The sequence below is a fragment of the Aplidium turbinatum genome, chromosome 6 (genome assembly GCF_918807975.1).
Source record: "Aplidium turbinatum chromosome 6, kaAplTurb1.1, whole genome shotgun sequence".
Taxonomy (NCBI): Eukaryota; Metazoa; Chordata; class Ascidiacea; order Aplousobranchia; family Polyclinidae; genus Aplidium; species Aplidium turbinatum.
Window position 1 is genome coordinate 1,878,696 of NC_137477.1, and position 72,089 is coordinate 1,950,784.

General features: G+C 37.1%; 4 protein-coding genes and 1 pseudogene across 4 annotated transcripts; all 5 read right to left on the reverse strand.

Annotated features, from left to right (window-relative positions):
• Positions 1–19,431: 19,431 nt before the first annotated feature.
• Positions 19,432–20,919, reverse strand: LOC145771756 (uncharacterized). Its single transcript, XM_082583489.1, has 3 exons — positions 20,546–20,919; positions 19,926–20,461; positions 19,432–19,841 (listed from the first exon to the last, which is right to left on the reverse strand). The coding sequence occupies exons 1-3, from the start codon at positions 20,917–20,919 to the stop codon at positions 19,570–19,572; spliced, it is 1,182 nt and encodes a 393-aa protein (XP_082439615.1). The 3' UTR covers positions 19,432–19,569.
• A 12,589-nt stretch (positions 20,920–33,508) lies between these two features.
• LOC145771759 (uncharacterized) lies at positions 33,509–34,575 on the reverse strand. The gene is made up of 3 exons (XM_082583493.1): positions 34,545–34,575; positions 33,775–34,194; positions 33,509–33,606 (listed from the first exon to the last, which is right to left on the reverse strand). Exons 1-3 carry the CDS (start codon positions 34,573–34,575, stop codon positions 33,509–33,511), a joined length of 549 nt encoding a protein of 182 aa, XP_082439619.1.
• Positions 34,576–35,301: 726 nt separating this feature from the next.
• Positions 35,302–43,204, reverse strand: LOC145771760 (uncharacterized). Its single transcript, XM_082583494.1, has 3 exons — positions 42,393–43,204; positions 40,781–41,493; positions 35,302–35,441 (listed from the first exon to the last, which is right to left on the reverse strand). The coding sequence occupies exons 1-3, from the start codon at positions 42,962–42,964 to the stop codon at positions 35,302–35,304; spliced, it is 1,425 nt and encodes a 474-aa protein (XP_082439620.1). The 5' UTR covers positions 42,965–43,204.
• Positions 43,205–47,799: 4,595 nt separating this feature from the next.
• Positions 47,800–53,341, reverse strand: LOC145771761 (uncharacterized). Its single transcript, XM_082583495.1, has 3 exons — positions 53,255–53,341; positions 50,924–51,305; positions 47,800–48,816 (listed from the first exon to the last, which is right to left on the reverse strand). Exons 1-3 carry the CDS (start codon positions 53,339–53,341, stop codon positions 47,858–47,860), a joined length of 1,428 nt encoding a protein of 475 aa, XP_082439621.1. The 3' UTR covers positions 47,800–47,857.
• Positions 53,342–53,681: 340 nt separating this feature from the next.
• On the reverse strand, positions 53,682–58,061 carry LOC145771762 (uncharacterized; annotated as a pseudogene).
• Between the last annotated feature and the right edge of the window lie 14,028 nt (positions 58,062–72,089).

Here is a 72,089-nt window from a genome sequence, read left to right on the forward strand (position 1 = left end):
AACAACATGGTTGATAAATGATATAAAAATGTACAAAATATAACGTTGGTATAATAAATAAATACCAAGATTAAAAGTAACTATAATTTTACTGCATAGCCTACTTTTAGTTTATTTTTATGCGAAGGTCAAAAAGAAGACTTTTGTGTCATGTCAAACTTGTCATGTTCGTGACTTGTCTTCAAGTATGCTCTGTACATTTTAGTTTATACAAAAACAGAAAAAGTTAGTTTCATTAGCTGTTGGAGCTTTTTCACCAAAAATGACAGAGGTTCCCAGACAACAAAATCTGTCATTTTTACGTTGATTCAACATCTGTTGACGTTAATCAATTTAAAAATGACGGATTTTGCTGCCTGGGTTGAATCTTCATTAGATGTTTGAGGTTAGAATTGTGTCTAATGCTAATAGGTTATCTAATATATAAATTTGCAAATTACAAACACTGAATAGAACTGTTTTTTTTTTGTTTTTTTTATGCAAGCAGGATTGCAGCTTAACGTAATAAAGTTTCATGCAATAGTAACATCAAGCTGTGCAAAATAACCCAATCGAGATTAGTCAACATCGCTTTGTTTAATAAAAGTAATTTGCGTGACAGTAAGTGACAAAGAAAAGTCTTTGGGATGCCTCAGGAGGCAAGAAAAGCTTTCCAACTATAGTGATAGACATTGTCTATTATGGTGTCATCTTGTTATGTATTGTCAATTTGTGTATTATATTGTAATCATTGACTCCTTAGACAATAGCCATAGTGTTGAGAAATATATATGATGTTTATGTAATAGCATATTTTGTCACAGACTTCTTTCAAACAGTTTTCCTTTACGATTTAGACGCAAAATTGGGCAAAAATGACCAAAATTTAGTAATTTGACCTTAAAATATGATATTTTGACCTTGAAAGTGACCTCAGATGGTGTTGAATTTAACACTATTGAACTCGCCATCCTCAAAAACCCTAATATGGAATCCAAGATTGTGTTTCTAGCTTCTCTAGAAGTCATTTCAGCCAGGACTCAAGTAAATCATTCAGACTCAAGTTACAAACCCCGAGATCGCAACATTCCAGTCTTTTACTTAAGGAGTCTATGCCGTGAACTGAAAAACACAAACTAAGCAGAAACAACTCAAGAGAAAATGCTGACATGTTTGCAACTACAACATTCGCTTAAAATGATAGGCCTGAACTGAGCAACTGGAAATAAGTCAAAAAATTCAATAGGAAATGCTGGCTTGTTTGCAATTACAAATTTTCATTTGACATGATAGGCCTGAACTAAAAAAATGGAAAAAAGTCAAACAAATTCAAAAAGAAATATTGGCTTGTTTGCAATTACAACTTTCGCTTGAGATGATAGGCCTGAATTGAGCGACTGGAGAGTTGAAAAAATTCAAGAGGAAATATTGGTTTGTTTGTAATGAGAACTTTAGCTTGAGTCGATAGGACTGAACTGATCAAGTGGAGAGGAGTTGAAAAAATTCAAGACGAAATATTGGCTTGTTTGCAGTTTCAACTTTCTCTTTGTCACCACAACAAACCAAGGTATCTTGAACTAGATGTAGTCATAAGTCATCACAAAAAGCGAAACTCTGACCTGATTAAGGTCGTTCACATCAGGAAAATGTGTCCTAACTGATTATTTTTAATGATCCAACGAAACCAAGTGATTCTGCACTCTTACCAATGTTAGAAGTAGGGTGTACCAAAAAAAATACAGTTCTTTGGATGTTTAAGCCTATTTGCTAAAACTTGCATTTAGGGTCACAATTAACTTTACAACAAAATTTCTCAATTTCAAAGACGTCTGACGCCGGTATTTTGCGTTTCCGTGACGACGCGGCCAAAAATTCATATTTTGGTCATATATTCAGATCCGTAAGTGCTAGAGACTTCATTCTTGGTGCTATGGATGCAGAATGTCCACTTTCCTATCACCATTCAATACATTTATATACCCTAAAGTCTTTACTTTTTGAGATTTTTGCTAAAAACTAATTTTTGCCCTGTTGTCATAGGGATTCATCCATAAAAAATCTTAAAAAACAGGAAGTTCAACAAAAAATTCATGGAAATATAAATATTTATGCTGATATGTTACACCTGTTTCTGGTATTCAGCTGACAGGCAGTGATTACTATAAATCAAAGAAAAGAATTAGCTAATGAACATACATCACCCAATCAGTTATTTACTGAGTAAGTGAATGTACCATTACATTTACGAATCAATGTCGCATATACCAAACTACATTATTTCATACTCATTACTCTAGCATGTAATGTATAATGTATTGTTTAAGCACTGATATGTTGCAGTAAGCTAGTTACATGCTAGCAGTTCAAGCTTGTGGCAGAACATCACAGTTCACAATACTGTGCACAAAATAATGGACTATTCAGTGTATAGGATAATACCATATGAGACATTAGTTTTACATACCAACCAAAATGTTTTGAAAAGAAAATTGGAAGCAATTAACTTGCCTAAAAAATAGTTAAAACTAACAGCAACAATGCAGAATAAGCTACAACTTAACCCTGGAGTCCAATCTGAATAACACAACTTCTATAAAACTACATAGCATTATAGCAGTCTTCAAAAAGCTCTTTGTGTTAGAAGCTAAGCAAAGTATTTGATCATATTGCGTTAGGTGAATTTTTCGGATGATGTTGCTGTAATAGCTTGTTCTTTCGAAAACTGTTGGATTATTTTGTATAAAAACTGTTTCTGTTGCTTGTCTGTGGTGATGAGGTTGCTGTGGAATTTTGTCAAATTTCGTCATCTTTTAAGAAATTGCTGTCTTCTGCCCATTTCCTTGGATGGCTGTTTAGAAAAGAAGAGTCTATTCCCATTGTGTCCAGAAGAATCCATGATTCTGAGCCAAATAAATCTCGCAGCTGCGTGTCCTTGCTGATGTTTTTGGGCATTTGCTGTTCAGTTATCTGGTTTACGCTGACGTGTGGTTGTTGTTTTTTTTTCATTTTAAAAGGATTTTTTCAAAGTAGAGTTTTCCGTTGTAGTTACTTTTTTGCCAAACAAGCTCATCACCACCAAGCGTTCAGTTAGATACCAGAGATGGCAGTCTAGCTTCTTCAGATTTTCCTCAGCAATGTGACTCAATTGAGCAGCGATATTAGTCCGGCAGAAGTATGACTGAACCTGGAAATTTTATGCTAAGTTTTTTTTTTTATTGATTTTGGTAGCCTAGGGTCTACTCTTTCAGAATCTGCCGGGTGCACTCCGAGCATCCTTGAGCGTTTTGAGAAATTCAAGATGGCGTCCAAAATGGCCGCCGTTTCAGATAACTCCCTATAACTCAGTTAGTATTTGACCTAGGATGATAATTTTGGTGTCTAACCATATGTTTTGAGGGGCAAGGAATCCATTGAAACTATTTATTTGACTGGTTGGGGATCGCATCATGTAGAAATGCAATAATGCCGCCAATAGGGCTGCCATATTACAAAATTCAAACAAAAACAAACAAATTCACTTGTATTTGGTCTAGAATGATAATTTTGGTGTCTATCCATATGTTTCGTGGACAAGGAATCCATTTCAAGGATTAAAACAGTTGCATATGAATTACATCACAGTAAAATCCAAAATGGCTGCTGATATATTTGCGAAATACTTACAGAAAATCATTATTTCTGCGACTTTGCTTGTGAAATACCATCTAACATCACTCACAAATGTTACCATTAGTTATCACAAATGTTACCATTTATTGGTAATGTACAAGCCTCTCTCACAGTCACAGGACAGTCAGTTGTTGTTATCATCTCATCATTAAGTCACCTAGTCCACAAATCTGTGACGTTGTCCAATTGATTAAAATGCTAAGTAAGAGTCTGGCTGCAACCTGCAGCATAACAAGCACAGAATATTGTACATTTCAAACCATCCCTTGTGCAGCTGCAAGAAAGCGTTTTGCAGGGGTTGTCACTCTTGCATCCACATCTGATCATGCGCATGACAGTTTCTGGGGCGAGTTCAACATTTGCGGGAAGGAGGACCGGTTGTAGCGTTTGTTTCGAGTCTTCTCACCCATCCGTACATTTCTGCATCAAGTTCGGGTGGATTGCTGTCTTCCAGTGAACGCCACACAGTGGCTTAGTGATGGGCCCTTCTTACATTCTCTTTAAAGACCTCACTTGTAGGAGGAAGGGAACAAAGTTTTAGTGGTACCGCGGAGGCCCGACCCGTTTTGAATGCCCATACCTTCCAGCGTGCTTCGGACATTGATTTACTCGTAGTGTATTGGCCGTAACAGGCTGACATGAATGTGGTTGCCTGCGCAATCACTGATTCTATGGGAGAATCAATGACCCCTAAAAGTGACAGTGAGTGACCATCTTTCAGAACCTTCAATGCAGTACCTTTGCCAACCCCATAGCAGCATGCTACCGTATCACACCCAGTAAGAGCATGGGCTGGCAGGAGTTCATTCACAAAAGAAACATGCTTCTCTGCGGTTTTTCCTATGTCAATGACTGTGCGTTCCTTAACACTTTGCTCCTCAAAGGGAGGCCAGATTTGGCCCCCCCCTCAAATTTCCTTTAATTATTTGAAGCACAGTAACGCCATGCACTTGGTTTTTCTTGACTTTTTCTAAAATTGCCAGGCGGATCTGATGATATTAAATTTGATGCTAAAAGTTGTGTAGTTTTCTTGTAAATTCAAGATTTTAGTGAATTTTTGCTATTTCTAGCTAACTTCCAGCAAAGCGTGAAATGGATTACATTGCGATAACAAGCCATAAGCTCATAATTGCTTCGTGCATCGATATGCGCGAGCAGAGAGAAGCATCCTCTTGCTTTCCTTTGTTTGGTTTGACCTCAATAATACAAAGCGCGTTATTTCTTATGCTACAAAGAAAAGCCAGTGATCGCAAAGCTGTTAATTAGAAACAATAATAGCAAACGTTTTTTGCGTTATCAGCTCTACAAAGAAGAATAGCAATCCACGATCAAAATAGTAGGCTATGGAGGCCACAAACTATTCAAAACAGTTGTTTCAAGCAGATAATATTCATTGACGAATAAAAAACGTTACAATAAGAAATCTTCTCTTGGGTAAAGACACGAAAACCTGGTTTCGAAATAAACGTTCTATGGAAATGCTCTCATTGACAAAACTTGCAATTGAGGAAATGTATCACTGCAAATGTTTTTGGGAGAAGCCGGAGAAATAGCGTTTTTGCAAACAGTAATTGTGAGATACACTCAAAATTGTGAGATAGGCTCCATTTACACGTAGCAGCTAACTCGATGGCGTCCCTTTCCTGCTTTATGTCGCCTACTTGTTGTTATGTCCTGTATTTTTGTTTCACAGTGCACTGTGTTTTGTTCCAAAGAGCGCAAAATAAAGATGATAATGCCTCATCTACATTACAAAATATTTTGTAATGTAGACGAGTCATAAAGTTAGGCGTCACATAAGACAAACAACAAATCAGCTTTCTTCTTTATTGATTCAACATCTGAATACGTTGCGCCAATGTATAAGAGGCCGGCTATTGTGAAGACCCGCCATTTATAAACGATCCGATTATACCAAAAGTGAGACAAACTAGTGGATCAAAGAATGAATAAACAATGCTGAGAAAACTAAATCTAAGTGACGAACAATACCGATGTCTTCATTTATCTTGGAAAAATGCTGCCTAAACTTATCAACAAAAAATACAGTAAATAACGGCAAGGATCCCGAAAGCAGAATTTGCTCGACTTTGGCATAAATTTAGTCAGACATCTACAGTAATAATTCCACACATACAATAACGGGCTCTCAACGGCTGTAAGATACATAATAATCAACCTGGTTCTGGACGATTTGTGTAACAGTTTAGGGGAAGACACTACTTGAAATGATGCACCACACAAAAGATTTTCAATGAAGACTGAGTCTAAAAACCGATGTGGATTGTGCTGCACAATAACTTCAAGTTTAGGACAGAAGAGGCAGAAAATATCACGATAAAAATAAAGACCTTGTGGGAAATATTCGAGAATCATAACACGATGCAAATACCATAAACGCTTAGTTTGCATGCTGCTCTAAGCTGGCCGGCAACCACAAAGGTAGACAATACAGGCAGTTTATAATTCGATAACAGCGCAATAAACATTATAAATACGTAAACCGACAATTTTCTTTTACAAACGTTTTACGTCTAATAGTAAATTTTCCCCCAACAATTTTTTGTGAAGCGCTTGCAAACCACGGTTTTGTAAAATAATTCATCATTATTATTTTTTACTTCTCGGATATTGTAAAACGTCATCAGCAAAATCACAAAAAAAATTTCATTACTTAAATGTAGCAGGCCTAAGAACTTTTTATAGAATTGTAGCCACGTTGTTTCAACAAAGAAGCCATTTTTTGGCAATATAAAGTTATAGAAAATAATTTGCAATCATGCAAATGGTTGGAAAGAATCTAGGAAGTCTTCTCACAATCTGGCACAAAATGATTATGTTTATTGTATCTCTGCAAAATGTTTTACGACAAACTTTGAAGCTTCGTTATAATCATTTTTATCTTTGAAGTCAAAAATTAATTTTCTTTTGGCCAGAAACATAATCACTGCCTTGCTGATGTTGTCGCCTTTACGCGTATTTTTTTTGCTTCAAACAATATGGACCCAGTCAGCAATCCAGTCTATTTACATTGATTCAACATTTGTAAATGTTAAATTTATGTAGATTTGCTGACTGTGGGTTATTTCACATTTCCTTTGTTTACGCATGTTCCTCAATTCGCTGTTGCATTGTTTCGACGCTGGTGGACTAAAAATGTATTTTCAAATTGATTGACGCAATCTTCAATAAAAAGTGGGCTTCGAACTTAGCTTTGTTGATGTAAATGCTGTATTTTTTGTGGATGTAATTTATGAGTCATGTTTATAAACACCCGTAAACGAAATGACTTATGATGTGGCCTGCATGATATTTGTGATGCGACTTGACACAAATCCACAATTTCAAAAGCACCTAATTTGAACTTGGAAATTTCAGATAATTTCAACAACTTGTTCAATTGTCTTCTCTCTACTAAAAATATTCATACTACAAACTCAATTGTAGACCTAAAATACACAAACGAAGATGTAAACAGCTATTCAAGCAGGCTAAGGTGTTACTTATGAGAAATTTGGTTCCATAAAACTAGAAGCTAGCCATGAGTTTCGGAATGCATTAGTTTAGGATAAAAATGTAAGACGACAAACGCAGTTTTGCTTTTTCAAATTCGTGTAACTATATTACTCTGATTGTAACTATTTTAGAATCAGTGAGTAGCTTACAATAAGATTTGCTCGCAAATCTTTATCAATGCAATGATTCGGCACACCGCACACACACTTCGTGCAGTCGATTGAGCTCTTTGTTATTCAGAACTTTGCATGAAATCGGATTAGCATGGTAATTAAATAGCGGCAAGATAAATCAAAATTGTCGATTTTGGGTACCTTTGCAAAAATTAAAATATCAAGTTTAACATATAAAATTTCAAAATAATGACTTTTCAAACTTATAGACAAATGATTTGTTTTCACACCAGTGCAACTTCTGTTGAAATAGCACCAGCGGATAACACGTAACAGCTGATTGAATTTGATCCAAAAACGGCCCCCCCTTGAGCAGTTAACTTCCAAAAAAACGTTGAAAAGCAAAGGGTTAATTAGTGATTCCATGGTGATATGATTTTTCATGCTTCCAACGTGATAATAATGAAGCAAGAGAATGAAAACGTCAGTGTCATCGGATATCACAGTTATATCACTCTCTTCATTATTTCGAGAAGACAGCATCACCTGTTGGACAATGATATTGTCCGCTTCCTCATGACTAGTTGAAAGGTCCGCCCTCCTGATCACTACACCACCATGGCTGATCTCCAATGGGGCAACGTCCTCACCAATCACTATCAACTTGTGACTTTGGGTGTATTCATGGAATGACTCGTCTTCAATCAGAAGTTTAACAATCAGGTTTATCAACTGCTTCTTGTTTTCGGTCACCGTCAATACAGTCTTTTGAGGTGGTAACTTGGTGTTCAACTGCAGCTCGTGGACTCGGCTAACTCCAGTGGCTCTAGCACTTCTGGTGACACTCTTAGTACTGTAATCGTAGTACCGATCGAACACTAGGTGAACGTCCCCAACTTTTAGTCTCTTGGCAATGGCATGCTTCAAGTTGTTTACGTAGTCTGTAGTGGTGCCCTCTGCAGGCCAAGGAATCACCCAGAGTAGGGCTGAACCATCAATCACAACTACTGAAGTGTCACTTGCTGTTGTCCGAGCAGATACCTCAACCTGAAGTTGTCGCTTTAAGGAAGATTTTGATGTTGCAGCTCTCATTTCTCCTGTGGGGTCAAACATAGACGTTGGTACTGGAGCCACTTCGTAGGATAGGACATCTTTTATGTTAACATCACGCCCACTAGCCTATTGGCCTATGACCCTGGAGTAGATGACATTCATGTCGTACATTTTACTACCTCCCACATCCACATGTTTCTTTGTAGTCACCATGGTAGTCACGGTCTTGTGAATTGTGTCATGTAAGCCATCAGGTAAATTCTCTCCAAATTTGCACATCTGTTTGAATCCTTTCTGCACAGCCTCCTGCACATTCACTGCCGGGGTTCCATGTTGACCTGTTGCAATGTTCACTAGATCCTCTGGATGTTTCTCGGGATCAAGTGGATCCATACATTTTTGAAGCTTTGTCTTTATGGCTTGTCGGTCCTTGTTGTCATTCTCTATCCGTGCCTTCTTTTCTTCCTTATGTCCACTTCCCTGGTCTCCAGAATCTCCAAGCATTTCGCCCAGAGCAGCCTCCACAGTACTACATGTATGAAGACTCAATGCCCAGATCTTGAGCGTATCCGGCTTCAAGGTTATTCCTATGATGCCATTTGGGGCATGGCCATATCTCATGAAAGTAGTTTCTATAAACATATCACTCCACAGGCCATTCCATAGTCCGCGCTGGTGCCTCATCACATGCTCCCCTTTCATGAACCGGACTAGTACCTCTTCTGGGAGGGCTTCCATTGCCCTTAGGTAGCACATCCCATACCTTGCATAATGCACATGACCAGCGGCAAAGAAATAGGGAAGCATTTGTAATGGCAAAGAAATAGGGAAGCATTTGTTCTGCGGAAATTTCTTTCCAGTCAACATTTTTGCGACTCCTCCAAACACATCACTCAGAACTTCCTCCAGTCCACTGTTTTCCATCAGAGTCCCGATGCAGCCTATGAAACTCATCAACAAGTGCATACCACCCAAGCGCGGGATGACATCTGAAAACCTTTCTGGGTAAGCCCACTTCACATGTAATGCAACTTTATATAGTTGTAAGTCACAGGTAAATACCACAAACTTTTGGTCAGCATTATATGTCACCTTTTGAGCTTCCACCATTGCTGTCATTATTGTATCTGGGTGGGATGGCACAAGATCAATCAAAGGCAGGTATGCCGTCTTAGTCTTAGGTTGTTCTGTTTGGCCTTGATTGCGTGTAAGAGCTGTGTTATAGCCATTGTACTCGGGACAATTCTGTTTCTGAACATCCTGAAAGAAGGCAAAGTCAGTTTCGTCCGCTCTTTGTTTTAGAGTAGCCTGTTGCGCAAGTAACTTGAGTGAGAGAACTGTTCTAACAGCAGCACTCTCGGGCATTTTTGGTTTCCTGGGACCATTGTATCTCTGTATGGTGACATCATATTGTATTGGCTCCGACATCTCCTCCATTGAAATTCGTGGGATTGTCTCTCTATGGCATCGATCAGCATCAGATGGTGATTCAGGTTGTGTAACCAGAACAGCTAACGAGTTGGTGGAAAGTTTTCCATTTTGCGACGAGATTTCAGCATCAAAATTATCGACAACTACTTGTACTAAACCTTCTGATGCATCAGATATGCCAAGACAGAATCGTTCCATTGTTGCAGCTTTCGCAGCTGAACGCTTGAAGCGTAATACCTCGTCATAAGAACATGTCACACCGAATGACTGCATGGTTGTGATGATATTTTTTGATCTGCCCAATTTTGAACCTAGTGTTATCTGCAGAGCCGTTGGGTTGTTCTTGACAGCCCCAGTCAAGATTGATCCCATCATTATGGCTGGGAAAGTCCTTTCTAGTTTTGCGGATACAAGTCCTAGTAATGTCATCAATGTTTCACTTACTTCGTTCATTGCAATGTCCTTATTAATTGTTTAAGTTATTTTGGCAGCCGATTGTAGCATCGAATAGACAGCGATAGACACGTGTTTCGCCCATGAGGCTGGGCTCATCAGTATCGCACCGTATTCTTGCCACTTGAGTAATCGACCGCCGCTTTACCAGTCAGTTTAACTCTTATCTTTGTGGAAAGAAAGAGCCAACAAAACCAGCAGGTGCCAGGGGTAGGTCAATGTGAAGAAAGGCGTTCTTCCCGGCTATCAGCACAAGGCTGATTACTCACTAGCACAGCGAGCTGCAGTGACGCTTCGCTAACCAGAACGGTGTAGCTTCCACGCCAGCCATTGAGACCTCCAATTAAACGTTTAAGTTATTTTGGCAGCCGATTGTAGCATCGAATAGACAGCGATAGACACGTGTTTCGCCCATGAGGCTGGGCTCATCAGTATCGCACCGTATTCTTGCCACTTGAGTAATCGACCGCCGCTTTACCAGTCAGTTTAACTCTTATCTTTGTGGAAAGAAAGAGCCAACAAAACCAGCAGGTGCCAGGGGTAGGTCAATGTGAAGAAAGGCGTTCTTCCCGGCTATCAGCACAAGGCTGATTACTCACTAGCACAGCGAGCTGCAGTGACGCTTCGCTAACCAGAACGGTGTAGCTTCCACGCCAGCCATTGAGACCTCCAATTAAACGTTTAAGTTATTTTGGCAGCCGATTGTAGCATCGAATAGAGTCACAGTCACTGCAGCTCGCTGTGCTAGTGAGTAATCAGCCTTGTGCTGATAGCCGGGAAGAACGCCTTTCTTCACACTCCTTATTAATTGTTGTTGAGTAATGGTTTTTATCCAAGTGAATGCCTTTGACTTCACTTCTAACCGTTTTCGCAATTCTATTCAAGATCACATCAATATCATCATCATCCTCATCTATTAGTCTTAGGGATTTTGCCGCCCGACAACGGAAACAAACAATGTTTGCTAAACCTGCTGAATGCAACACAATAAGATCATCACCGAAGAAATCTGACAATTTCCCTAGCAGCGTTTTCCGTGACTGAATTTTGCCCCCATTTTCCGTGTATAGTTTGTACCTTAGGTCAATCGAATTCCAAAGTTGTGACTGATCTTTCTTCATCACACCAATGACGTGTTCCATGGCAGGATCATCTTGTTCAAGTTTATCTGACTTAGCTGCTGCAATTGTTACGTGATCGAGAGATAGAAAGCTTATTCGACAATCTGTGTGGTATCTTGCTTCAGCAGCATGGAGATCACCCACAATCCCATGAATGCGGAGTCTAACTTGTTCAGCCAAGTAATCATTTCGAACAACACATGTCTCTAAGATCGATTTCTTCAGGGTCGTCTTTCTATCTGGACTGAGTATTTGTCTGCATTTATAAGCAATTCTCCAACGTGATGGATTCTTACTGTCTTTCTGGAGTTCACATTTTTCTCCACAAAACAAACAGTCCTGAAGGAGATCAAACTTTCCACAAGCCGACGATTGTCGCCTTGTCTTTGGGGGAATATAGGATGATGGTTCTTGGGAATGTTTTCGCTTATTAAACCCTTTAACATGATGAGTGGATGTGTAACTAGAAACACAGCTTTTATGGCAGTCAATGGTTAAGTTAGCATTATTCTCAAGTTTTTCCTGCAGCGAAATGTGTACATCGTCATCGTAGATCCTGCTACATCTAATAATGTTCTGAATTCTGGCAGAGCCTGCCTCAGTAAGTCTTTCTGATTAGTCGTCACAGCTGAATTTCCAATTGAAGACGCATTTTCTCTCCTCCAATTCTAACCTCGTGCTGGAGGACGGTTTTCTAAAATAGATAAATAAAGGCACTCAGGTACGATTCCATCACGAATAATTAACACGAAAGTGGGAATGCATACAGGGTATTTACCGAATATGGTCCGTCATAGCCCAAGAACCTCCGAATTGATCTCGATAGTTTCGAAATTGAATCTGCATTAACGATACGCGGAGTTATAGTCACAAATGTATGATCGAAGCACCACAAATACACAACAAAGAAGGTTCGTACGTACCGTTAGTGGCCTAAGCTTGAGAAATTCTCTCTTTTGCGCACTCAAAGATCAGTTTAATTCACTATACTGTACAGTAACTAACGTTCTTAAATTGAAAAACAAACAGAAGTAAGCATAATCATCATTCATCCTAACTAAATATTCACAAAGTTTTCATTTTACTTCTCTGACAGTCTGACTGCTTATAACTAGAACATTGAATTAGAACAAGCACTGCTGCTTCGAAAGAGAGAACACTGTATCGATCTTTCTTACAAGCCTGCTGAGACGCAAGTTCGCGCTTGTCAGTCAGAAAGCAAAGTGATTACGTAGCATAGTGGGAGTTCGAGATTAAGAAATTTACAGTAGGTTAAGTGTTTGGCAAATACATCAGCAGCCATTTTGGATTTTGCTGTGATGTAATTCATATGCAACTGTTTTAATCCTTGAAATGGATTCCTTGTCCACGAAACATATGAATAGACACCAAAATTATCATTCTAGACCAAATACAAGTGAATTTGTTTGAATTTTGTAATATGGCAGCCCTATTGGCGGCATTATTGCATTTCTACATGATGCAATCCCCAACAAGTCAAATAAATAGTTTCAATGGATTCCTTGCCCCTCAAAACATATGGTTAGACACCAAAATTATCATCCTAGGTCAAATACTAACTGAGTTATAGGGAGTTATCTGAAACGGCGGCCATTTTGGACGCCATCTTGAATTTCTCAAAACGCTCAAGGATGCTCGGAGTGCACCCGGCAGATTCTGAAAGAGTAGACCCTAGGCTACCAAAATCAATAAAAAAAAAAAATTAGCATAAAATTTCCAGGTTCAGCCAAAAAAGTGGATTTGGCAACCGGACTATATAAGATGCACCATTCTTCATTAATGGAATATCTTTACTCAGCTGCTTGTACAGCAGTAAGTCATCCAGTGCGGCATCGCATGCATTAGTGCACTCTAACCAGCTTTTTACATAATAAATAGAGAAAGAAAAGTTGCCAAAAAATACACCTTATTCAGAACTTCTTCATTGAAAACACTTTTTGCTTTCAACTGCGATTGAAATAAAGCAATTTTAAAAGTGTAGAGAAGCTTTGCCATTCATCTAGCATAACTGGTGGCACCTGGAGCTTTAAATGCAAAGTTCTCCTTTTTTGGTAACTGCTCCTCTGAGAAACACAACAGAAAGCACAAGAAGTTCTGTATATTATGATATAATCCTTACGGAATTTGTTTGAATACTCAGGGCCAGGTAACAAAACATTAGCACATCTTCACATCTGGTCTTAGTCCATCGTGGCCAAGCACTGTTGTCACAAATATCGTAATCATTAAGGTTCAGTGATGGCCAGAGTTCCTTTAAAGCATTAAATGTGCTGTCTTCTGGAGAGGATGTCTCTCCAGTCCATAAACAGTTTTGCATGCAGCACCACATGCTAACTCAAAGATGTGGTGCCGGCAAGCAAATAGAAGGAGGTTTTGTCTAAAATATTCTTTAAGACGAATCACAATACCTTTGTTACAACCAGTGTTCACAGAAGTGGTATCAAACACTAAACCAACAATTTGGGATATATCAACACAATATTTTTGTAATTGTTGAATTATCGCATTAGATTTAGAGTCACTATTTTTCACATCACTTAGAGACAAGAGGATCTCTTCATCTTCAATGAGGCATTGCAAAAGTATAGCCATGTGTTGCGTTTTTGTTTGAGTGTGCTGTATTGTAGGATGCAAAAGTTGGCCATCCCATTGTACAGTAGATCGTCCCGCAAATGTTGAGCATGTTTGAAAGTTTTTCACTGTTTCTCTTAATTTGACTACCCATTTGAGTTCAAATTTCATCCTGCGTTTTTAGACTTGAAGTCACACGGAATCAGAACTTCGCAGTGGTTGCCGGATGATTCTGCTGCCTGTCGCTTAAACCTAAAAATGTTTCAACAGAATGCACCATCAGCATCATATTGCGACTGACAAGTTTCGATAACGGTTAGGGAGCGTTCATAACTGACGTCAACCACTTTCTGGCCATTCCTCTTGGGAGGTCTTTGTTTGTCTCTGAAGGAAGCTGAAACAAGCAAAACTACATGTTCGGCAATATGGTTTTTCGCCGAACATTGTGCAATTCGCCATAACATTAGTGCAAGAGCTTAACGTTTCTCAATAAGGTTGACCTAGGCAACAATAACTCTAATTTCATTGTTGTTAAAAAATACTTGTTGCATACATGAAATTTGTGCAGCTTCTCACGTAAATGATATCTTTGGTGAGTCATCAGATTTGATTTATGTGAAAAACACTTGTTGCATACATCACATTGGTATGGTTTTTCACCTGAGTGAACTCTTTGGTGAGTCATCAGACTTGATTTTCGTGAAAAACACTTGTTGCATCCATCACATTGATATGGTTTTTCACCTGAATGAATTCTTTGGTGGGTCATCAGATTTGATTTTTGTGAAAATCACTTGTTGCATACACCACATTGGTATGGTTTTTCACCTGAATGAATTCTTTGGTGAGTGATGAAATTTCGTTTATCTGAAAAACACTTGCTACAAACATCACACTTGTAAACCATATCATCTGAATGGATTCTTTGGTGAGGTACCAGATATTTTTTATCTGAAAATCACTTGTTGCATACATCACACTTGTATGGCATATCACCTGAATGGATTCTTTGGTGAGTTATCAGATTTGATTTTCGTGAAAAACACTTGCTGCAAACATCACACTTGTATGGCATATTACCTGAATGAATCCTTCGGTGAGTTATCAAGTTTGATTTCACCGCAAAAAATTTTATTGCACACATCACACGTGTATCGTTTTTCACCAGAATGGATTCTTTGGTGAATAACCAAATTCTTTTTTTGTGAAAAATGGTTGTTGCATACATCACACTTGTATGGTTTTTTACCTGAGTGAATTCTTTGGTGAGTTGTCAGACTTCCTTTTTGTGAAAAACACTTACTGCATACATCACACTTGTATGGTTTTTCACCTGAATGGATTCTTTGGTGAATTACCAAAATCTTTTTTTGTGAAAAATGGTTGTGGCATACATCACACTTGTATGGTTTTTCACCTGAGTGGATTCTTTGGTGAGTCATCAAGCTTGATTTCACTGACAAACACTTATTGCATACATCACACGTCTATGATTTTTCGCTTGAATGGATTCTTTGGTGAGTTATCAAATTTGATTTCCCAGCAAAATATTTATTGCACACATCACATGAGTATGGTTTTTCACCAGAATGAATTCTTTGGTGAATTATCAAATTTGATGTCGATGAAAAACCCTTGCTGCATACATCACACTGGTACGGTTTTTCATCTGAAGAAATTTTTTGGTGAATTTCCAAATGTGCTGTTTGCGAAAAACACTTCTTGCATATATCACACTTGCATGGCTTTTCTCTTGAGTGACATCTTTTGGTCAATATAATGTTTTCTGCAACAACTGAACAGTCATTCATATTTCTGTGGTCTTCATATTCTTCAAGCTTCACAACAATTCCTTTAAGTTTTTCCATATATCGTAAAAACTACAATGATATCAAGAAAATTACTCAGGATTATGAAACAGCCTGAAGTTCAAGCAGTAAAATGTGGTTGAAATATTCAAATTTGTTTACTATGTCAACCTGAAACAACAAATCAAACTTTCTACAGAGTGCACTAACAAATACAATGTGATGATACTTCACTCACAATATTCATTACAAAGCAAACAATATCTATCCGATGACAACAAAACACTGTGCAACTAAACAACTGGCATTGCAATGAAGACCACAACATCCATTCATAATTGTATTAAGCATACATTGCAAACAGATGAAAGTGTTGTGACAAAAAGCACTTTGAGAACTGTGATTATGAACAGTGTTTTATTATTGGCAAAAATAGCCATGTCCAGTTGTAAGTATGCATTGAAAGAAAAAATCTGTCGCTATTACCATTCACAACTGCATTATCGCATTTCGCTCATCAAAAGTGTTTGTTGCATACATCACACGTGCATGGCTTTTCGCCTGAAGATATTCTGATTAAGAACAAATTTCAAACATTACATTCTACTAAAACTTTGCATATACAACAACTGACATATCAAGGCAGACTTGAAAACACAGATACAAGTGTGACAAACAATCTCTCATTATTGATAAAAAGAGCGAAGTTCATTCAGTTCATTTATCAATATGCATTGAATGTTAATGTAAAACAACCTCATTCAATGAAACTACAATATCAATTATTACAATTCACTGAATTCATAAAATACCTAAACGTTTGGGACTCACTAGGTTCAACTATTATATTGACTATGCAAGGACTTACTGTAAAATGCACTATTCGTTGAGCTACTAAATTCCATTGGATGAAGGATGCTTTTTGCACATAACACAGCTCTATTGTTTGACGCATCCACGGATTTTTTGGTAAAAAACTTGTGGCATATATTTCACTAGTAAGGCATATCGCCTGAGTGAATTCTTTGGTGAATAATCAGATTGGATTTTTGTAAAAAACACTTGCTGCATACATCACACTTGAATGGTTTTTCACGTAAATGAAATCTTTGGTGTGTCACCAGATCTAATTTTTGTGGAAAACACTGATTGCATACATTACACTTGTATGGCTTTTCAAAAGAATGAATTCTGTGGCAAATAATCAGATTTGACTTCGCGAAACACACTTGTTGCAGATATCGCAGTTGTCAGGTTTTCATTGAATGAATTTTACGGTGAGTTATCAGATTGCAATGATGCTAAAAGCACAAATTGCACACATTACACTTTTGTTTTATCTTTTGTTGTATTTAAAAAACACTTTCGGCGTACCTCACACTAGTGTGGTATTTCACCCTACGGGAATGATTTCTTTAGTGAATTCTGAGAGATCACTTATCTGCAAAACACTTGTTGCATACACTTGTATAGTTTTTCACCTGAATGGATTTTTTGATGAGTTACCAAAATTTGTTTGTGAAAAAAGACCTATGATACACATCACATTTGTGTGGCTTTTCACCTAAATGGAGTCTTTGGTGGTTTACAGAACTTATATTTTGAGAAAAACCACTTATTGCATACTTCACACTCATAGGCGTCGAAATAGGGTGGGCCGGATGGGCGGTGCCCACCTTGCTGTGAAACGAGGGTGGGCAAAATATGTTTCGCCCACCCTGTTTTCATGACACTTATGAAGTGTTCGTTACAATTATTTTCGTTTTTGTTAAACGCTGAATTATCCAACCAACTGCAGCGCAACTTCTTGTTTTACGCAATGTCTCTCGCTAGGTAGCCGACAGAACAAAGCAATTCCGCATCCGCAACAACCCTGCATTGAAAAAAGGCGGTACTCAATGCATTGTTGTTGCTGCGGCAACTGCCACACGCTGGCAATTCTATTTTCTCCGAATGGTCTCACTTTCGTTACATCACAATCAAAGTTCAGTTCCGGGTCAGCGTAAGGGAGTATGGATATGACATCATAATGAACATGGCAATAAAATAACCGATACAAACTAAAAACGTACTGAAACAATCGCTTTTTACAAATCTTTCCTCACAAACATGTTGCTGGGTATAAATTGGGGCACCGCGCAATGTTGTCATTTCGTTATTGAAAAGTTAAACATGAAGCAAAGTCAAACATCTATTTGCGCATTCTTAAAACCAGCTTCCAAAAGGCGTCGAGATGATAACGCTGAAGAAGCCACGTCCAGCACGAATGAACGTAGAGATGACATTGATGAAGAAAGTAGTGCTTCAAGGATGTGGACAGTGGTGAAGTGAATGTCTCGGGCAATGCTCCGGTAGTTGCAGAAGCAGCGTGAGCCATGGATCTCTACCTGCTCCATTTGACGTTAGCATGCTGCCGGATTAGCTTCCGGCTCAGGAAGGTTCAGTCAGCAGTCAACTGTCCGAACATTTTGCGGCAAATCCGAAGGCGCCACTTTAAAGATGACAATGTATCATTCACGCGCTTTTTAGGTCGCAAAGGAAAATATAAAAAAGTTTAGTTTAGCAGCGCTTATAAGATCGCAAAAAAGCAAACATCAAACCTATTAAGGCCTAATTGCTGCAGCGACGCTAAACACAGTCTTTGTGAGAAAGACTAACCATTGCGAATTTGCGAACATACACATTCAATGAAATCTGTTTGAAAACTCTCGCCCACCCAGAATTCCTTTTTTCTAAGAAAAAATCGACGCCTATGTTCACACTTGTATGGTTCTTCTCCACTGTGAATCCTTTGTGAACAATTAAAGTGGATCTGAGAGAAAAACAATGAATGCATACATCACATTTGTTTGATTTTTCCATAAGTTAAGAAATTTACGTTGATCAAGAAAATTTCTTAAGACTATGCCACAGCCTAACGTTCAATCAGTAAAATATGGTTGAAATATTTAAAAAGTATTTGTTACCAACCTGAAACAACAAATCAAACTTTGTGAAGGGTGCACTAACATATACTATACAACGTGATGATAGTTCACTTACAACATTCATAACCAACTACACAATTTCTATCCGATAACAACATAACACTGTGCAACTAAACAATTGGCATTGTGACAAAAAAAGAAAGCATACTAAAATAACCTGCAGGTGAGCTTTTAGTTCAAGAAAAATTACATTCAACTAAAACTTTGGATATGCAACAACTGACATATCAAGACAAACTTGAAGCCACAAGTACCTTATGGCTTAGACTTAGACCCAAGAAATACCTGGTGCTGCAACTGCTTTCACAACAAAGGCTTTTTAGTGATGCAATAAAAAAATTTATCAATCAAGTTTTATCAGATATTGAAATTGTCATGCATCATAATTCAATTCATCAACACACTGATGAACAAATTTACAGCAGTTTTAGAACAAAAATCCAAATATAGTTTATGATGTGAAGTAAAAGCAGAAAGACACAACAAACGATTGTTAAAAAAATTGCTTAGTAATTAAATGGGCTCTTTTATATCGACACAAAGCTATGCTCTACATACAAACATCATTTCCCATGTCATATTTGTGCAGTTTAGCACTCAAAATGAATTCATTCGTGACACATCAAATTTGATCAGTGTAAACAAAAAACTAAATATTAGGATGGCTTGCGCCCAAGAGCTAGTACAACATTTTATTCTTTAAGAAAGTTTTCATTGTGTTTGAGCATGATGCAATGGAATTCAAAACTTTGTACAAAAAACGATTCATACAATTCTGATGTAGCACATGTCTGACTACTGATGATTGGTTTATGGCAGTACCGGTATATGAAGAAAACTTTACATCTCACTTGTGTGGTTTTTCACGTAAATGAATTCTTTGGTGAGACATCAGATTTGATTTTTGTGAAAAACACTTGTTGCATACATTACACTGGTATGGTTTATCACCTGAATGAATTCTTTGGTGAGTCATCAGATTTGATTTTTGTGAAAAACACTTGTTGCATACATTACACTGGTATGGTTTATCACCTGAATGAATTCTTTGGTGAGTGATCAAATAAGGTTTACTTGAAAAACACTTGTTGCATACATCACACTTGTATGGTGTTTCACCTGAGTGAATTCTTTGGTGATGAATCAAATTTCCTTTAGCTGAAAAACACTTATTGCATACATCACACTTGTATGGTTTTTCACCTGAGTGAATTCTTTGGTGATCGATCAAATTTTGTTTATTTGAAAAACACTTGTTGCATACATTACACTTGTATGGTTTTTCACGCGAGTGAATTCTTTGGTGAGTTTTCAGATGTATTTCACATGAAAAACACTTGTTGCACACATCACACTTGTATGGCTTTTCACCTGAATGCATTCTTTGGTGAGTAATCAGATTCCATTTCTTTGAAAAACACTTGTTGCACACATCACACTTGTAAGGCTTTTCACCTGAATGGATTCTTTCGTGAGTTACCAAGTTCGGTTTTTGTGAAAAACATTTGTTGCATACATCACACTTGTAAGGTTTTTCATCTGAATGAATTCTTTGGTGAGTTATCAGATTCCATTTGTGTGAAAAACACTTGTTGCATACATCACACTTGTATGTTTTTTCGCCTGAATGCATTCTTTGGTGAGTTACCAAATTTCTTTTGTGTGAGAAACACTTGTTGCATACATCACACTTGTATGGTTTTTCACCTGAATGCATTCTTTGGTGAGTTACCAGCTTTCTTTTATCTAAAAAACACTTGTTGCATACATCACACTTGTATGGTTTGTCAGTGGAATGAATTCTTTGGTGGGTTTTCCAAGACGTTTTTTGTGAAAAACATTTGTTGCATACATCACACCTGTAAGGCTTTTCACCAGAATGAATTCTTTGGTGAGTAGTCAGATTGCATTTCTGAGAAAAACACTTAATGCATACATCACACTTGTATGGCTTTTCACCTGAATGAACTTTTTGATGAGTTTTCAAGTTCGGTTTTCGTGACAAACACTTGTTGCATACATCACACTTAAATGGTTTTTCACCGGCGTGAAGTCTTTGGTGACTTTTCAAAGTTGTTTTTTGTGAAAAATAGTTTTTGTATAAACTATACCGGTATGGGTTTTGGTATATATTCCTGTGGTCTTCATATTCTTCAACATCTTCAAGCTTGACAACAATTCCTTCAACTTTTTCCATATGTTGTGAAAATTACGTTGATATCATTTATCAAAACTAATATTACTTAGGACTACGCAACAACCTAACGTTCAAACAGCAAAAGGTGGTAAAAATATTTGAAAGGATTTACTGCGTCAACCTGAAACAACAAATTATTCTTGGTGAAGGGTGTAGCAACCAATTCAATGTGAGGATAGTTCACTCACAATATTTATAACAAACCAAACAATTTTTATCGGATAACAACATAACTGTGCAATTAAACAACTGGCGTTGTAACAAAAATCTACAGTATTCATTCATTATTGTGTTGAGCATGCATTGCAAATACATGTGATTGTTATGAAAAAATGCACATCGATAACAATAATTACAAACAACGTTTATATGAAATTAAACAGCCATGTCTTTTCATAGGAAGACAAAATAAAACCAACTCCAACAAAGAGGAACCCAATCCCCAAATCAATCCTCAAAACTATGAATCCTGTAATACAAACTGCATCAATCTGGAGATATTCGTTTAGTTTTAAAGGAGGTATGTTTAGCTCCAACTTCAGATGTGTTTCAAATGAAAAGACCAGTATAGACTTAAACCACGCAATACTGCATCATAAATGACACAACAAGACAAATGTATTATAAAAAAAGCGGTCTGTAATGACAAACATACCGAATAAAGCGTAGAAAGTTATTTAGCACTTAAGCTTTTAGTTTTTGAAAAATTGCATTCAAAACAAACCTTCCACATGAATATAATTATAGCTTCTGCAGCATTGCGTTTTTTAGGTTACATCTCACTCTTATTGTTGTGGATCTGCTACATGCTGTATTGCAATCTACGTGTTGTGGCTAAATGCTCTGAACGGTACATCTGTATTCAAGATAGGCCCCTCTTCTTTGATGCAGTGGCATGCATGTGTGCCACAAAATACATTATGACTTTATGCCAGAAGAACGTAATATTTTGATACAATTTTTCAGTTGCAGCATCTATTAATTTCATTTTCTATTTATTTGTCTTTTCATTAATTTGAAACTAATAGTTGGAAACTCTGAATTAATTTTTTCAGACTTGTCTTAAAATTGGTTGCCTCTTTTAGCCATTGCGATAGACCTCCGAAGATGTCGATTTGTAGTGAGGAATGGCATCAAGCTAACATCTTTATCATGTTATTCCTGAGTTTGTAATCGTCATAACAAAAAATTTTTAATCATTGTTGTCGAGAAGATGACCCTTCATTGAGCGACAGCAAAAAGTTGATAAAAAACAATAAAAATTTTTGGCTTGCTTACAATATCAACTTTCACATTCCCACCATCACAAACCAAGGTATTTTAAAGTAGATGCTACTCACTGAACAAAAAAGAAAAGCGAACTAAAATCCTTTCATCCCTTCACTGAACAAAAAAAAAAGCGAACTAAAATATCCTGCAGGTGAGCTTTTAGTTTAGGAAAAATTACATTCAATTAAAACTTTGGATATGCAACAACTGACATATCAAGGCAGACTTGAAGGCACAGATACCCTGTGGCTTACCCAAAGAAACACCTGGTGCTGCAACTGCTTTCACAACGAAGGCTTTCTAGTGATGCAATAAATTTTTTTATCAATCAAGTTTGATTAGACATTAAAATTGTCACGTATCATAAATCAATTTATCATCACACTGATGAACAAATTTACAGCAGTTTTAGAACAAAAATCCAAATAAAGTTTATGATGTGTGGTACTTACGTCTTGACAACGTTTGGGATTTGTGTTTGGTAGTTACGTCATCTGCTGCTTGATTAAGAAGCGCGATACCTCTGGCACCGCAAGCAATATTTTCTTTCAACTGCTTTGCCAGAGCGTCGCAGTCTTATGTTTGAAACTATATGTTACAGTAGAAGTTTGTGTTGTATGCCTACTACGAATTACCTATTGCTATTAGTTTGTCTTTAGTTCTTATTGTTTTGTGTTTCTATATTTTAGTGAATAAAAGCCTCAATTGGGTTATTAAATGTTTCATCACAATTTTATTCACTTGTATTAACAGATAAGTTGCTGCGACCCAACAGACTGGAACTTCTTCCAGAGGAGTCCGAAGCAAAGAAAATATATGATCACTGGAAAAAAACTTTTGAAACTTTTCTAACTGCGGTTGAAAGAAACGAAGGAAATCCAGAGAACATTGACAAGCTGGGGTTACTAGCAAACTCACTCTCACACAGAACCTACGCCTTAATCGCAGATGCAGGGACCTACGCCGAGGCAAGGATAGCGCTCGACAATGCTTGTCATAAAAAGCAAAATGTTGTGTTTGCTAGACATTTGTTAATGACCAGAGTTCAAAATCCTGAAGAGACCATCGATGAATACATTCACGCATTACGCCAACTAGCAAGAGAATGCGAATTCGAAAACGTAGACGACGCAACCTACAAAGACGAAATTACAAGAGATGCTTTTATTAATGGCATCAACTCCAATACATTCGACAGAGATTACTTGAGGAGCAAAAATTGGATTTAGCAGCCGCCATTAGAAAAGCTCAAATGCTGGACCAAGCCAAAAAACACTCAAATTCTTATTTAACCAATTCACCCCAGCGTGCTTCATCCATTTCTAACCAATCCAGCAGCGAAGTGAAAAAGGAAAATGAAACCTACAGTTTCTAACCGATGCTCAAAACGCAAGTGTTTTTTTTGTGGAGATAATCTCCATGCCGGTGGCAGATACTTCTGTCCAGCAAAAGACAAGCTTTGCAATGCTTGTGGCAAGATTGGTCATTTCCAACGAGTTTGCCAAAACAACCTTCGGAAAGCAGCTGTAATACCATTTGCAGGCCACAAGTGCCCACTTCAAGTGCTCACCATTAGCAAAAAACCACACCGTTCCACTTCAATAATTTTCAACCACATTCATTATGTTTTGTTCCGGTTGAGTGATTTAATGTTGTTCAGTTTTTTTTGATTATACAGTACAACTTATCAAGCACAGGTCAAAGTATAAAACTGCCAAAATAAATGATTTTTGTTAAACCAGGACTGAGATACCAGGGTTTAAAGTTGACTATGCAATACTTTTATGAAATTTTACAGTTGAGCGATCACAAAATAGATCATGTTTGAAACGCCCATAACTTTGTCACATGTGGTCCAATCTAAAAAAAGAACTTTCTCTAGAATCAGCGTGAAAATCTCTACAAAACTTTAAAAAAAGCACTAAAATTAATGATCAAACCAAACTTTACAAAATTCTCTGGATGATGTGACATGTAAATACGGTACCCCAAATCAAACTTGGTGAAGGGTGCACCAATAAATACAATGTGATGACAATGCACTCATAATATTTATAACAAACCAAACAATTTTTTTTGGATAACAAAGTAACACTGCAACTAAACAACAAAGTAACACTATGCAACTACTGCTGTTTTGATTGATACACAACTTTTCATCGCAATTCGAATGACGCAAGACATAAATAGCTCGAAGCTGAAAGACATAAATAACTCAAAATCTGAATGCCGCAAGACAAGACACTTACTAATGTCAATTGTGTTTTTTTTACTATGACAGTAATTACATTGGTCAAGGTACCAATGTCACATAACAAGGAACCTGTTTTGGTAAGGCAACAACATTAAGGACTTGATGCAAACATTGGTCATAGAGAAAGTCGTATGAGCTAACACTAACCTGAAAGCTGACTCACTTGAAGGTAGTATGAGCCACTTCAGATAATGCTACGCTTTTAGTAATAATTACGGCTTCTATTGAAACAGGCTGGCAGTGCGTTCAAGTAGAACAATGAAAGATAGAAAATATACGATAGTTCACTCACAATAATCATTTCAAAGCAAGCAATATCTATCCGATGACAACAAAACACTGTGCAACTAAACAACTGGTATTGTAACAATTTGTAACAAAGACTACAACATCCATTCGTAATTGTATTAAGCATACATTGCAAACAAATAAAAGTGTTATGACAAAACGCACTTCAAGAACTGTGATTATGATCAGTGTTTTATTATTGGCAAAAACAGTTATAAGTATGCATTCAAAGAAAAATTGTGTAGCTATTCCCATTCACAACTGCATTATCACATTTAGTTCCATGAAAAGTGTTTGTTGCATACATCACATGTGCATGGCTTTTTGCCTGAGAAGATTCTTTGATGAATTACATTGACTGAGAGCAAATTTCAAAAATTCAACAATTCAACACTGATGAACAAATTTACAAAAGTTTTTGAACAAAAATCCAAATACAGTTTATGATGTGAAGTAGAAAGACATAACAAACGATTGTTCAAAAAATTGCTTAGTAAATAAATGGGCTTTTTTATATCGACACAAAGTTATGCTCTACATACAAACATGATTTCCATGTCACATTTGTGCAGTTTAGCACACAAAATGAATTCCTTCGTGACACATCAAATTTGATCAGTGTAAACGTATGCGTAAACAACAAACTAAGTATTTGGAGATGACTTATCGGTTCTGTTTCATATGAAAACCACTTCTTGCATTCAACACACTTGTATGGTTTGTCTTAGTTGAAAAATGTTCCCGCTATGGGTTAGTGACTTTACACCCTCAATGGTGACATCATAACGGTATAAATGGTTACATCTTATGAAAGGCGGTATTCGGTAATGCAGTTGAAACAATTTACAGAGCAGCTGAAACAATTTACCGAATTACAATCTCGATAAAGCAGTTATTGCGTGGTACAACGATTCTATTGCAGGACGTCGCCAAGACTTTAATAACGCCAAGTGATCATTTTAGCATTGTAGCAAGTTTAAGTTTATTTACTTGTGCTATCGTTACTTGTATTTTGGCCTCCAAGCGCGCAGATTTGGCCGCCGAAAAGGAGCTCCCAGTAGGCCACGATGGCTGCCGGAAAAAAATACGAGTTTTAAGGCCTGTTATTCCTGAGTTTGTAATCGTCATCACACAAACTTTTTAATCATTGTTGTCGAGAAGAAAACCCTTCACTGAGCAATAGTAAAAAAGTTGATAAAAACATTAAAAATTTTTGGCTTGCTCACAATATCAACTTTCACATTCCCACCATCAGAAACCAAGATAACTTGAAGTAGATGCTACTTGTGTGATCAAAAGAAGCTTTGGGTTGCTTACAATTACAGTCAACCCTCGATTTAACGGACTTCGATTTAACGGACTTCAGATTTAACGGACTCAATATGCGCAGATCTATGAGTAAAAGAATGTACCAAAAGAACGGTTTTTATTGTTTTGGAATCCACCAGATTAGAAAGCTGTCTCTCACAACGTCACAATACGTACTGTGATCTATCAGCGTACTCTGTCAGCGTACTCTGTCAGCGTACTCTGTACTGTACTCTGTTAGCAAGAGTCTTCATTCGATGAACCTTAGAATCAGTTAGAACCTGCCTGTGTTTAGTACGGTGCATTATGTCTAAGCCAAATGAAAAACGTAAACGTGTGAACTTGTCGGTGATGCAGAAACTAGAACTGATCGAAAAGCTTGAAAAAGGGGCCAGCGTTGCGAGTGTTTGCGATCAGTATGGTGTCAAAAAACAAACAGTCTCAGACATTAAGAAGAGCAAGGACAAGCTGTTGAAATATGCTACGTCTTATTGTGTTGATGCGGCGTCTTCCAAGGGTGGTAAAGTGAGCAACAGAAAACATATGAAGATGGGTAAGGAACAATCTTTGGACGCAGCAGTTATGAAGTGGTACGTTCAACAACGGTCCAGTGGAGTGAATGTGCGTGGGACAGAGTTAATCGCAGCTGCTGCTAAACTTGCTACCAGTCTTGGCTTAACCGATTTTAAGGGCAGTGATGGGTGGCTTTGGCGATTCCGGAATCGCCACGGATTATTTAACGAGGTTCTGCATGGCGAGGCTGGTGATGCAGATACGGCAAGTGTGGCCCCCTTTCGCGAAAAATTAACAAAGCTGATTAGTGACGCAGGCCTCACCCTATCTCAAGTATATAACGCAGACGAGACGGGAATTTTTTGGCGTTCTCTCCCGAAGAATTCTCAAGTCCGTCAGGGTGAGGAGAAGACCAAGGGGAAGAAGACAAGCAAGGAAAGGCTGTCGGTCCTGGTCGGTTCCAATGCCACCGGTACTCACCGACTGAAGCTAGCCGTGGTGGGCAAATCGAAGAAACCACGGGCATTTAAGGGATTAAACGTCGAGCGTGACCTGCCAGTAGTTTACTACAACTCTAAGAAAGCTCGGTTTAACTCTGCAATATTCACTGATTGGTTTTTCTCGCATTTTGTGCCTGCGACTCGGAAATAACAAGAAGAAGTGCTGAAGATTTCTCCTGATGATGTACGAGCGATTCTAATACTCGACAATGCCCCAGCGCACCCTAGTGAAGAGAAGCTTGTAAGCGCTGACGGCAAAATAAGGGTCCTTTATCTGCCCCCTAATACAACATCGGTTATACAGCCAATGGACCAGGGGGTTATTAGCGCCTTGAAGAGGCGCTACATCCGACGTTACTTGGATGAGGTCCTGGTCACTGTAGAGGATGAAACAGATGCTGAGGTCGACACCACGGGCCAGCGGACCTTAAGCAACATAAAAAATTACAATATTCGTTCAGCCATTTATAACTTTGCAGCAGCGTGGCAAGACATTAAGGTGTCTGTCCTCGCAAATTCATGGAAGAAAATCTTAGAGGACAAAGATTAAGAGGCCAACTTTGAAGGAATAGAGGCAGGAGATTTTCTCCAAATGTTGCAGCGTGGTGGGGAGGTATATCCACCTCCATCGATGATATAACAGATTGGCTGGACGAATTAGATCTAGACCCAGGGTATCAGTTCATGTCTGAGGCCGACATAGTGGCATCTGTGGTGGATGGTGGAGAAGAGGAAAGCAGTGACGAGGAAGAGGCGATTGAAGTCCCCAAGGTGAAGTTGTCAACTCTACGGAGTTATATCGATGCCCTCATTGATTACTCCGCCTACAGCCAACTACCTGAGATGGCGCACCAATATGGGAAGCTCAGGATGATCAGGGAGCATATCATCAAAGAGCAGCATATTGGGGGTCGCCAGACAAAAATCAACAGCTTCTTTGCCCCTAGCCGCCCTGTTCAACATGGTGCTCCAGCCAACCTATCTGTGTCGTCTCCATCTCTCTTACGCATCCACCTGCCCCTGAAAATCTGAACAATGATGCCCTATGCTGCAGTCATCGTCCCGCCATCCCTGAGGTTGATGTTCAGGAGGATGGACATGATGAGTTGATGATCATCTCTGACTCAGATTAATCTACATTTAAGTTGTGTACTGTAAATGTACCTGTGTACTGTAGTCGCGCAGGCTATACAAAATACAAACAAGGAACGCATTTCATGTGTCTTTAAACTGCTACTGTGTTGTACTGTACAGTATTTGGTTTATTAAGCGGTGATAGATGGTCTACGCTATAGCAGAGTACTTGACTGTACACTGTACAGTAGTGGGAGTACGGTATTTTCGATTAGCGGACTTTTTCCAGCAACGGACTGCTGCTGGTTCGCATTTGTCTGTTAAATCGAGGGTTGACTGTACAACTTTCACTTTCCCACCAGCACAAATGAAGGTTAAAGAATATAAGCACAGAGAAGTTAAAAGAATACAGTACAAGAAGAAATTTTTACTTGTTTGCAATCATGAGGATCTTTTACACACTGATGAACAAATTTACAGCAGTTTTTGAACAAAAATCCAAATATAGTTTATGATATGAAATAGCAGAAAGACATAAAAAAACGACTGTTCAAAAAATTGCTTAGTAATTAAATGGGCTCTTTTATATCGACACAAAGCTATGCTCTACATACAAACATGCTTTCACATGTCACATTTGTGCAGTTCAGCACTCATAATGAATTTATTCGTGACACATCAAATTTGATCAAGTGTAAACATATGTGAAAACAACAAACTAAGTATTTGGAGATGAGTTATCGATAGTGTTTCATATGAAAACCACTTGTTCAATTATGATACAAATCAAAAGGCGAAAAGCAGCTCATAAAAAAGTCAGAGAAAAAGACTACATTCACGACGAACACTTGTTGCATTTAAAGGGGCAGTAAACCCCAAACCATACTTTTCGATTTTTTTTGTTTGTAAGTGCTCTACACATGTATAATAAGTGGTTGTCGTTGAAATTTTCCCTCAATTTCATTGCGTTTCCTTTGTAGGGCCGTTTTAGTTAGTCCTTAGTTTCAGAGCGACGCGTGCTCACTGAACCGTGCGTTTATCGGACGTGACGTCATAACGGTACAAGCTGCTCGTATGTTCACGTAAGATGCATTTGAAATGCAGAGTAAGAGATCGCTTATGGTGTCGTTTCCAGCAAATGCAGTGAACTATTTATGTCGATTTTAAGCAGCTTAGTAGTTGATAAAATGAACACCGAAAGCAACTAGCTTCAGGCAAGCACCATATTGGTTTATAAAGAACTAGGAACACTTTCTCAAGAACTCTGATAGGTATACTTTACTGTACAAGTACAAAAATCACTCTCTCCATGCACACGGCAAAGCTTTTCTTGAAGCAGACTTTGAATTGTGACTTCTTTTTATTTCAAATCAGGATATTTAAATTCAACATATTTTCTATCTTCACTTGAAAATTTCGACCTAATGGCCGAAACAGCGCATGACGGCAGAGGCACACGGATTGAATGACCAACGTAACCCCAGATTCACGGAACAAACTGTCTGTAGACAATGTGCCTATAGCGTATTTAAAAACAACTTTTGGTTACATGAATATAATACAACATGATTGCCCATTTTTAGGTATTGCTACATCATTTAAGACGGGTTTTGGTTAGAAAACCGTGAAAAATAAGATGCAATTGCTGAATTGCATCAGAAACATCTGGATGCAAACGTCTAAACATAAATGCATGGGAAGAGGTGTGCTCTCCCATTCTTCTCGGTGTTCTGCCAACGTTTCCCATTCACACAATGCAATCTTCAAGAGGCTCTTGACATGATCTTTAAAAAAGATAATGCATTTTAAATCAATAAAAATGTATGGTAGTCACAATGATTGCTGCACACATTTCACTTTACCGCACATGCTTACCCAGTCAGCAAAATCAGTCCTTTTTACATTGATTCAACGTTTTGCAGACGTTGAATCAATGTAAAAATGACGGATTTTGCGTCAAATAAATGAATGCTGCTAAATTCGGCCTCCAAATAAATGTGTCCAAAACCAAATGTATGACAACCGACAAAACTAACAACACACTCAATCTCACTCTCTATGGAAAACAAATAGAACAAGTACCAGAATTCATATATCTTGGCCACCGACTATCCGCAACCAACGATGGAAAGACTGCAGTGCAACACCGAATTGGCTTAGGCTGGGCAGCATTTGAAAAGAACAAAAAGATTCTAACATCCGATAGACTCCCAATCAGACTGAAAGCAAAAATTTTCAACACCTACGTTTTACCAGTCGTGCTGTACGGTCTAGAATGCGTAAATTGGACATCATCAACAATGAAAAAACTCACTACCTTCCAAAATCACATCATGAGAAGCATGACCAACAAAAGGTTACTTGATCACATAAAAATAGAAGATCTTTTAACTATGACAAAACTACATCCAATTGCAGCAATAATAAAATCAAACGTTTTAAAACTGTTCGGCCACACTAAAAGATCACAATTCGGAATCAGCAAACTTTGCACAGAAGGCAAAGTAGAAGGAAAAAGAAAACGTGGCAGACAACCAAAACGATGGCAAGACAACATTCAATCATGGACCGGACTCCACTTGACGACACTGGGCGAGTTGGCTCAAAATCGCCACTCTTGGAAACAAATAAGCCATGTTGATGCGCAATCTGCCGCAGGCGGAGATAACGACTAATGATGAAATGAATAATAAAAATGACAAAACTTACGTCAAATCCGTCATGTTTACATTGATTCAACATCTGCAAAACGTTGAATCAATGTAAAAATGACTGATTTTGCTGACTGGGTAATCACACTACAACTACACAACACATGATATTATAAAGTAGCAGTTTTGGAATATTGTTAATTTCACAAAATTATGCTGTATAGATAACTTACAGTAAGTGGGGTTTTCTTTGATCGTTTTTAGAGAATAGCCAATCCGAAACCAGCGGTAGACCTGCTGCAATTCTCGGAATGAATAGCTGGTACAAGTTGTCTATAAAGAAATGCAAATCAAAGTGATGTTTGCACTCACAAGCCAATAAAAACTTATCTGTAGGTGTGTTCATTACATCCATTATAACAAATCCATAACAAAAATGTTGACCGATAATAGGCCTTCCCACTCCGCCCCGTTAGCTCAGTGGTTACACGCCCGACTCAAGATCACACGGCGCAAGTTCGACCCTCGGAGTGTGCGCTTGAGCGACGCACTTTCAGGACTGCTCTCCATTCAGCGGCACCTAGTGAATGGAATAATTCCCTGGCAACAACACTTCAACAATCGGACAACTTCAACTCTGCCAATCTCGGTAACCGGCCCTGTGTCAAGAGCCTCACATTGATGCGGGCGCAACCTACTTCGTACCATGAAAAGATCGAGAGAAAAAAATAGCACAAAGCCAAAAGCAACAAAGCCGAAGTCGCTAATCGATCACTTCATACCATGAAAAGATCGAGAGAACGCAAACATTTTAAAGTTAGGGTTAAGCGAAAATTCCGATCCGTGTGCTATTTTGGCCTTTTTTTCCATTTTCTCAGGGTACGACTTGATGGTACGAACTGTTCATGGTACGAAGTAGGTTGCATCCCATTTATGCACTGTAACATTACCGTTGCATATAGTTCTACCCGGTAAATGAAATAAACACCAGTTGGTCAAGGACTTGTTTTTGTTAATACACTTGGTGAGTTATAGATGGGTCATTTTAAAATTACATGTAGCTAGGCATCGCTATTCCAGCAGGCAGCAACTAAAATGTAATAGGCTTAGCCGGAAGATATTCTAGATTATATGAAAAAAAAATTCTCAAGGATGGTACAGTACTCTCCAGAGTCCCCATTCCCCAACTGATGAACAGTACTTTATAACAAACACGTAGTAACATAATTGTTAAGCCAAAATTACTTCAAGAACTTGACGTTTCCTGACAGGCTGTCGTATGGATGGATTGGAATTTTGTTGTGGAGTTGTCTCATCACTGGACCTTGACTCCAAAGGTTGCAGAGTTGTTGAAATGGATTTTTTTGAAAAACATTGAAGGGCATGCATTGCGGTTTAATTTAAGCTGTGTTGCAAGTCCCATGTCAAATTGAAGAAGATTTTGAAAATCTGTTTCCTTGAAATGGAGTCGGCATTATTATGCTGGTCTCCTGGCCATACTCATGTGGTGTTTACAAACTTGTCCCATTTCAATTTTCTTGTATGATTTTTTGGAAATTTGAACAAAGAAATTTTATCGACAGAAGAACCACCAGATGAACACTGAACAGTCAAATACAACACATCGACTTGTCATGATGAGTACAAAACTGTAACAGGTTTAGCTGAATCTATTTATGTATATATGATGTCAGTAATAGTATAGCACTGGGAAAGCATGTATATATTGTGGTAGGCATACTACCTAGTTTAGCCTGTCTGATAGGCCTGTTGAGAATACAAACATGACTAAACATGAAAAATAAATAAATTTAAACCCCTACAACCCTTGACTGTCTAACTCTAAACTTCTTGTTATTAAAATCCCATCAAAACCATACATACTGTAGCACTGCACAGGAAAATACTGGCATTTGCTTGTTTCCTGAAGTGCAAGGCCTAGTGTAAATGTGCAAAAAATGATGTAAGCTAGTATCAAGGCTACAGTAAACTAAATCTGAGCTAAAATTGTTACTTGTGATAATTTTATCTACTGCTGCAAACGCCTCAAACCTTATCTACAGCTGCATACCGCAGAGGCGCAGACCTTAAACCAGCAAAATGTTTTGCCGAACTCTGGTTATGACGTCACGTAAGCAAATATTTTATTTCGACAACAGTTCGTGCGGTGTGTGTTGGGATTGCAAAACCAAAACTTTGTTTTAAGATTGCACGAGAACAAATGAGTGTTTTTTCATAAAAACAAGTGCAACGTGTTTTTGAATATCCCCTTTATGTATTTCAACTCTCAATTTGCATTTGAAAATGGAGTTGTCTGCCCCTTTAACAAACTTGTATGGTTTGTCTCCGGAGTGAAACATGCAACACTGTATCACATATAAGGCAAACTCACATACGACAAATGTCACTTGTAAGTTTGATTTTTAACAATGGAATGATAAATATCTAGCTGCCTGACGGCTTGCAGTGTACCCAAGAAGAGCTAGTACAACCTCTTCTTCTTTAAGAAAGTTTTCATTGTGTTTCCGTTTATCTGAAAAACACTTCCTGCATACATCACAGTTGTATGGTTTTTCACCTGAATGGATTCTTTGGTGAATTACCAAAATGTTACTATATGAAAAACGGTTGTTGCATACATCACACTCGTATGGTTTTTCAGTGGAATGAATTCTATGGTGGGTTTTCCAAGACGTTTTTTGTGTAAAACATTTGTTGCATACATCACACTCTTAAGGCTTTTCACCTGAATGAATTCTTTGATGAGTTTTCAAGTTCGATTTTTGTGAAAAACACTTGCGGCAAACATCACACTTGTATGGCTTTTCACCTGAATGAAGTTTTTGGTGAATTTCCAAGTTCGGTTTTCGAGAAAAACACTTGTTGCACACATCACACTTGTATAGTTTTTCACCTGAATGCATTCTTTTGTGAGTTACCAGATTTCTCTTATCTAAAAAACACTTGTTGCATACATCACACTTGTATGGCTTTTCACCTGAATGAATTCTTTGGTGAGTTTTCCAATATTCTTTTTGTGAAAAACACTTGTTGCATACATCACACTTGTAAGGCTTTTCACCTGAATGAATTCTTTGATGAGTTTTCAAGTTCGATTTTTGTGAAAAACACTTGCGGCAAACATCACACTTGTATGGCTTTTCACCTGAATTAATTTTTTGGTGAGTTTCCATGTTCGGTTTTCGTGAGAAACACTTGTTGCATACATCACACTTGTATGGTCTTTCACCTGAATGCATTCTTTGGTGAGTTACCAGATTTCTCTTATCTAAAAAACACTTGTTGCATACATCACACTTGTATGGTTTTTCATCTGAGTGAATTCTTTGGTGAATTATTAGATTTGATGTCGCTAAAAAACGCTTGCTGCATACATCACACTGGTATGATTTTTCATCTGAAGAATATTTTTGGTGAGTTTTCAAATGTGCTTTTTGTGAAAAGCACTTCTTACATGGCTATACTCTTGTGTGATATCTTTTGTTCAATACAATGTTTTCTGCAACAACTGAGCAGCCATTCATATTCCTGTGGTCTTCATATTCTTCAACATCTTCAAGCTTCACAACAATTCCTTCAAGTGTTTCCATGAGTAGTGAAAATTAAGTTGAGATGAAGAAAATTACTTAGGACAACACAACAGCCTAAAGTTCAAGCAGTAAAATGTGGTTGAAATATTTAAAAGGTATTTAATATGTCAACCTGAAACAACATATCAAACTCAGTGAAAGGTGCACTAACAAATACAATGTGATGATAGTTCACTCACAATATTCATTATTATACAAAGCAAACAATATCTATCCGATGACAAGAAAACGTTGACAACAATATATCTATCCGTGATTAACTGTTTTAAATCGCAATCTTGAAGAACAAACAAATACTTTTATTTTTAGCTCTTCTGAAACTGATACAAAGCTAATAATGTGGGTGCAATACTTTTAATTTTAGACATTGCAATGTAATGAAAATATCTCACTGTAAATGGCGAGAAGTGAAAATTACATTGAGATAAAGAAAATTACTTAGGACTACACAACAGCCTAAAGTTCAAGCAGCAAAATGTGGTTAAAAAATTGAAAGGAATTTACTACGTCAACCTAAAACAACACATCAGAACTTAGTGAAGGGTGCACTAAAAATTACAATGTGAGGATAGTTCACTCACAATATTCATAACAAACTAAACAATATCTATCTGATAACAACATATCACTGTGCAACCAAACAACTAGCATTGTAACAAAGACTATAGCAACCACAATCATTGCTTAACTGTATTGAACATGAATTGCAAATAAATGAGAATGTTATGACAAAATGCAACTTTGATAACAATAATTAGTATTCATATAATAATATAATAATAATAACCATTCATCAATATGTATTAAAATTGAAATGTAAAGATATCCTGTCACCATTCAGAAGTCCGAAATTAATTACACACACAATGTCATGAACAACGTCCTGGGTATGACGTTAAACTGCATCCTCAATATCAGGAGGAGAGGTAGCACCTTACTCCATGTCTGGGCCCGTTGGCACCGGAACACGTCCCGCTGGTAGTTCTGGACCTCACTTCTGACATTGATACCCGTGCCAGGCAGGTTGGCGGCGTAGGCGGATGATAGCTACATGCTACAACGGTTACAATGGCAACATTTTTCAAGAAGGAAAACTTAAGTCAAACCCGGGTTGGCCGAACTCGTTAGTTGTCGTGCGGAGGCATCCGGTCATCAAGACCACTCCGGTCTTTAAATGGAGGTTGGGGGTAAGCAAGGGCATGCTCCCTGTAGAAAAAAATGCACCTAAAAATCCTAATGATAAGTGTCAAAAATAGAATGGCTCCCAGTCCCCGGCAGCCCTTAAATGGGCAGGGGGTGCGAAGAATCTCCGGGTTGTCTAACATTTCTGTTAAAAATTCAGGGATACGACTGGGAAGTCTAAATGTTGGAAGTTTGCGTTGTAGAGGTACTGAGGTGAGTGAAGAGCTGAGAATGAGGAAGGTAGATGTTTGCTGTTTACAGGAAGTCCGATGGAGAAACAGAGGAGCCAGGTTTTTGGGTGTCAAAGGAAGGAGATACAAGCTGTGGTGGTCGGGCAATGATATTGGGACCGGAGGAGTCGGGATTTTGGTAAAGGAAGAGCTATATGAAAATGTTGTTGAGGTTCGTAGACAGAGTGACAGAATAATGGCGATAGTGATGGTGGTCGAGAATGTAGTGATGAGAGTAATCTGTGCTTATGCACCACAAAGTGGAAGATCCAATGCTGAAAAAGAAAGGTTTTATGACGAAATGGCCTATGAACGGAGCACAAGAAGTGATCAGGAAATTGTATTGGGTCTTGGGGACTTTAATGGCCACGTTGGCCAACAAATTGATGGGTTTAAAGGTGTTCATGGAGGGCTTGGCGTGGAAGAAAGAAATCGCGATGGAAGGCGACTACTTGAGTTCTGTGATGAAAAGGACTTGTGTGTTGCAAATACCTGGTTTAAGAAAGAGGAAGGAAGAAAAGTGACTTTCAGTGCAGGTGGAAATGAAATTGCATACCAACCCGAAATTGACTTTGGGTTGGTATGCAGAAAAACAGAAAACCGATCAAAGATGTGAAAGCGATACCATGCGAACTTCAGCATAGGTTGGTGGTTATCGACTTGGACAAGAAGGGTCTGAAGAAAACTGTAAATGAAAAAAGGGTGATCAAAAGAAAAGTTTGGAAGTAAGAAGATGCCAACACAAGAGAAAGGTTTAAAAAGAGAGTTGAAAGTCTTGTTCACAACGATGTGAATGATGTATGGGGATCCTTCAAAAATGGAGTTCTGCAAGCTTGCGATGAAGTTTGTGGGAAAACAAAAGGCAGGATGGATCGAGGAGATACGTGGTGGTGGAATGAAGATGTGAGGGAAGTAATTGGGGAGAAAAAAGTCGCATACAAGGCTTGGTGCAGAAATAGATCAGAAGAAACTAAGCTCAAGTACAAGCAATTGAAAAATCGGACAAAGAGAATAGTTGCAAAAGCTATGAACAAAGAAGCTGAGCAGGAATTGACCAAATTAAAAAACAGTCCTAACGAAGTATATAAGTTTATGAAGGTTATGAAGCGGAATGGGAAAGATGTAGATGGTGGCCGATGTATTAAAGAAAGGGATGGAAAACTTGGTTTCAGTGAGAAAGATCGTGGAAGAATTTGGAAAGAACATATAGAGATGATAATGAACGAGGAAAACGATTGGGATCAAAATGTGGAAGCCGACGTGGTAGCAGGTCTATTAAGGAGAGTTACTCGAGAGGAGGTGACGCAAGCAATGAAGAAAATGAAATCGGGGAAGGCTCCTGGACTATCTGAAGTCACTGTGGAAATGACACGCGCAAGTGGAGAGACAGGATTGAAAGCAATGCAGGAAATCAGTCAACGTGTGTTAGATGGAAAAGAAATGCCAAATGAATGGAAGATGAGTGCGGTGATACCCATCTTCAAGGGAAAGGGTGATGTAATGGATTGTGGTTCATATAGGGCAGGGGTCACCAACCTTTTTTGCATGCGGGCCACTTTGGCACTAAGGAGAGCTGTGGCGGGCCGTACTAATAAAATTTTAGGTAGGTTGACTCTTATGCTAGAAATGAACGCATTTCGTACCCAGTATTCAGCGTTACATGTTGTTACTATTTATCTTGGAATACCGCAGCAACAAAATTAGTCGAACAACGCTACTGCCAGACCAAGCTCCTTTAACAATACTTTTGACTGCTTTAACAATGCCTAATAAACGAGGCCACTTGTTTTGCGCACTTGTACCAGCGAGGCGAACGGTTTCATTAGAATATTCATCGCCAAGTAAGAGTGATGTTGTCACTTTGCTTCACAAAAGATATCTTGCAATTAACAGTTTCAGTAACTAAAGAAATGTTTGACACATCGCAATACAGGCAACAACAGTGACCTGCAAACATATCAGCGAAAAATAGGCTCCAATAACAGGGAGAAAGAAACTAGGCACCATAAAACAAACGCTTGTAGAAATCACCGAAAAAACGTTTCTATCGTAACTCATGAACGGTGTTCCCTCTAAAAAGCAATGAGTTGGTTTTTCATCTTTTTGTGAGAGTCTATAAAACCGTATTTCTTGATTATTAGACAACTGTCACTTGCGGTGCTTATCAGCATGACAAGAATTGTTGATTAACAACATTTTGCAGTACCAAACTAAATATTTTCATAATACAACCAGAAGTTGTCTTATGAAAATACAACCATAATACAACCAGAAGTTGTCTTATGAAAATACAACCATAATACAACCAGAAGTTGTCTTATGAAAATACAACCATAATACAACCAGAAGTTGTCTTATGAAAATACAACCATAATACAACTAGAAGTTGTCTTATGAAAATACAACCATAATACAACCAGAAGTAATACAACCAACATCTGTCAGAATATATTTCATTTTCTTGATACAACCAGAAAATGTCTTTAAATTTATATAAAATATTTTGCCAATTTATTATAAATTGAGTTGGCACACCGGCCTATTTTGCTAACAAAAACTTGCTTAACGGGAACACTGCTCGTGAAACACAATAACGGTGAAACGCACACTAGTGTTTACATGACACTTACAAACTTAAAATAAGCAACCCAATGCTCACAAACAATTACGAAATTCGAAAACAGACGTTTTAATCAACCACTGGGACAGTGTGGCTGGACATCGCATTGGAATAACTTTAAGCGACCCCCACCTAGATCTACAATCTGAAAGGTCGGTCGGTGGAATCGTATGCTAAGCGAACATATGCTTCCCGGAAAGTATTTTTACCTTCATGCTCATTGACTCCTCAAGAAAAGTATTTTGGGTTATACTTGTACGCTGATACCTTCCGCGGGCCGCAGCGATATGGCGTGGCGGGTCGCCATTTGGTGACCCCTGATATAGGGAAGTAAAACTGTTGGAGCATGCAATGAAGGTAGTGGAAAGGGTGTTGTAGAATAGAATAAGATCTGTGGTGAAGCTGGACGAGATGCAGTGTGGATTTATGCCTGGGAAGGGAACGACAGATGCTATTTTTATTTTGAGAAGGTTGCAAGAGGAATATCGGGACAAGGGTAAAAACTTGTACATGTGTTTCGTGGACATGGCAAAGGCGTTTGATAGAGTTCCAAGAAGAGTGATGGAATGGACAATGAGAAAAAAAGTAATGCCAGAAAGTCTCGTGCAAGCCGTAATGGGTCTTTACGACGGTGCAAGAACGAGAGTTCGCGTTGGATCTGCCCTCTCAGACGAGTTTTCGGTGAAGGTCGGTGTACACCAGGGTTCTGTCCTCTCTCCTCTAATCTTTGCCATTGTTATTGATGTGATTACCGAATGTGTACAAGAACATTCATTAATGGAGATACTGTACGCCGATGATTTGGTTTTGTTGAGTGACACAATGGAAGATCTGAGAGGAAAATTTGAGATGTGGAAGGAGTCGTTTGAATGTAAAGGTATGCGTGTGAACATCAAAAAGACAAAGGTCGTAATAAGCGGAACGGAAGGGGAAATCAAAATGAGCAAAATTGACCCATGTGGCGTCTGCGGAAGAAGAGTGATGGCAAATTCTGTTATATGTACGAAATGCAAGAAATGGGTGCATGGAAGATGTGCAAAGATGAAGAGAGTGACATGCAGATCTGGAGATGGTTTTGAATGTGAAAGATGCAAGAAGATTGAGGAAGGAATGATTGGTCCTGTTGAAAAGCTGAATGACGAAGTTGAATCAGTAAATGCCTTTTGCTATCTAGGAGATAGATTGAATGCCAGTGGTGGTTGCGAACCGGCAGTGACTGCAAGAGGAAGGTTTGGTTGGGTGAAATTCAGAGAGTGTCGAGAGTTGTTATGTGGTAAAAGATTTCCGTTGAAAATGAGAGGAAGAATTTATACTAGTTGTGTGAGATCTGCAATGCTGTACGGAAGTGAGACATGGTGCTTACGGGAAAACGAATTGGTGATTTTAAGAAGAACTGAGAGAGCGATGGTGAGAGCAATGTGTGGTGTAAAGCTGATGGACAAAAGGAGTACAGAAGTACTTATGAGCTTGCTTGGGTTGAATGAGAGTGTTGATAAGTTGGCAAAAGCGAATGGAGTGAGGTGGTATGGGCATGTTTTGAGAAGGGATGAAGATGATGTTTTGAGAAGAGCGCTGGAGTTGCGAGTGGAGAATCGTAGAAAACAAGGAAGACCAAAGAAAACATGGAAAAAGCAAGTTGAGGATGAAAGCAGCAAGGTGGGCTTGACAAGAGAGGACGCGCTAGACAGATCGATGTGGAGGCAAGGTGTGAAAGCGATTGCGGCACTTGGAGGTGAATCCGGCCACCCTCGGTAATGGGGACTGGTTGGGTCATCATCACATCAGTGTGATGATGAATTGAATCATAATTCAATTCATCATCACACTGATGAACAAATTTACACCAGTTTTTGAACAAAAATCCAAATATAGCTTATGTTGTGAAGTAGAAGCAGAAAGACATCAAAAAACGATTGTTAAAAAACTTGCTGAGTAATTAAATGGGCTCTTTTATAAGGACACAAAGCTATGCTCTACATACAAGCATGATTTCCATGTCACATTTGTGCAGTTTAGCACTGAAAATGAATTTATTCGTGACACATCAATGAAATTTGATTTGCGTGAAATACACTTGTTACATACATCACACTTGCATCGTTTTTTAACTGAGTAAAGTCTTTGACAAGTTATCAGACATCACTGATGTGAAAAGCACTTAAAGCAGACATCACACTTGTGTGTTTTTTTAATGTAAATGAATTCTCTGGTGAGTTATCAGAGTCGATTTAACTGAAAAACACTTGTTGCATACATCACACTGGTATGGTTTTTCACCAGAGTGAACTCTTTGGTGAGTCATCAGATTTGATTTAACTGAAAAACACTTGTTGCATACATCACACTTGTATGGTTTTTCACCTGAATGGATTCTTTCGTGAGCTATCAGAGTCGGTTTTCTTGAAAAACACTTGTTGCATACATCACACTTGTATGGTTTTTCCCCTGAATGAATTCTTTCGTGAGCTATCAGACTCGATTTAACTGAAAAACACTTGTTGCATACATCACACTTGTATGGTTTTTCACCTGAATGGATTCTTTCGTGAGCTATCAGAGTCGATTTAATTGAAAAACACTTGTTGCATACATCACACCGGTATTGTTTTTCACCAGAATGAATACTTTGGTGAGTTATCAGATTGCATTTGCGTGAAAAGCACTTGTTGCATACATGACACTTGTATGGCTTTTCACCTGAATGGATTTTTTGGTGAGTTTTCAAGTTCGGTTTTCGTGAAAAACACTTGTTGCATACATCACACTTGTATGGTTTTTCACCTGAATGGATTCTTTCGTGAGCTATCAGAGTCGATTTAATTGAAAAACACTTGTTGCATACATCACACCGGTATGGTTTTACACCAGAATGAATACTTTGGTGAGTTATCAGATTGCATTTGCGTGAAAAACACTTGTTGCATACATGACACTTGTATGGCTTTTCACCTGAATGGATTTTTTGGTGAGTTTTCAAGTTCGGTTTTTGTGAAAAACACTTGTTGCATACATCACATGTAAATGGTTTTTCACCAGAGTGAAGTCTTTGGTGATTTTTCAAAGTTGGTTTTGAAAAATACTTGTATGAACTACACCGGTATGGCTTTTGGTATATATTCCTGTGGTCTTCATATCCTTCAACATCTTCAAGCTTGACAACAACTCCTTCAACTTTTTCCATATGTTGTGAAAACTAAGTTGATATCATTTATCAAAACTAATATTACTTAGGACTACGCAACAACCTAATGTTCAAGCAACAACAGGTAGTAAAATATTAGAAAGGATTTTACTGTGTCAACCTGAAACAACAAATTATTCTTGGTGAAGAGTGTACCAACCAATTCAATGTAAGGATTGTTCACTCACAGTATTTATAACAAACCAAATAATTTTTATCGGATAACAACATAACACTGTACAACTGAACAACTGGCATTGTAACAAAGACTAACAGTATTCATTCATAATTGTGTTGAGCATGCATTGCAAATACATGTGATTGTTATGAAAAAATGCACATCGATAACAATAATTACAAACAATGTTTATATGAGATTAAACAGCCATGTCTTTTCATAGGAAGACAAAATAAAACCAACTCCAACAAGGAGGAACCCAATCCCCAAATCAATCCTCAAAACTACGAATCCTGTAATACAAACTGCATCAATCTGGAGATATTCGTTTAGTTTTAAAGGAGGTATGTTTAGCTCCAACTTCAGATGTGTTTCAAATGAAAAGACCAGTATAGACTTAAACCACGCAATACTGCATCATAAATGACACAATGTCATTTATGATGACAAATGTATATGTCATAAAAGACAAATGTATTATAAAAAAAGCGGTCTGTAATGACAAACATACCGAATAAAGCGTAGAAAGTTGAAAACACTTGTTGCATACATCACACTTGTACGGCTTTTAACCTGCATGAATTCTTTGGTGAGTTTTGAAGTTCGGTCTTCGTGAAAAACACTTGCTGCATGCATCATACTTGTATGGTTTTTCACCTGAATGAATTCTTTGGTGAGTTATCAGATTTGATTGAAATGAAAAGCACTTTTTACATACATCACACTTGTATGGTTTTCCACCTGAATGAATTCTTTGGTGAGCTTTCAAATTTTCTTTATCTGAAAAACACTTGCTGCATACATCACACTTGTATGGTTTTTCACCTGAATGAATTCTTTGGTGTGTTGTCAGAGTCGATTTAACTGAAAAACACTTAGTGCATACATCACACTTGTATGGTTTTGCACCTGAATGGATTCTTTCGTGAGCTATCAGAGACGATTTAACTGAAAAACACTTGTTGCGTAGATCACACTGGTATGGTTTTGTAGCGGAATGAAATCTTTGGTGAGTGAACACATTTCGTTTATCTGAAAAACACTTGTTGCATACATCACACTTGCATGGTTTTTCACCTGAATGGATTCTTTGGTGAATTATCATGTTCGGTTTTTGTGAAAAACACTTATCGCATACATCACACTGGTATGGCTTTTCACCTGAATGGATTCTTTCGTGAGTCATCAAGTTCGGTTTTTGTGAAAAACACTTGTTGCATACATCACACTTAAAGGTTTTTCACCAGAGTGAAGTCGTTGGCGACTTTTCAAAGTTAGTTTTTGAGAAAAATTCTTGTATAAACTACACCGCTATGGTATTTGGTATATATTCCTGTGGTCTTCATATTCTTCAACATCTTCAAGCTTGACAACAATTCCTTCAAGTTTTTCCATATGTTGTGAAAATTACGTTGATATTATTCATCAAACATATTACTTAGGACTACGCAACAACCTAACGTTCAAGTAGAAAAAGGTAGTAATTTATTAGAAAGGATTTTACTGCGTCAACTTGAAACAACAAATTATGCTTGGTGAAGGGTGTACCAACCAATTCAATGTGAGGATAGGTCACTCACAGTATTTATAACAAACCGAACAATTTCTATCTGATAACAACATAACACTGTGCAACAACTGGCATTGTAACAAAGACTTCAGTATTCATTCATAATTGTGTTGAGCATGCATTGCACATGCATGTGATTGTTATGAAAAAAATGCACATCGATGACAATAATTACAAAGAGTGTTTATATGAGATTAAAGAGCCATGTCTATTCATAAGAAGATAAAATAAAACCAACACCAACAAGGAGGAACTCAATCCCCAAATCACTCCTCAAAACTATGAATCCTGTAATACGAACTGCGTTAATCTGGAGATATTCGTTTAGTTTTAAAGGAGGTATACTAAGCTTCCACTACAGATGTGTTTGAAATGACAAGACCAGTATAGACTTAAAACACGCAATACTGCATCATAAATGACACAAGACAAATGTCTTATAAATTATATTCAAAACAAACTTTTTACATGAATATATAGCTCCAGCAGCGTTGGGTTCCTTTAGTTTCTCACTCTGATCAAGATAGGCTCCTCCCCTTTGATGCAGTGGCACGCATGTGTGCCACAAAATAAATTATGATTTGTGTCAGAAAAACGTAGTATTTTGAAACAATTTTTCGGTTGCAGCATCTGTATGCATCAAACTTTAATTTGAAACTAATAGTTGGAAATTTTGAACTAATTTCTTTAGACTTGTCTTAAAATTGCTTTGCCTAATTTAGCTATTGCTATAGAACTCCGAAGATGTCGATTTGTAGTGAGAAATGGCATCAAGCTAATGTCTTTATCATGTTATTCCCGAGTTTGTAATCGTCATCACACAAACTTTTTAATCATTGTTGTTGAGAAGATAACCGTTCACTGAGCAACAGTAAAAAAGTTGATAAAAAACATTAAACATTTTTGGCTTGCTTACAATCTCAACTTTCACATTCCCACCATAAGAAACCAAGATATCTTGAAGTAGATGCTACTTGTGTGATCAAAAGAAGTTTTGGGTTAAGTTTTGGTTGTGATCAAAAGAAGTTTTTATCTATCCGATAACAACGTAACACTGTGCAACTAAACAACTGGCATTGTGACAAAGACTGCAGCCCTTCACTGAACAAAAAAAGAAAGCATACTAAATTATCCTGCAGGTGAGCTTTTAGTATAGGAAAAATTACATTCAACTAAACCTTTTGATATGCAACAACTGACATATTAAGGCAGATGTGGAAAATTTGTGACTTATTCAACTCGTGCTATAGAGCATTGCACTGCTTGTAGGTTTACGCTCGATCAGTGCTCCGCGCTTGTGCTTTCAACTCTTTGCCTTCCTTTCTTAGTTCTACAATCTATAACACTAGTGTTCTATTGTGTATTTGTCAGTCCTTGTAACTGCTAGTTTTAGCTAGCTTAAATTAATTCTTGAGCGGCTGCCAGATCAGTTTGTAAGTACTTTAGTTTTGTATTATTATCTCTCTCTTTCTTATTTTCAGAACTATGTTATGGATGTGCCAATTCTGAGTTTAACCCTATCTTAATACGAGCTGTTTTCGTATGAGGAAAGCATGTCACGGGCTATCTTGGCCCCGTGATAATTAATCGCTAATAACGGGAGCTATGCAAATCACAGAGCTAAAATATTTTACAAGATAATAGCCATGTGTATTGTGCTAGGGATTGTAGATCATAAGGATGCGAAACTTCATCCGCTTTTGGCTTATCCGCAACACTACAAGGGTTACGTTTTTTTGTAATTTACAAAATATTTTACTTTTTATGGGTCATACAAGAAGAGTGAAGTTGGTTTTAAAGTAATTTAAGGTTTTTAGTTGAAAGAAAGCCAGCAGTAAAGCGTAAAAAAATTGTCAAATTGGCAATTGACCCTTCTAATGTTGAAGGAACAACGGAGTTGCGCGTCCCGTAATGTACCGTCCCTAGTATTGTGCGCATAAAAATCAAATTTTTACCCAAAAAAATTATTGAAATAAATTGTTTGAGATGAAATAACGTCACAAAATCGGTTTTTATTCTAATTTCCCGAAAATGGCTTCAAAATTGAAAATTTTGAATTATAACATAAAGTAATGCTAAACTAAACAAACAATTACATTTTCTCATAAATATAAGGCATTTTTGGGCGTTTTTAAATTTTAAGATAATTACACTAACATTAATATTGCAATTGCAGTAACATTAACATATATATAACTAGCATTGCACGAAAACGTCTAGCCACCTGAGACGAAATGCTTAGGCCTTTTGTGAAGGGCAGGAAGGTAAAAAAATGACCAGTTTAGGTTTAGAAAATTCGAAAAGAATAAAAATTAAAAGTCAAGAAATATCACATTTCCAGCATATTTCCTTTTCTAGCATATCTCCAACTCAGTCAATATCATTACAAAATACGACACAAGCCAGGAGTCGACGACACAGCTGCTTATGCTTTTTCGCGAGTTTGCGCAAGCACAGGGTCTTCAATCGCTTCATGAGTCACTTGGGCATCCAGGTTATTGCAGACTGTTCCACTTTATAAGAACAAGAAATCTTCCATACACGAGTGAAGAAACCAAGCTTATCTGTCGTCAATGTCAAGTATGCGCTGAACTAAAGCCTCGGTTGTATCGTACTCTCATCAAAGCCACAGTTAATTATTGATAACCCTGTATACTAGTGTATATGACACTTACAACACTTACTGCATATATCACATTTGTATGGTTTGCTACTTGAATGAACTATTTGATGACTTATCAAATTGATTCGTTGCAAAAACCACTTGTCACACATTCCACACTGATATACTTATTCGCAAGTAATGACTCTGTGATCAAACCTCACCGAAATATCATCTGCAACAACTGAACAGTCATTCATATTCCTGTAATTTTCATATTCTTCAACATCTTCAAGCTTTACAACAATTCTTTCAAGTTTTTCCATAATTTGCGAACATTACGTTGATATCAAAACAATTATATGCAACAGCTTAACTATCAGGCAGCAAAATGTGGTGAAATTGCATTTAAAAGGTATTTGTAATGTCAACCTGAAACAGCAAATCAAACTTGGTGAAGGGTGCACTAACAAATACAATGTGATGATAGTTCACTCACAATATTCATAACACACGAAACATGTTCTATGAGATAACAATGTAACACTGTGCAACTAACGAACTGGCATAGTGACAATGCCTACAGCATCATTTCACTGAACAAAAAAAGAAAGCGTACAAAATTATCCTGCAGGTGAGCTCTTAATTTAGGAAAAATTACATTCAACTAAAACTTTGGATATGTAGCAGCTGACATATCAAGGCAGACTTGAAGGCACAGATACCTTGTGGCTTACACTGAAGAAATACCTGATGCAACCACAGTTTTCACAACGAAAGCTTTGTAGTGATGCAATGAAGCATTTTATCAATCAAGTTTTATCAGACATTAAAATTGTCATGCATCATAATTCAATTCATCATCACAATGATGAACAAATTTACAGAAGTTTTTGAACAAAAATCCAAGTATATTTTATGATGCAGCAGAAAGACATAAAAAAATGATTGTTCAAATAATTGCTCAGTAATTAAATAGGCTCATTTATATCGACACGTTGAAACAATTTAATTAGCCTGTAAACAGCTGATTAAATTAGAATTAATTAGCTTCCTTAAATTTTTAACAGCTAGAAATTTATCAATGGGATGATACTACTTGATATACTTGCACTCGAGAAGGGCTGGTAGAACATCTTCTTCCTTGAAAAAGTTTTCATTGTGTTTGAGCATGATGCAATGAAATTCAAAACTTTGTACAGAAAACGATTCATACCATTCTGATGCAGCACACATCTGACTACTGATGGTTGTGATTATGGCTTGTTTGCAATCACAACTTTCGCTTGAGATCATAAGCCAGAAGTAAATAAATGGAAAGAAGTCGAAAAAATTCAAGACGAAATGTCGACTTGTTTGTAATGAGAACTTTAGCTTGAGATGATAGGACTGAACTGATCAAGCGGAGAGGAGTTTGAAAACATTCAAGACGAAGTATTGGTTTGTTTGCAATTACAACTTTCACTTGAGATGACAGGCCTGAACAGAGCAGGAGGAAAGGAGTTAAAATAATATCAAGAGGAAGTGTTGGCTTGTTTGCAATTACAACTTCCGCTTCAAATGATATGGCTGAACTGAGCAAGAGGAAAGGATCATCACCATCAAATTTCGTTTATCTGAAAAACACTTATTGCATACATCACACAAGTATGGTTTTTCACCCGAGTGGATTCTTTGGTGAGTCATCAAGTGTGATTTCACGGCAAAACATTTATTGCATACATCACACGTGTATGGTTTTTCACCAGAATGGATTCTTTGGTGAGTTATCAAATTTGATTGAACTGAAAAACACTTGTTGCATACATCACATTTGTATGGTTTTTCACCTGAATGAATTCTTTGATGAGTCATCAAGTTTTATTTTTTTATTTCACTGCAAAACATTTATTGCATACATCACACTGCTATGGTTTTTCACCGCTGTGAATTTTTTGGTGATATTTCAAACTTGACAGTTGTGTAAACCTGCTATTGCATACATCACACTTGTATGGTTTTTCACCTGAATGAATTCTTTGGTGAGTTATCAGATTTGATTTAACTGAAAAACACTTATTGCATACATCACACTGGTATGGTTTTTCACCTGAATGAATTCTTTGGTGAGTGATCAAATTTCGTTTATCTAAAAAACACTTGCTGCATACACCACACTTGTATGGTTTTTCATCTGAATGAATTCTTTGGTGAGTAATTAAATTTCGTTTGTCTGAAAAACACTTGCTGCATGCATCACACTTGTATGGTTTTTCAACTGAATGAATTCTTTGGTGAATAACCAAAACCTTTTTCTGTGAAAAACTGTTGTTGCATACATCACACTTGTATGGTTTTTCACCTGAATGAATTCTTTGGTGAGTGATCAAATTACGTTTATCTGAAAAACACTTGCTGCATACATCACACTTGTATGGTTTTTCACCTGAATGAATTCTTTGGTGAGTTATCAGATTTGATTTAACTGAAAAACACTTGCAGCATACATCACACTGAAATGGTTTTTCACCAGAATGAATTCTTTGGTGAGTGATTAAATTTCGTTTGTCTGAAAAACACTTGTTGCATACATCACACTGGTAGGGTTTTTCATCTGAATGAATTCTTTTGTGAGTTATCAGATATGATTTAACTGAAAAACATTTGTTACATACATCACACTTGTATGGTTTTTCACCAGAATGGATTCTTTGGTGAATCACCAAAGTCTTTTTCTGTGAAAAACGGTTGTTGCATACATCACACTTGTATGGTTTTTCACCTGAATGGATTCTTTCGTGAACTATCAAAGTATATTTCTGTGCAAAACGGTTGTTGCATACATCACACTTGTATGGTTTTTCACCTAAATGGATTCTTCGGTGAACTATTAAAGTCTTTTTCTGTAAAAAATATTTACCACATACATCACACTGGTACGGTTTTTCATCTGAAAATATTTTTTGGTGAGTTTTCAAATGTGCTTTTTGTGGAAAACACTTCTTGCATATATCACACTTACATTGCTTTTCTGTTGAGTGACATTTTTTGGTCAATATAATGTTTTCTGCAACAACAGAACAGTCATTTATATTCCTGTGGTCTTCATATTCTTCAAAATCTTCAAGCTTCACAACAATTCCTTTACGTTTTTCCATGAGTAGTAAAAATCACGTTGAAATGAAGAAAATTACTTAGGACTACAGACTACACAACAGCCGAAGGTTCAAGAAGTAAAAAGTGGTTGAAATATTTGAAAGGTATTTCTATGTCAACCTAAAACAACAAATTAAACTTAGTGAAGGGTGCACTAACAAATATAATGTGATGATAGTGCACTCACAATATTTATAACAAACCAAACAATTACTTTAGGATAACAAAGTAACACTATGCAACTACTGCTGTTTCGATTGATACACAACTTTATATCGGAATTCGAATGACGCAAGACATAAATAGCTCGAAACTGAACGACATAAATAACTCAAAATCTGAATGCCGCAAGACAAGAGAATTACTACATTCAATTGTTTTCTTTGTTTTTTTTTTAATATGACAGAAATTACATTGGTGCTGAGGGGGTTTTTGGATTCACGTTCTATGCACTCTCAAGCGGACAAACGTGAATGGAAAAACTGTCTTACAGTTCCCTTTGTGGGTAAAGCATCGAGACGCTTTGTCAGAAATATGTCAAGTTTTATCAAAATGAAGTTCAACGTGGATATTGTTCCTGTGTATAAAACGTCCAAAGTTGGCTATTATTTTCAGCTTAAATCTGGGACTCTCTCTTACTTGTGTTCAAATGTCGTGTACAAGTTCACTTGTTCGCATGACGCGAATTGTACATACATCGGTATGTCTACGCAGGATTTGGCCACGAAAGTGAGGGAGCACTTAGATTTAACTAATTTGAACAAGCAAAGTGCCATTAAAGATCACATATTCGATTGTCAAACATGTTCCAATAACAAACCATCCTTGGAGTCGTTTAGAATTATGCGTAAATGTTCCAACGAATTCGACACTAAAAGCACGAGGCTTTGCTCATAAAATGATACAATCCTCGCCTCAATACACAGTTGTTTGCCTCAGGTGCTTCTTATTTACTCAACGTCTTTTTTTGATACGTCATATGATGCGTCTTTTCCTCACGTAATTTAAACGCCATGTGATGTGCCTTTCTCCTATGCTCTGCCGTTTCATTGTGCATTTCGTTTTTCAATTCAGTGTTTAGATCACTTATTCATTTTCATTGTAGATATGATAAGCAGTTATTTTTGTTACTTGATAAAGGCTAACGTGTGTATGGCCGAAAACGTTTGTAGCTTATAGTTTATGTTTAATTTTAATGGATTATGTTAAATGCCGTGTGGTTGCTTGGTTGTATTTGTCTGTGGTTGAAGAAAGTGACATCTTTACCAAAATTGTAGAAATTACATTGGTCAAGGTAGCAATTTCACATAACAAGGGACCTTTTTTGCTAAGGCAACAACATTAAGGACTTGATGCAAACATTGGTCATAGAGAAAGTCGTATAGGCTAACACTAACCTGAAAACTGACTCACTTGAAGGTAGTATGAGCCACTTCAGAGAATGCTAGGCTTTTAGTACTAATTACGGCTTCTATCGCAACATGCTGACAGCCCGTTTAACTAAAGCAATGAAAAATAAAAAAATATACGAAAATATAAGATCGGCTAATCACACTCATGAATTCTACTGTGATTAAACATTATGTGATTTATATCAATAGGCCTTTGAAATCTAACAACAAAAATCACACTTGTATAGTTCGACACTAGAGTGAATTCTTCTGTGAGAATTAAATATAGATCTGTCAGGAAAACACTTGTTGGATATCACACTTGTGTGGCATAGCATCGAGTGAATTCTTCGATGATTTATCAAGCTTGTTTTTTTGTGAAAAACACTTATTGCACTGATCACAGTGAAATGGCTTTTCACCTGAATGGATTCTTTGGTGCTTTACCTAATAGTTTTTTTTGTTGTGAAAAACACTTGTTACATACATCACACTTGTATGGTTTTTCACCTGAATACATTCGTTTGTGAGTTATCAGATTTCTTTTATCTGAAAAACACTTGTTGCATGCATCACACTGGTATGGTTTTTCACCTGAATGAATTCTTTGGTGATATTTCAAACTTGACCGTTGTTTAAACCTGTTACCGCATACATCACACTTGTATGGTTTTTCATGGGAGTGACTCCTTTGGTGAGTTGTCAAATTTTCTTTTCGTGAAAAATGCTTGTTGCATACATCACACTTGTATGGCTTATCACCTGAGTGAATTCTTTGATAAGTTGTCAAATTTGATTTATCTGAAAAACACTTGTTGCATACATCACACTGGTATGGTTTTTAAATGAATGAATTCTTTGGTGAGTTATCTGATGTATTTTACATGAAAAGCACTTTTTGCATACATTACATTTGCATGCCTTTTCAACTGAGTGAACTGTTTCCGTCAACACAAAGTTTTCTGAAACATTCGAACAGTGATTAATATTCCTGTGGACTCCATATTCTAAAACAGGGGTCACCAAACTTTTTTTCTGAGGGCCGGATTGCTGCGAGATTAACAGCTGCGGCCGGATGCAAATTGCGAAAAGATATACAACTATTTAGAATCTCCATTGACTTGAATTTGACTTGAATAAATAACAAAGTCAGCGGTGGAGTAGCAAAGTTGTGATGAAAATCGAAAGGTTGCAGGAAAAGTTATCCCCTGCCGTGATACACTACAGGGCATCGTGCTCTTGAAAAAACATTACATCTTTTTTCCTTAACAGTTGTAGTGCAGCTGTTATTTCCGCAGCACCTAGCGGGCCGGATGAAATCAGTTCGGGCTGTAGTTTGGTGACCCCTGTTCTAAAACATCTTCAACTTTTTCAACAATTCCTTTCATGTTTTCCATACTCAGGAAAACATCAGTTGATAGAACAGAATAACTTTGCACCACTGAAGTGAAGAATACTAATCAAAAAAATAACAAAATGGAAATAAAATATTCTAAATGTTGTTACAACGTCACTCCCTGCAATGTCAACCTGAAAACAACAAATTAAACTTTGTGAGATGTGTGCAATGGTGTGGTAAAAAAAATTGAATTTACTATATAATATAAAATTTATTATATAATGAATTATAAAGAAAATTTTCTCTAAAACTAAAAGGTTTTTATAAAGTTTAAAAAATGCACATTTTGCATATAAATTGATCTTTTTCAAGCAAGCACTTTACTTACATAAAAAGAATGACAGTGGTCAATAGAAAATGTTAAATGGAGATCAGATGAGGTGATTCTTGAATGGTTTTTGACACTGATTCGGAAAATTTTCTTAACTTTTTCCTGGCACATCAGGTTGGCAAGATATTTGCGTTAAAACTTGGTTCTATGGATTCAAAATACCATGTTCCTATCTGTATTAAAAAGAAAATTTTCTCTAAAACTAAAGGGTTTTTTTATAACCCAAACAAACAGCTATTTAACGCTTACTGGCCTAGTAACAATCAAAATACGATGTGAAGCAAGCCTGAGGATACATGATGTAGAATATATAACTTGCATTTTGCGTTATGATATTTTTTGACTTCAACAGTATCAGAATTACTAAGTGAGCTACTAAGTACAAACAAAATGCATACATTGTTTTGCAAACTAGACAAATAAGCAAAACAAAGCTATCGATGAACAAATGCAACTCTACATTATAGTGTACTGAGCCTACTGAGCAACACCCCATCAAGGTATGAAGGCCATTTATATATAATTCCAGAATGCAAAGTTATGTTCTTCAGTAAAGTAGCAGCTTAGAATTTTATCCTTGTTACGAAAGAACGTAATCTTGGCCTCCGAGTCACGAATGCCACCGTGCGTTGATCGAGATGAGGAGCCATGATTCCAGCTGCCACTTTTGATAACTAAATCTCTAACTACAGCAAGTGGTAGAAATGGTTTTGAGAAAAAAAGCTTGACCTTGCTCCAAAACATTACTGAAGGTATTGAGGTTATTCTCGGTCATGCCCATGTTACTATTGCTTCAAGCAAATCACCACTTGAAACAGAAATGGCAACGTCCACGCAATGGCCGCCTTGCACACTCCATGTAAACATAATGTTCCAACTTCTTTTGTGACAACTTCATTCGAACATGTTCACAGTACAGAAGAATCAATTGTCATGGTGATTCCACGGCTCTCTTTACACCATGGCACTGTGAACTTCTTCTTAGCCTTGAGCCCAGAAACGGGTTTGATTGCAATGTTTGCATACTTAAGGAGGAACACATGCTTACCGATTCAGAGGTGGACGCACTAACCTCTAAGCCTTGGTAATATCTTTTAATGAAATACTTCAGACTGAAGCGCTTTTCATTTGTCATATATTTGTCACAGTTGCAGTAAAATATATCTAGATTGTTAGGACAGCATCATGTTTGTCACAGGCATATTTTATTAGCCTAAAGATCAGAAAAAAAACTTTTTGAAGTAAAGACATGGCCTTAGCAAAGGCTTAGAATAAAATTCATTTCAGTACGCCCACCTTTTCAATATATATAAAGCTGCATTCATAAACACATGACTTTCGGTCTATTTTTCATTTTTCTTGTGATGTACCGGTACTGATTCACAACCGCTTTTATTGAATATTCATGTCTCCCTTACATTAATCACATTTCATTATACATCAGTATGAAACTTTAGTGCGAATTTCAAGAAAATCTAAGAAGGTCTTGAGCTTGCACTTTTAAACCTGTTGACTGTTGAGTTGACATGAATGACCCATTCATTACATGAGTATGGTTTTTCACCTGAATGGATTCTTTGGTGAGTTATTAAATTTGATTGAACTGAAAAACACTTGTTGCATACATCACACTAGTATGGTTTTTCATCTGAAGAAATTTTTGGTGAGTTTTTAAATATGCCTTTTTTTTAAATATTTCTTGCATATATCACACTTATATGGCCTTTCTCTTGAGTGACATCCTTAGGTCAATATAACATTTTCTGCAACAACTGAACATTCATTCATATTCCTGTGGTCTACATATTGTTCAACATCTTCAAGCTTCACAACAATTCCTTTAAGTTTTTCCATGAGTTGTGAAAATGACAATGATATCAAGAGAATTACTTAGGACTACGCAACAGCTTAAAGATAAAACAGTAAAATGTGGTTGAAATGTTCAAAAGGTATTTACTATGTCAACCTGAAACAACAAATGAAAATTTTTATAGAGCGCACTAACAAATACAATGTGATGATAGTTCACTCACATCCATTCATAATTGTATTAAGCATACATTGCAAACACATGAAAGCGTTATGACAAAAAGTACTTCGAAAACTGTGATTATAAACAGTGTTTCATTATTGGCAATAATAGCCATGCCCAGTTATAAGTATGCAATGCATTGAAAGAAAAAAATGTGTAGCTATTACCATTCACAACTGCATTATCACATTTCGTTCCGTGCAAAGTGTTTGTTGCATATATACGTCACATACGCATGGCTTTTTCGCCTGAAGGGATTCTTTGGTAAATCACACTGATTGAGAGGAAATTTCAAACATTGCATTCAACTAAAACTTTGGATATGCAACAACTGACATATCAACTGACATGGCTTACAACAACAACAACTGACATGGCTTACACCAAAGAAATATCTGGTGCTGCAACTGCTTTCACAACGATGGCTTTTTAGTGATGCAATAAAAAATTTTATCAATCAAGTAAGTTTTGTCAGACATTAAAATAGTCATGAATCATAATTCAATTCATCAACACAATGATGAACAAATTTACAGCAGTTTTTGAACAAAATCCAAATATAGTTTATGATGTGAAGTAGAAGCAGAAAGACATAAAAAAACGAATGTTCAAAACATTGCTTAGTTATTAAATGAGCTATTTTATATAAACACAAAGCTATGCTCTACATATAAACATGATTTCCAATGTCACATTTGTGCAGTTTAGCACTCAAAATGAATTCATTCGTGACACATCAAATTTGATCAGTGTAAACGTATGTGTAGACAACAAACCAAGTATTTGGAGATGACTTATCGGTTGTGTTTCATATGAAAACCACTTGTTGCATTTAACAAACTTGTATGGTTTGTCTCCGGAGTGAAACATGCAATGTTTTTTTGTTTTTTTTCATATTTTTCTGGAACAATTGCAAATTTTTTACAATTTGCAGCTTAGTTTCATTATAGTGCTCTTGAAAAACATTAAACTAGTAAAAATGGTTTTTATGGTTGTGCTGAAATTACTAATTGTTTGTGCTTGGCAGCAGCATATGTTTTTTGCATAGTCCTACGTTGTTTCGCTTTCTTCTTCATTCTCAGGCATGTTTGTGGCAGTAGACCTGACAAACATTGAATTAATGCAATTTGATACATGACATAATGTAGATGAGTTAATCTCTTTTTCCTTTTATGGAAGGTAGCCTACGATGTTAGTATACCGGGACTGGTTATTCTTGTACACACTCAATGGGTTGATGAAATTTTGGCAAAAACAAGACGGCAGTATTCAGAACACACATTATATTGTTTGTGGCAATTTACCAATGCAAGCTATTGCCAATAGCTTGTTTAAACATGTTTTTCAACTGATAACTTAACAACGATGTATATGCTTTATAAATGTTGAAACAGACGTATTCTTTTCGTGTGTTGTAACTTGTAAAGTCTTAGACACTTTGTCATTGATGCTTCTTGCAGCAGATCATTTGTGACATAATGCAAGAGATCTTATCACTGATATTTTTAGCTGTCAAAAGTAAGTGCATTTGTCAGAAAAGTTTAGGTTAATGTTCCTTTCAAATGCCCACCACCCATGTTGACTATTGCTAGTAACTACCAACCCTGAATGAAGAAATTTTCCATTTAAAGTGGAGTTTTTCAGCACTGCTCAGTGTTCACATAGTAAATAAATGCTTCATAATACTTTTCCTGACACGTATAAAGTTTTACCCATATTCCCGCAATGCAGGATATTACAAAACAAACATCAAAGATGAAAACTGATTTTATTTGGGACCTAGGCCTACTAATTTTTGAGATAAAAAGAAATTGACCTCTTGTCGTTACGCACCAATAAAACCATGATGCGTAATTTTGAAAAATTTTTTTTTTGGTAGAGGAAAGATTGACGAAAAGTTTGGCAAAAACAGAAAAGTGCTAAAGTCTCAAAGTCCTGCAAACTAGTTCAAATTGGATAGATTAAGTGCAACCACACTTCTTTTAAGCATGTCTATGACAGCACAATGGTGTGATTAAGAGAAAACAAACATAACTATGACATCACAAAGGAATATTGAACTTCTTCAGGGAAAATAAAAAACATCAAAATGTTTCCATCTTTCACTACATTTAAATGTGATTTGGGCTAAAAGTTGGGACTGTAGCAGTTTAGCACTATACTGCTTTTGCCAAACTTTTTATCAATCTTTCCTCTACACAAACAACTTTTTTTTTTAAGTTACGCATCATGGTTTTATCGGTGCGTAACGACAAGAGGTTAGTTTCTTTTTATCTCAAAAAGTAGTAGCCAAAACTTGTTTTAATGTTCATAAACAGATAGCCCACTCAGAAAACATGAGGGTAGAGCTAAAAATTATCCAAATATGTTGAGCGGTTCTTGAGATATTGCCGTTTTTCTATTGCTCCTTATTTATGAAGCCACCTAGTGGCTAAGGTTATTTCACTTGTAACTCGAGAACCGCTTGTGTGGTTTTCATCAAATTTTCACCAAATGCACATCAACTGGAACAACCTCTTGATGTTGTATTGGTAAAGGTGTGGTGTGCTGGTTAAAAGTGCCTTTGTGAAGCAGAAAAACAGGACACTGACCACCTGGTCCTAACATGCCCATTAACCAAAATCCCAGGTGGCTTCGTAACTGTACACGAGTGTGGTACTGCATTTAACAACTGGCTGGACCAAATTACAGACAATGCTTGAGATGTGCCAACCATAAGCCAGAGATTTACATCTCTACTTGTAAGTTTGATTTTTAACAATGGGATGATAAATTATGAGTTGCCTGATGGCTTGCACGCAAGAAGGGCTAGTACAACATCTTCTTCTTTAAGAAAGTTTTCATTGTGTTTGAGCATGATGCAATGGAATTCAAAAGTTTGTACAGAAAACGATTCATAGTATTCTGACGCAGCCCACATCTGACTACTGATGGTTGTATTTATGGCAGTATATGAAGAAAACTTTACATCTCACTTGTATGGTTTTTCACGTAAATGAATTCTTTGGTGAGTCATCAAATTTGATTTTTGTGAAAAACACTTGTTGCATACATTACACTAGTATGGTTTATCAACTGAATGATTCTTTGGTAAGTCATCAAATTTGATTTTTGTAAAAAACACTTATTGCATACATTACACTGGTATGGTTTATCACCTGAATGAATTCTTTGGTGAGTGATCAAATCAGATTTACCTGAAAAACACTTGTTGCATACATCACACTTGTATGGTTTTTCACCTGAATGGATTCTTTGGTGAATTGCCAATATCTTTTTCTGTGAAAAACATTTATTGCATACCTCACACTGGTAAGGCTTTTCACAGCTATGAATTTTTTCGTGATATTTCAAATTTCACAGTTGGGTAAACCTGTTATTACATACATCACACTTGTATGGTTTTTCATCTGAATGAATTCTTTAGTGAGTTATCAGACTTGAGTGATCTGAAAAACTTTTGTTGCATTCATCACACTTGTATGGTTTTTCACCTGAATGGATTCTTTCGTGAGTTATCAAATTCGGTTTTCGTGAAAAACACTTCTTGCATACATCACACTTGTATGGATTTTCAGCGGAATGAATTCTATGATGGGTTTTCCAAAACGTTTTTTGTGAAAAACATTTGTTGCATACATCACACTTGTATGGCTTTTCACCTGAATGAATTCTTTGGTGAGTTTTCAAGTTCGGTTTTCGTGAAAAACACTTGTTGCATACATCACACTTGTATGGCTTTTCACCTGAATGCATTCTTTGGTGAGTTTCCAGATTTCTCTTATCTAAAAACACTTGTTGCATGCATCACACTTGTATGGCTTTTCACTTGAAGGAATTCTTTCGTGAGCTATCAGATTTCTTTTATCTGAAAAACACTTGCGGCAAACATCACACTTGTATGGTTTTTCACAGGATTGCATTCTTTGGTGAGTGATCAAATTTCGTTCATCTGAAAACCACTTGCTGCATACATCACACTTGTATGGTTTTTCACCAGAATGGATTCTTTCGTGAGTTATCAGAGTCGATTTAACTGAAAAACACTTATTGCATACATCACACTGGTATGGCTTATCAACTGAGTGATTTCTTTGGTGAGTGATCAAATTTCGTTCATCTGAAAAGCACTTGCGGCAAACATCACATTTGTATGGTTTTTCACCTGAAGGAATTCTTTGGTGATAATTCAAACTTGACTGTTGTGAAAACCTGTTATCGCATACATCACACTTGTACGGCATACCACCTGAGTGAATTCTTTGGTGAGTCATCAAGTTTGATTTCACCGAAAAACCTTTATTGCATACATCACACTTGTATGGTTTTTCACCTGAATGAATTTTTTGGTGAGTGACCAAATATCGTTTTCCTGAAAAACACTTGTTGCATACATCACACTTGTATGGTTTTTCACCTGAATGGATTCTTTGGTGAGTTATCAAATATCGTTTATCTGAAAAACACTTGCTGCAAACATCACACTTGTATGGCTTATCACCTGTATGAAGTCTTTGGTGAGTCATCAAGTTTGATTGCACTGAAAACTTTTATTGCATACATCACACTGATAAGGTTTTTCACCGCTATGAAGTTTTTGGTGATATTTCAAACTTGACAGTTGTGTAAACCTGTTATTGCATGCATCACGCTTGTGGAACTTTTCGACTGAAGAAGTTTTTTGGTGAGTTTTGAAATGTGCTTTTTGTGAAAAACACTTCTTGCATATATTACACTTACATGGCTTTACTTTTGAGTGACATCTTTTGGTCAATATAATGTTTTCTGTAACAATTGAACAGTCATTCGTATTCCTGTGGTCTTCATATTCTTCAATATCATCAAGCTTCACAACAATTCCTTTAAGTTTTTCCATAAGTTGTGATAATTACAATGATATCAAGAAAATTACTTAGAAATACGCAACAGCCTAAAGTTCAATCACTTAGCAGTAAAATGTAGTTGAAATATTCAAAAGATATTTACTATGTCAACCTGAAACAACAAATCAAACTTTTTACAGAGCGCACTAACAAATACAATGATAGTTCACTCACAATATTCATTACAAAGCAAACAATATCTATCCGATGACAACAAAACACTGAGTAACTAAACAACTGGCATTGTAACAAAGACTACAACATCCATTCATAATTGTATTAGGCATACATTGCAAACAAATGAAAGTGTTATGACAAAAAGCACTTCGAGAACTGTGATTATGAACAGTGTTTTATTATTGGCAATAATAGCCATGTCCAGTTATAAGTATGCATTGAAAGAAAAAATGTGAAGCAGAAGCTGTTACCATTCACAACTGCATTATCACATTTCGTTCAATGAAAAGTGGTTGTTGCATAATGCATATATTCACCTAACCACGAATTTTTTTTCCGAAACACAAATTATCACCCACTTTGTAATTCTGAATATATATTTTTTCAGTGGTAATCCACATCTAGCTACTTGCGTCTACTTTACAAAAATTAATTTCATCCGAAAATTCCATCAACTTTGCACATACCAACGAAGATCGTGATTGAGAGCAAGGATATTTGCGGAAGCTAGATTAATCACTGATATTTTTAGCTGTCAAAAGTAAGTGCATTTGTCAGAAAAGTTTAGGTTGGGCTAATGTTCCTTTCAAATGCCTACCACCCATGTTGACTATGGCTAGTAACTACCAACCCTGAATGAAGAAATTGTGGAGTGGAGTTTTTCACAACTGCTCAGTGTTCACATAGTGAATAAATGCTTCATAATACTTTTCCTGACAAGTATAAAGTTTTACCCATATTCCCGCAATGCAGGATAAAAATACAAAACAAACATCAAAGATGAAAACTGATTTTATTTGGGAACAAGAACAAATTTAATGAAACTAACAAAAATCTGACGTAGTAAGAGTCTATTTGCTTGCTACGAAATAGTTATACAAGACTACAGTCCTCAGATGATAATAATCTGTTGTGTTAGCATAAGGAATGTGAGAAGATGTGAAGGAGTTTGACTCTGACTCAATATCAGAACTGTCGCTATCACTGCTGCATGTTTGATAGGATTTTAAAGGGCTTCTTCTGCTGGTTGTTGGCAAATGCACATCAACTGGAACAATCTCTTGACGTTGTACTGGAAAAGGTGTGGAGTGCTGGTCAAAAGTGCCTTTGTCACTGGTGGAAATAACCAACTGCGTCAGTTTAAGGTTCAGGCTTACAAATACGAGTTTTGGTGCCTCTCCACTTCCTTTTGTAGGTTTAAGAGTTGTAATAATATTCCTACCCTGCTATGATGATTTTGTTTTTCAGAAGTTTTAATCAATCTTCATTACATAAGTAATGATTGAGGAATGATACATTACATTGGATACATTACATTAGTAATCATGTACACTATACAGGTTCTTACAAACCATGAAAGTATGAAATACTGGCAATAGGTCAAATCAATATTATTTGAGACATTTGAATGCCCAGAAACAGAAGCAGAGAAACAGGACACTGACAACCTGGTCCTAACATGCCCATTAACCAAAATCATGCCCATTAACCAGGTAGTTTCGAAACTGTACACGAGTGTGGTAAGCTACTGCATTTAACAACTGGCTGGACCAAATTACAGACAGTACTTGAGATGAGCCATCCATAGGACACTGTTACTACTATTTGAGACAATGAGAAATATTTATGGTGCGTGTGTCGAGATTTGAGATCTACAAAATTGCAATTTTTGGGTCCAACATAAAACACCTGCAGCTAATAAGGCCCGGCCATAATAAGGCCCACCCCCTGGATCTTCGTTGTTACAAATCTTTTAAACAAAATTGGAAGCTCTGATTGCTGCTATGGTGAATTGAGACTAACTGGTAAAGTTTCACAGCCTAAAGTTGAGAACTTTTTGAGTTACGGAAAGTTAAAGTTTGGGGGGACTGAAATTGAGTGGTTTTATTAATTTTCACATATTTTAGACTGTTCTGCAGTTAACAAAGCGCTTTGACTTCCGTTTTTTTGCATTTTATGTGAAAGATATGTATGCAGTAAAACCAATAAATATGATGATGCAGTAAAACCAATAAATTTGAACTTTTTTCTAATTAAAGCAAGACTGATAATAATGATCAGACTAGGCTAATTTTGGTAATGAGGCCCATGGGCCCCTGGGGTAACGTTGTGCACCCCTGGTTAAGAAAGTGAGGGTCAAAGACTTGAGTGACCTAAACAATTCTTGTTACACCATTAATCCAATTTGTTATTGCAATGAAATATCATAATTTCAGAATCAAAATACTTTATCATCCCTACCATATCTAAAAACACCATGTCGCTTTGAAAAAAATGGAGCATGGGGCGGTGTCACGATTTCTTTCTATCTCTTACCAGGAAAAAGACTTGGAAAGATTCAATGACGTAGTTTTAATGGGTCAACCGAAAAGCAGTCAATTAAATGTCGAATAATTCTACTAGTGAAATGATAATCTGACTTCTTGAAGAACTTTAACGAACGGCTTCTCAAATAACTCTAATTTCTGCATCAACTATACCAATTCACAACTCATAGCACAACTCTCATAATCAACTCGTAACAATCACCATAATAATAATCTCAGAATCTCAGAATAAACATTACACAAACTACACCACTATTTATAGTTGGCTGTTCAGTCCAATAACTTCGAGAAGATTACATCATAAAGAACCATCGTTCGGTCACGTAGCATTTAAATGTCAACAAGCAGAAGCTTATAGAAGGTCACGTTCGCAAGAAGATTCTTACATAATAACGATTTCGTAATCAGAGGTCCATTCGTAAACAACCTTGTGACATCATGACAAACGATATTGGCAATTGTGAAAACAACAGAACGTTCCAGATACAGAATAATCTAGAATTACGTTGCAGAACAACGACTTCACAATTAGAGGTTACTACTGGTCATTGACCGATAATAACATACCGCTCAAGAATTCCATAATGAAACCAACACGCTTGTTGAAGTAACAAAGCAAGCCATCGCGAGGCATTCCCCCCCTTAGAATATTGTTGCAAACAATATAACAACACAATCAATACAAAACACACTACAAAACAATTAATTACTCAATAATCAATTCTCATAAGTTCATCGTTGCATGATCTACCAACGATAGCTTTTCTCAAAACAATAGTCACGTTTTCTGGGAAAGTTTCCTACGTCCTCAGCAACTTCAGTGCATCGGCGAGCAAGATGACCCATCTTCTTACATCGGAAACACCTCCTCTCCGGACAGTCCTTGGCGAGATGACCTTCTTTATGACAATTATAGCAAGCCTTTTCATCAAAAGGGCAGCTCCTGGCTATGTGTCCAATCTCCCCACATCGGTAGCAGTGGTTGTCACGGCAACGTCTATTTTCCGAATGTCCGCCGTCAGCAACGCACTCCCTGGCGAAGTGTCCGCGTCTACCGCATCTATAGCAAACTCCAAATGGTCGTCGCCTGCCTCTTCTCCTCGGTTCTTCGCGCTCGTAATATCCGTCATCGTGAGATCGTTGCTGATTATCTGCAGAACAATCTCGAGCAAAGTGACCATTCTTGCCACAAGAATAACAAGTAACTTCAGAATCTCTCTCAAAAACATTTCCGATTATCAGATCAACTAAAGAGTTTTGTAAACATAACGCTTTCACAGTCCCACTACAATACGGAGTTTCGATAGATATCATCGCTAACGGTCCTTGGATTGAAGTGGTATCTATTTTTGTCACATGGCCAGTTTTTCCCGTTAATTGACTGTCTTTAACCAAATCTCTCCTCACTATTATACCAGTAGAACCAGAATCACGTAAAACTTTTACCTTTTTGTCTCCAACTTTTCCATCCACTACTGGCAGGTGATCTTCAGGTATTATTTTTCCGCAAACATCTTCATCCGGATTCTCCTCGTCAAGCGTTGGTTTAGGAATCATTAACGCACAACCGCATCGATAAACGTCCGTGTCTTCATCTTTTCCAGACTGATTAGGTAAGGAAAACGACTTGTCCTTGCATTCCTTCGCTTCGTGTCCTTGCCTAGGTATTGCAACGATTGCACCACTTCCTCGATTCCTGATGATTTCTATTAGTCTTTCTCCGGCAGTTAACAGATTTATGACCTAAGCCATTACAATTAAAACAACGTACTTCTCTTGGAACAGCACCTCCTTTAGAATTATTTGTTTGCTCTTCGTCATTATCGCATGACAACGTTTCTTCAGTCGACAACTTCTCATCATGAGCAACTAAGTACTGTTCTGCCACACTGGCTATTTCTTCTAGATTCTTTGGACTTCTCTCCATTAGATAAACAGACAGATCTTTTGAACATGAATCTGTGAATTGTTCCTTAACTATAAGGTTTGCCAATCCGTCCAATGATTGTTCGGCCCCCGAAAGTTCAAACCATTTTAACAAAAGGTTTCTTAAACGTTCAATAAATTGACCTGGACTTTCGTGTCGTTCAGGCTTTGCCTCACGGAATCTTTGACGGTATCCATGCTCAGTAAAATTGTATCGCTTTAACAGAGCTAACTTCAATCTGTCGTAGTTCATGGCTTCTTCTTGCGAAAGTCTTGAATATACATCAAGAGCTTGTCCCGATAATAACATGCTTAGCTGGGTAGCCCACGTCGACTTCTCTAATTTGGCTATTGTAGCATATCTTTCAAATCTTAACAAGTAACTATCCAACTCATCTTTTTCTTCAACAAATGATGGCAAATCTGGACGTCTAACTTGCGCCATAATAACATCTCGAGCATTATCATTAGTAGAATTAGATCGCTCACCAATGTCCAGCTTTTGTCTTTCTAATTCAAGTTTTAACTTTTCCAATTCATATTGCGCTCTTCTTTCTTCAGCTTCTGCTTCGCGCTGCGCTCTTCTTTCTTCAGCTTCGCGCTGCGCCCGCTTCTCCTCTGCTTCAGCTTCAAGTTGTGCTCGCTTTTCCTCAGCTTCAAGTTGTGCAGCTTCAGCTTCACGCTGTGCTCGTTTTTCTTCAGCTTCAAGTTCTGCTTTCCTTATTTCACGAGCAGCTCTTCTATCTTCTCTTTCGTCAGCTTCTCGCTGAGCTTTTTGGTCCATTATCTTGTGATACTCTTCCATCACAAACTGAGACTTCTCATTACCAGTCAGCCCCATTCGTTCAGCCATGCTCCCTAAGTCTTCAATCATCTCATGTTTGACAGTATCCGCCATCTTGACATTAAATTATTCTTTCAATAAATCTTCGGTATTCTTCGGTTTTTCGGTTATATTCTTTTCGGTTTGTTCCCGGACGAGCCCCCAGAATGTCACGATTTCTTTCTATCTCTTACCAGGAAAAAGACTTGGAAAGATTCAATGACGTAGTTTTAATGGGTCAACCGAAAAGCAGTCAATTAAATGTCGAATAATTCTACTAGTGAAATGATAATCTGACTTCTTGAAGAACTTTAACGAACGGCTTCTCAAATAACTCTAATTTCTGCATCAACTATACCAATTCACAACTCATAGCACAACTCTCATAATCAACTCGTAACAATCACCATAATAATAATCTCAGAATCTCAGAATAAACATTACACAAACTACACCACTATTTATAGTTGGCTGTTCAGTCCAATAACTTCGAGAAGATTACATCATAAAGAACCATCGTTCGGTCACGTAGCATTTAAATGTCAACAAGCAGAAGCTTATAGAAGGTCACGTTCGCAAGAAGATTCTTACATAATAACGATTTCGTAATCAGAGGTCCATTCGTAAACAACCTTGTGACATCATGACAAACGATATTGGCAATTGTGAAAACAACAGAACGTTCCAGATACAGAATAATCTAGAATTACGTTGCAGAACAACAACTTCACAATTAGAGGTTACTACTGGTCATTGACCGATAATAACATACCGCTCAAGAATTCCATAATGAAACCAACACGCTTGTTGAAGTAACAAAGCAAGCCATCGCGAGGCATTTGCACCTTGATTGTGACATGACTTTGATTGTGACAGAACTTTTTTCTAATTAAAGCAAGACTGATAATAATGATCAGACTAGGCTAATTTTGGTAATGAGGCCCATGGGCCCCTGGGGTAACGTTGTGCACCCCTGGTTAAGAAAGTGAGGGTCAAAGACTTGAGTGACCTAAACAATTCTTGTTACACCATTAATCCAATTTGTTATTGCAATGAAATATCATAATTTCAGAATCAAAATACTTTATCATCCCTACCATATCTAAAAACACCATGTCGCTTTGAAAAAAATGGAGCATGGGGCGGGAGAGGGAATAGTTGTCTCTGTGTATTTAATTATTAGTTATGTACCTGTGTTGTCGATTAGAATTTGTTTTGTGGTGTTGTTATAGTGAAAATACACCTTTTCCATCACTTTTGGTGCTAATTCAAACCGGGCCTTATTCACAACACGTGCATCTAATAAGGTCCGCTTGAGATATTTTTTTTTTATATTTTTAATATTTTACTACCCCTTTTACTTAGAAACTTGTTTCATAGATATGTTGTTTAGATAGACCCAAAGTATCCTCATTCCAAGTTTCGTTCAAAATTATGCAGTATTTAGAAAAATATTGAGGTTTGAAAATTAGCGGGCCTTATTAGCTGCAAGTGCCTTATGAAATTTTCAAGTTTTTCAAAATAGGACATATTATACATCATTTTTTAGCTTTTTTCAAGGGGAACAACTTTTTCTATTAACTAGAACCTTGAAAATGTACAGAAAAAAAGTTATTACCGATTAAGCAACAGGATAAATCTATGAAGTTCAGGCAAATTTGAAATTATTCGTCACTGTTGGACTTATTCTTCTATATTCTTTGACAAGAATTGAACAAAGTAAGCGAAACATAAATTGAAGCTATCATCATCATCAAAAACGTCAAAGATGTTGCTTTCCTCCTCGTCTTGTCCCGTTTCATCTTCATTGTACGAGTATTCCTCTTCTTCGGTACCAACATCGACGTTTTGCAGAAGTGAAAAAAAGTCTTCATTCTTAAGTTTTTCGTCTAATCTCTGGAGTATGACGTTCATACTAGTTATTAGCCTACTTAGATACGAAAAAGATGTAAAACTATCTTTGTATTTCAAGCATACTTACTAAAGTATTACATTCAACACCATGACTCCAGATATTGCTGATAACTGCAGAATTTTCTTTTCATCTATGGTTGTACGATCAATTCCAAACCGAGCAGCACACAGTAAAGAGGACAGCAAAAAGCTTCACTGGAATTTGGACAGATCTTGTGATCGAGCAAACTCTTATGCGCTCAAATAAGTCGCGTGGAGGATTGACGGAAGGAAAAAGTATGACAGAAAAGTGTTCGACATCTTTGGGTTTTGAGTGTGAGTCACTCGGCAAGTATTCATGAAGCAATGACGCAAATAAGAAAGGCTCAGTTTCTATGAAGCAACCAGCATGAAGAGTTGGGTGCTTCAAGAAAAAAGAGGGATTACGAAGATTTCTGGCCTGGTTAACAACGAAACACCCATTCTTGGTACCAGATGTAAACCTATCTTCTCTTTCAAATGGTCTAGTGTCCATCGCTGGAAAAGATGACGTCAATTGTGAACAACGGAGCAAATTGGTCAAAATATCCAGAAAGGTTTAGATGGGGTAGCAGTTACTAACGCATCATTCAAACGCAAAGATTGATCAAGCCATTAGAATCCTTAATGGAAGTAAACAAAACAAAAAGTGGTGCAAGTGGTATTGGTCCGAAAGTCATGTTCAATAGGATGATTGCTGCTGCTGAAAGAGAAGAAAGCCTTGAGCAATTTTTCGAATTCGAGTTGACTTCAGAGCCAATGTCGATGTTCAAGGAAGGCATGATGAGAAAGCCTGACAAACCCTCCGTTCGAAAAGTTCTGCCTGGTTCGTCGTCGCATGCCTTGGAGGAAATCAACAAGCAAGTGACTTCTATTAATTATCGACGGTGGTGCATTACTACATAAAGTTCGCTGGATAAAAGGAATGAAGTTTTCGGAAGTTTGAAATTCGTATCTGAAGTATATCCAAAACCATTATACCCATGCTGTTGTTGTGTTTGATGGCTAAGATGACGAAGGTACTAAAAGTTACGAGCACTTGCGCCGAAATTCCGTTCTACAGAGCACGTTTGTGAAAATAGATCCGAGCAATTCACTTCCTTTTGCTCAAGATAGCTACCTCATCTGCATCGAAAACAAGGCTGAATTCATCAAGTTTGTTTCTACCCTTCTGAGACAATCCGAAGTAGAAGTTCACAACTGTTCTGATGATGCTGACAGTTCCATTGTAGCGAAATTCCTTGATTATGCTTCTCTTCGAAAAGGTCCAGTAAATGTCATTGCTGATGATACTGATGTAGTTAGTATGTTACTGCATCATTGGAAGACTGGCACTCATGATGTTATCCCTTTGCTTGCCATATGCATGTATTTGCCACGTCTAAAAGTAAACAATAATAAATATTACATACAGGGTATCTAGAATTGAACAATATCTTAAAAGTGTAAACATTATTATATAATCCCTACGTAAAAATACATACCTGAGTGTAGTAAGCGTTGAATCTTCATTGCCACCATACCAGATCTTAAATGCAGCCATAGATGCTTCTCTGACATTATTTTGGGTACTCCAGACATTGCTGATAATTGCAGAATTCTCTTTCAGCGTTTCTGATTTTCGCAAACTCGCAACCAAACTTCCTTTTCCAAATATCGATGACGTTGTGTCGCATCCTGACCATGCATGGAGGAAAAGAAGATCTTCTTTGATATCTTTAATACTTGGGTTGGCTTCTTTGATGCTCCAGGCTTTGTTGAAGCGCTCCTGCACGAAGTAAATACTTGCACAGGAAAAGCTAACACCAAGCCAAAGAGCAGCCTACTTCCATGGGCTACGTTTTTACTTGGTGAAGAATTTAAATTCAATGTTTGTGAATGGGGATGGAGAAGCAATAGCAACAACGAACTTGTCCCAATAATGACGGATATATGCATATAGCACCAGACGCATTGACCAAAGTAATTAGATGCAGATGTAAGAAATCAAGGAAAAATCCATGTGGAACAAAAACTTGCACCTGTCGTAACTATAGAATGGCATGTGTTTCTTTGTGTGGTGAATGTCATAGTGTTGAATGTGATAGTATAGTAAGTATGCTTGAAATACAAAGATAATTTCACATCTTTTTCGTATCAAAGTAATAATTAGTATGAAGTTTGAACGTCATACTCCAGAGACTAGACAAAAAACTTAAGAATGAAGACTTTTTTCACTTCTGCAAAACGTCGATGTTGGTACTGAAGAAAAGGAATGCTCGTACAACGAAGATGAACGGGACAAGACAAGGAGGAAAGCAACATCTTTGACGTTTTTGATGATGATGATAGCTTCAATTTATGTTTAGCTTACTTTGTTTAATTCTTGTTAAAGAATATAGAAGAATAAGTCCAACAGTGACGAATAATTTCAAACTTTCCTGAAATTCATAGATTTATCCTTTTCCTTAATCGGTAATAACTCTTTTTCTGTACATTTTTAGGGTTCTGGTTAATAGAAAAAGTTGTTCTCCTTGAAAAATCTTAAAAATGATGTATAATATGTCCTATTTTGAAAAACTTGAAATTTTCATATGTTGAACTCAAAAGGGATTGTGACGTCATTTGGAAAAAGGGCCCAAAAAGTGATTTCCCATCATCCGATTGATGGGGATTTTTTCCTGAGCCATTTGCATAATATGGGGAAGGTCTGAACAACGTATCAGCTTGATAAAAAAGTTTTCTCACAAACACCACTTTTTAAGGTCCCACGACTGCACTATCAACACACTTGTATGGTTTGTCTCCTGAGTGAAACATGCAATACTGAATCACATATAAGGCAAACTCACATACGACAAATGTCACTTGTAAGTTTGATTTTTAACAATGGGATGACAAATATCTAGCTACCTGATGGCTTGCAGTGCACCCAAGAAGGGCTAGTACAACATATTCTTCTTTAAGAAAGTTATCATTTTGTTTGAGCATGATGCAATGGATATCAAAACTTTGAATAGAAAACGATTCATACCATTCTGACGCAGCACACATCTGACTACTGATGGTTGTATTTATGGCAGTTTATGAAGAAAACTTTATTTTATGAACAAACAACCAAATATTTGGTGATGAGTTATCAGATGTGTTTTATATAAAAACCACATGTTGCATATCACACATTTAAATGGTCTTTCACCAGAGTGAATTCTTTGGTGAGTGATCAGATTTCTTTTATCTCAAAAACACTTGTTGCATACACTTGTTGCATAACACTTGTTGTATATCACACTTCTATGGTTTTTCACCTGAGTTAATTATTTCATCAGAATCGATTTAACTGAAAAACACCGGTTGCATTCATCACACTTGTATGGTTTTTCACATGAGTGAACTCTTTGGTGAGTGATCAGACATGGTTTTTGTGAAAAACACTTGTTGCATACATCACATTGGTATGGTTTTTCACCTGAGTGAATGCTTTCGTGAGTTATCAGAATCGATTTAAATGAAAAACACTTGTTGCATACATCACACCGGTATGGTTTTAAAGCTGAATGAATTCTTTCATGAGTGATCAAATTTCGTTTATTTGAAAAACACCTGCTGCATACATCACACTTGTATGGTTTTTCAACTGACTGAATTATTTCGTGAGTTATCAGAATCGATTTAACTGAAAAACACTTGTTGCATACATCACACTGGTATAGTTTTTCAGCTGAATGATTTCTTTGGTGAGGGAGCAAATTTCGTTTATCTGAAAAACACTTGCTGCATACATCATCACACTGGTATGGTATTTTACTTGAATGGATTCTTTCGTGAGCTATCAGAGTCGATTTAACTGAAAAACACTAGTTGCATACACCACATTGGTATTGTTTTTCAGCTGAGTGATTTCTTTGGTGAGTGATCAAATTTCGTGTATCTGAGAAACACTTGTTGCATACATCACACTTGTATGGTTTTTTACTTGAATGGATTCTTTCGTGAACTATCAGAATCGATTTAACGGAAAAAGACTTGTTGCATTCACCACATTGGTATTGTTTTTCAGCTGAGTGATTTCTTTGGTGCCTCCTCAAATTTGATGTTTGTGAGAAACACTTGTTGCATACATCACACTTGTGTGGTTTTTCACCTGAATGCATTCTTTGGTGAGTTACCAGCTTTCTTTTATCTAAAAAACACTTGTTGCATACATCACACTTGTATGGTTTTTCACCTGAATGAACTTTTTGATGAGTTTTCAAGTTCGGTTTTCGTGAAAAACACTTGTTGCATACATCACACTTAAATTGTTTTTCACCGGCGTGAAGTCTTTGGTGACTTTTCAAAGTTGTTTTTTGTGAAAAATAGTTTTTGTATAAACTATACCGGTATGGGTTTTGGTATATATTCCTGTGGTCTTCATATTCTTCAACATCTTCAAGCTTGACAACAATTCCTTCAATTTTTTCCATATGTTGTGAAAATTACGTTGATATCATTTATCAAAACTACGCAACAACCTAACGTTCAAACAGCAAAAGGTGGTAAAAATATTTGAAAGGATTTACTGCGTCAACCTGAAACAACAAATTATTCTTGGTGAAGGGTGTAGCAACCAATTCAATGTGAGGATAGTTCACTCACAATATTTATAACAAACCAAACAATTTCTATCGGATAACAACATAACACTGTGCAATTAAACAACTGGCATTGTAACAAAAATCTACAGTATTCATTCATAATTGTGTTGAGCATGCATTGCAAATACATGTGATTGTTATGAAAAAATGCACATCGATAACAATAATTACAAACAATGTTTATATGAGATTAAACAGCCATGTCTATTGTCTATTCATAGGAAGACAAAATAAAACCAACACCAACAAGAAGGAACCCAATCCCCAAATCAATCCTCAAAACTACGAATCCTGTAATACAAACTGCATCAATCTGGAGATATTCGTTTAGTTTTAAAGGAGGTATGTTTAGCTCCAACTTCAGATGTGTTTCAAATGAAAAGACCAGTATAGACTTAAACCACGCAATACTGCATCATAAATGACACAACAAGACAAATGTATTATAAAAAAAGCGGTCTGTAATGACAAACATACCGAATAAAACGTAGAAAGTTATTTAGCACTTAAGCTTTTAGTTTTTGAAAAATTGCATTCAAAACAAACCTTCCACATGAATATAATTATAGCTTCTGCAGCATTGCGTTTTTTTAGGTTACATCTCACTCTTATTGTTCTTCTTCGTCGTATGAGCTGTTCTTCTGGACTATATGTTTGGGCATGATGTCATCAGCCACTCGACAGTCTCGTCATCCAGGGCCTTCAGTCCAGGCGCTCCATGTGGTGGTTGATGGATTGGGCAGTCATGGACGACATGATCTACTGTCTGGTCTGTGGCGCCACACTCGCATCCCGGTGAGGGAGCCAGGCCCCATTTGCACATGTCTGAACGAAAGCGACCGACGCCGGTTCGTAGGCGGTTATGCCGGACCCACGCAAGTCTTGCGAGGGACATTCCCGGAGGGTGGGGATCGACGTCGGGTAGGAAATCACGGAGTCGGGAGGTGTTGTTTTGCCACTCCATGTTCCATGTGTAGTTCGTCCAGTGTGCCGCACTTATTCCAAGATCTTCAACGTTGTTCAGAAGCTGTCGTGCGGCGGGCACAAATGGGCGTCTTGATTTCAGTCGCTGCTGTCCTCCAGGTAGGCGCTGGAATGTACTGTGGAGGAGGTGGTCGGGGTCCAGTGCGCGACGAGCAAGGGAAATCATGGCTCCTTTACGGCGAA

What these genes read in the sequence shown, in the direction of transcription:
- LOC145771756 (XM_082583489.1), bottom strand. Translation starts at nt 20,919, where the DNA reads ATGGAAAAAGTTGAAGGAATTGTTGTCAAGCTTGAAGATGTTGAAGAA. An exon ending in AAATGTTTTTCACAAAAAAC is followed by an intron (nt 20,462 to 20,545) that starts GTCTTGGAAAAC and finishes TTTAGATAAAAG; the next exon opens with AAAGCTGGTAACTCACCAAA. An exon ending in TCACCAAAGAATTCACTCAG is followed by an intron (nt 19,842 to 19,925) that starts GTGAAAAACCAT and finishes GAATTCACTCAG; the next exon opens with GTGAAACACCATACAAGTGT.
- LOC145771759 (XM_082583493.1), bottom strand. Translation starts at nt 34,575, where the DNA reads ATGAATATTGTGAGTGAACTATCATCACATT. An exon ending in GAGTGAACTATCATCACATT is followed by an intron (nt 34,195 to 34,544) that starts GTATTTGTTAGT and finishes AATATTCTTCAG; the next exon opens with ATGAAAAATCATACCAGTGT. An exon ending in TCACCAAAGAATTCATTCAG is followed by an intron (nt 33,607 to 33,774) that starts GTGAAAAGCCAT and finishes AACTTCATTCAG; the next exon opens with GTGAAAAGCCATACAAGTGT.
- LOC145771760 (XM_082583494.1), bottom strand. Translation starts at nt 42,964, where the DNA reads ATGACTCACGAAAGAATCCATTCAGGTGAAAAGCCATACCAGTGTGAT. An exon ending in GCATGCAGCAAGTGTTTTTC is followed by an intron (nt 41,494 to 42,392) that starts ACGAAGACCGAA and finishes ATACAAGTATTT; the next exon opens with TTCAAAACCAACTTTGAAAA. An exon ending in TCACGAAAGAATCCATTCAG is followed by an intron (nt 35,442 to 40,780) that starts GTGAAAAACCAT and finishes TAACCGTTGTAG; the next exon opens with CATGTAGCTATCATCCGCCT.
- LOC145771761 (XM_082583495.1), bottom strand. Translation starts at nt 53,341, where the DNA reads ATGACAAATGAAAAGCGCTTCAGTCTGAAGTATTTCATTAAAAGATAT. An exon ending in GTGCGTCCACCTCTGAATCG is followed by an intron (nt 51,306 to 53,254) that starts GTAAGCATGTGT and finishes AAACCATACCAG; the next exon opens with TGTGATGTATGCAACAAGTG. An exon ending in ACAACAAAAAAAACTATTAG is followed by an intron (nt 48,817 to 50,923) that starts GTAAAGCACCAA and finishes AGACTTTAATAG; the next exon opens with TTCACCGAAGAATCCATTTA.